Source organism: Myotis daubentonii, chromosome X (assembly GCF_963259705.1).
Source record: "Myotis daubentonii chromosome X, mMyoDau2.1, whole genome shotgun sequence".
Lineage (NCBI taxonomy): Eukaryota > Metazoa > Chordata > Mammalia > Chiroptera > Vespertilionidae > Myotis > Myotis daubentonii.
The window spans coordinates 102,387,256-102,459,344 of record NC_081861.1 but is presented as its reverse complement, the minus strand read 5'-3'; the positions used below and the strand labels follow the sequence as shown (position 1 = coordinate 102,459,344).

Below are 72,089 nucleotides of genomic sequence, written 5' to 3'. Positions count from 1 at the left end.
AACTTTTCACCCACTACATTTTCAGTAAGATTATACTTAAATAATCTCAATCAAATATGATCATAAACTATTTTTAAATGCTTCTTTTAAAAATGATTCTGTACTGTCCATGGCAGACTATTTAGTGTTAGACATTCTTTATTCTAAAGAAATTTTTTCAAGTATTTAATAAAGTTGTGTGAAAAACAGTAAAAAAAAAAAAAAAAAAAAAAGAGCTTGGATCTTAGCTCCTTTAGCTAAGCTCCTCTGACCCCCAATGCCTTTCAAAATTATATTTCGTCTCCGGATTCTTTATTAGTCTCTGGATTTCTATGTCATCTACGCACAGCCTTTTCCAGATTCCTGAACCCTTCTTGATGCTGGGACAAGAACCCCGGCATCCTTCCTTAAGACCTCCCTTAAACTCCCAGCCTTAAAAAACCCTCATAATGAAGGTCCCAGCATGCACACTCTCTTCTTCTTTTCCTTCCCCCACAGGCATGCATCTCCTAAACTCTAAGGGACCCCCCACAAGACTTGCAACCAGGGGAGCAATGGATAGCAGCAGCTCATTCTGGGTAAACTCCTGAACTTGGCCCCAAGGCCCCCTTTCTCTGACTCTGGTGACTCACTTCTTTCCCATAACTTTTTAGAGAGCCAAAGCAGCCTCGCTTAGTCTCTCCCTGTTATTTCTTCTGCCCCCAGCTTAAAAATCTTTCCTGCGGTGCCCTGACTGGTTTGGCTCAGTGGATAGAGTGTTGGCCTGTGGACTGAGGGGTTGTGGGTTAGGTTCTGGTTGAGGGCACATGCCCAGGTTTCGGGCTTGATCCCCAGTGAGGGGGCATGCGGGAGGTAGCCGATCAATGATTCTCTCTCATCATTGATGTTTCTATCTTTCTCTCCCTCTCCCTTCCTCTCTGAGATCAATAAAAATATATTTTTAAAAAACCTTTCATGCGTGAAGTCAATAACCTAAAAAACTACAGGCTGACCTGAGCAGACCCACTCTGGGCAAATCCTTATCCAGTAACACAAAAACAAAACCAGTTTAAGTTATTAATGATCCAATTTTCTTGCAAAAAAGGGGGGGTACATATGATGGGGAAAATTAGACATTTGGGGGTGGGGGGACTAGCAATCTGAATCTGTGCCAGTAACCTAATGCACATTCTTGTTAGCCTATAGTCTAGTCACTGCTCCTTCTTTATTTTTTTTTTTTATTTTTTTTTTTATTTTTTTTTTAAAAATATATTTTATTGATTTTTTTTTACAGAGAGGAAGGGAGAGAGATAGAGAGTTAGAAACATCGATGAGAGAGAAACATCGATCAGCCGCCTCCTGCACATCTCCTACTGGGGATGTGCCTGCAACCCAGGTACATGCCCTTGACCGGAATCGAACCTGGGACCTTTCAGTCCGCAGGCCGACACTCTATCCACTGAGCCAAACCGGTTTCGGCCACTGCTCCTTCTTTAATTATCTGGTCCTGCAAGACCTGTTTACCTAAGTACTACTCCCATTTTAGAGAGGCCATAAACCATGAACAATATACAACCCCCAGACGGAGTTATCAGCACTGGCGCCAGGCCAGGCCTTTAGGTGTGGTCTCACGGCCCCCACCCCAAAGCCCGTGAAAGGTCTGGAAGTCCCATCCCATATTTGGGGGACAAAGACACCAAAGAGTATAAAGGGAAATCTTCCTCCATATTGGCTGCCTCAGGATTTGGAGAGAAACAGCCTCCTCTGAGTCCTGTACTAGTACATGAGAAACACCTGAAAATAAATGGGTTTTTCCTGTGCCTCCGGAACTCCTGCATATTTTTCAGTCACCTGGTAAATTCTGTAACACATACATATGCACCTATGTGCACTTTCCTACTAGGCTACAATCATCACCCTGTGAATGAAAAAAAAAGGCCACATGGTAACCTGACTAGCTCAGGGAAGGCCTGCATGGTGGTTTTGCAAACACAAAAACCTAAAGTAACCATAAAGGATGGTCTGAAATTAAAAATTTAACTAAAAGCAGTTTATAGTGGATAGTCACTAGGGCCGCTATTTTCTGGAGCATTATCCCAATCCATTGAGATTCTGTTTCCCAGCAATTGTTGACAGTTTGGCTCAAATAAACTCACAAAAATTCTTTACAGGTTTGAATGTTTTTAGGTTTACCAACCCTTTCCGTGGTATTTTACCCCTCACAATAAACACTATCATTTCAAGGAATCCTATAATGCCATTGACTGCCTTGCTTCCCAATTATCTTAGTCTCCTTGTCATTTCATGACAGGATCATTTATAATGTTTTTGTTTTGTTTTTCCTGCTGTGGAAGAATCAGGAGAATGAGAACTATAGCTTCCCCCCATTCAAAGGGAACATGTTCCTATGCCTACTGAAATTGTTTGAATACAACCTCTCTTCCTGTTTTAGTTCATTGATGAGATCACACTAGGTGTGTGTGTGTGTGTGTGTGTGTGTGTGTGTGCATGTGCATATGCAGTGGGGATGGAGGCAGAACATGAGAAGTGAAGATTACCTAAGACTTACTGCACAAAGATTGTGAATTTGATGCCTGTTGTGCACAGACAAGCCAAAAGTCTAATATGACAGGCTTTCTCAGAGAAAAAGAGATTCATTCATAAGGCCAGCTAAATGAGGAGACCAGAGACTAAGCTCAAAATAGTCTCCCAGAACAAAGGCTTGGGATCAGTTTTTAGAGGTTATACATATTTATTAATTCTACTTCAGGGGGTCTGATTGAGTAGTCTTGAAGCTAAGCCATCTGAGGTTAGGGATGTAGAAGGGGCTACAGAGAACAAAGAAATTCCAATCTGGTAGAATTTGATTTATCAGCCCTATGTGTGTCCAAATTTGGTCCCTGCACCAGATCTTCCTGATTGACTGACCCCTTGACTCATAAAGGGCTCTGGGTGCTAAAAGTAGCATCTCTGCTACTTAAGTTCCATGAATCTTGGTTCCACTGTGCTCTCGAGGTTAGCTTAGAGTAATTTCGCTATTAATTGCTCCTGCTCAAGCCTCTGGGACCAGTCTGATCTAGCTTGACCTGGTGGTCTCCAGTGCTCTGTAAAGAGGTCTGTTGTTATCTCCTGAAAGACACTTAAAAAAAAAAACTATTAGGGTCTGGTTTCAGTATTAAGGCCCAGTTGCAAGACTAGGAAAAGAAGAGAGGTCTGCTGTTTCCTTGAGTGATGGGATCCAAGACCCAATCCTTCTTCATGGAGGTTATATACTTCAGGAAGGAATGGCTGTGTCCTATTTGAGCAAAAAAAAAAATGCAATGCTAAGAATAGCTCAGAGGCAGAAGAGCCCTCTGAGGGCTGGATTCCAAAGATCCAGCTTGAACAATGGGCATACAAGTGATAATTACTGTGGACCAAAGACTGGAAAAACCACCTTAACTTTTTTATGGCAGGATGCAAAAAAAAGGGGGGGTCAGTTTTAGTTATTATTCATGGACACTTCTTTTCTACAAAAGTCCTCCACTTTGCCTTGCTGGCGTGGCTCAGGGGTTGAGCATTGACCCAGGAACCAAGAGGTTGCCAGTTCGATTTCCAGTCAGATCATAAGTCTGGGTTGTGGGCTCAATCCCCAGTAGGGGATGTGCAGGAGGCAGCCAATTGATGATGTTTCTCTCTCATTGATGTTTTTATGTCTTTTTCCCTCTCCCTTCCTCTCACTCTCTAAAAAGAAATAAAAACATATGTTTTAAAAAGTCCTCCACTTTTTTCTTAATATATTTTTATTGATTTCAGAGAAGGGAGAGGGACAGAGAGATAGAAACATCGATGAGAGAGAATCATTGATCAGCTGCCTCCTGCACACCCCCACTGGGGATCAAGCCTGCAACCTGGGCATGTGCCCTGACCAGGAAGTGAACTGTGATCTCTTGGTTCATAGGTCAATGTTCAACCACTGAGCCATGCTGGCCAGCTCTTTTTTTCTTTATGCAAGACCACGAGGGGTTAGTCAGTAAGGGTGAGGAACCTATAATGACTTGGGATTGAATTTTCCACAAGTTTCGCAGAATAAGGCCTAAAAATCAGATAGCATTTGATTTAAAGTAAATTAAGTAATGTGATATTTCTTGCAAGTCCCATATGGTAGTTGCAAATTATTTCCTGCTACAATGTAATATTAAATCATAAACATCCAGCTGATGACATAATTTCTCACACAAATGTCCTCGGGTGTGTTCTTTTTAACATTTTTTTCAAATATTCATTCATTTGTATGCAATTCAGGAGACTAGGAAATGTTTGCATACACCTTCAAAGATAAACAAGCATCAGTGAAATATACGATATTAGTGATTCAGATGCAGGGAATAGTAAAGTAACATTTATTTATGCAGGGCTGGGATAAACAGTTTTATTTTTGAGTCAATCTCCAACTCTCTTCAGAAAAGACCCTTAGGAGGAAGCTGAGAGATGGCAGCAGCTTTATGAGCACTCACCAAGTCTGGAAGAATGCCAGTCTCAGTGCCCTGGGATTTTTTTTAAATGGTTTAAGAAAAGTCATGTCCAAAACATACCAACCCCTCTTCATTTGTTAAAAGAGTCCTAGATAGGCTCCACTGAAGTAAACATTTGGCTACCCCAGTCACTAAAAATTCTGCCCTTCAGCGTCTTTTCCTTGACAAACTCTTCCCAGAGTCTTAGAGGTAATGCAATGCTAAGAATAGGAAGAAGGAAGCCAGTGACTAAAGGCCAAGTCCTTGTGGAGGGGTAATCAGAAAGGAGTGTTGGTACCCTATTACTCCTACAATATGCTTATCTCCTTTGAGCCTCATTGTCCCTCTTGCTTCAAGAATGTGTAGCACTTTCCCTATAAGACATTCCTTCCTCAGAAATTTGTAGCACTTTTGCCTAATGCAAGGGTCATGGCTCCTAAGTTGGGTGTTGCTTCCAATCTGCATTGCCTGCTACAGAACACTGGTGTGTGTCTGGTGCTTAAAGCATGAAGTCATTAGAGTCTATACTCCTGTCAGAAATTGCTCTATGAAGTCTGTTTCATCAAAGCTAGGTGACAGTTTTTGCAGTCATCATTGCATTGCTAGTTCATCAAGACTTCTTTCCATGAAGTAAATTGATGTATCCAAACTAGCACTCTCTTAACTCTTGGCCTCTTACTTAAACAGAGAAAAAATATGACTTTTGGAATCTTATGCCCAGAATCTTTTCTTTCTTTTTTTTTTTTTGTTTTGTGTTGTTTTATTGAGGCCTGTAGATGGTGTTTCTGTTGTTACAGTTTCTTAGAAGGAGTACAATACAATTTATCTTTTTTTTTTTAAGCAAAATGGGGTTTATTGAAGATACATTCCAAACAAGGCATGTGTCAATCCAGAGAGAGAGTGGCCAGGCTGCTTTAGCTCACTGGGAAGTCAGAGAAAAGGGGGTCTTGGAGACAGGTTGAGGGGGTTCACCCAGAACGAGCTGCTGCTGCCCATCTACCCTGGTTGCAAGGTTCATGGGGTCCCTTAGAGGTTGAGGGATATGTGCCTGTGGAGGAATTGAAGAGTAAAGGGAAAGGAAATGGCATGGCCTTGCTCCCTGGAGGTAGAGCCTGTGAGAGACAGAGGATGGCCCCCAAACCCCTAGGTTTAAAAGAGGGGTTTTCTGGGTAGAGCCTTTCATTTGCATTCAGGGATGATTGACAAAAACTTTCTTTCTCTGGGCATGCCCATAATGTATACAGAAAAACCCACAAGGGGCAGGGTAAAAACCAAAATACAAATTTTATTATAATTGGTCCAGGGCCTTAGTAAGGTCACATTGGTATTGAGGTCATGTTGCTGGCTCTGAACTTGACTGCTGGCGATTGCTGGTGGCCCATTGGGCAATGTTGGTCCAACTCCTGTTCAGGACCCCAGGGCAGGCCTCATCACAGCCACTCATGTCTAATTTCCTACCTAACATTTTCCCTCCTCAAGTTACGAGAACCCAATTCGTTGGGGATTTTTGGGTGAAGACCACTCTGGCTGCTTCAAGCTGATTGGGGTCATTGTGGGCTTTGGGTTCCCAAACTTGCTAGCTGTCGGCTGAAGGAGGTGACTGCTGATGTCTGTTCAAGGGCCCCAAATAAAGAGTTTGTTCCATGGGAATGAGGGCTTGGTATCCTTCAGACAGTACCATTTGGAGCTGTATGGCTGCTATACAAGAAGAAATGAATTGTTTTAATTGAGTACCATGGGTCCAAATATTAATAGGAGTATGCCTATGAAAACAGAAGAACAAACAGGTTAATAATCAAAGCAATTTATAAACCAGTTTCTGAGTCTGTAAGACTGTCACATTGGAGAAGGCTTGTAGTTAGTTTTGCTGGAATTGCTGTACACCAGGGGCGGGCAAACTTTTTGACTCGAGGGTCACAATGGGTTCTTAAACTGGACCAGAGGGCCGGAACAAAAGCTTGGATGGAGTGTTTGTGTGAACTAACATAAACTCAAAGTAAACATCATTACATAAAAGGGTACGGTCTTTTTTCTTTTTAGTTTTATTCATTTCAAACGGGCCAGATCCGGCCCGTGGGCCGTAGTTTGCCCACGGCTGCTGTACACAGTTAGACAGATATGAGCAGGACAAGGATGATGGGCTAGGGCAGTGGTTGGCAAGCTCATTAGTCAACAGAGCCAAATATCAACAGTACAACGATTGAAATTTCTTTTGAGAGCCAAATTTTTTAAACTTAAACTATATAGGTAGGCACATTGTTATTAACTTAATTAGGGTACTCCTAAGGCTTAGGAAGAGCCACACTCAAGGGGCCAAAGAGTCGCATGTGGCTCGCGAGCCGCAGTTTGCCAACCACAGGACTAGTAGAATTAACATAATTAAAATGTCCATACAATAAAATGGCGATAAACACATATCTATCAACAACTGAATCTAAATATCAAAACAAATGAACAAGAAATCTAATGAACAAAATAAACTGATGAATAAAATAGAATCAGAGGCACAGAAACATGGAACACTCTGACAAATTTCAGAGGGAAGTACAGTGGGGAGTTGGGAAGAGATTAACCAAAGATCTTATATGCATACTAGTGGCCCGGGGCACAAAATTCATGCACATTAAAAATAATTAATTAGAGGAAATATTTTAATATTACTATTTGCCCTTTCTCTCTCTACAATAGAAGTGTCAGAGATGAAAGAAAATTAGTAAAATGTATATGAAAATCTCCCTCCTGTCAGAGTCTGGGCCATGCTGTGGAACCCAGAGTCAAGTCTCCGCCCACCTGTGCGTGCCTCAAAATCGAGGGAGACCTAGACCTGGCTAGCCCCACCCATCAAGCCCCGCAGGGTTGGGACACAGCTCAGGTCCCCTTTGAAGCCCCACCGGGGGTGGGGGGCATGGCCTCAGGTTCCCCGGCCCAGCCTCAGGTCCCCTGGTCCTGGTGCGAGGGCACAAGGGCATGATGACCATTTGCATATTAGCTCTTTATTATATAGGACTAGAGGCCCAGTGCACAAAAATTTGTGCACTTGGGGGGGGGGAGGTCCCTCAGCCTGGCCTGTGCCCTCTCGCAGTCTGGGACCCCTTGGGGGATGACCACGTGCTGGCTTAGGCCTGCTCCCTGGGGCATTGGGCCTAAGCTGGCAGTCAGACATCCCTCTGGCATCCCGGGAGCCCTTGGGGGATGTCCACTTGCCAGTGGGGAGCAGGCCTAAGCTGCAGTCGGACATTCTTAGCGCTGCTGAGGAGGCAGGAGAGGCTCCCACCACCACCATTGTACTGGCAGCCATCAGCCTGGCTGAGCAGAGCTCCCCCTGTGGGAGCGCACTGACCACCAGGGGGCAGCTCCTGCATTGACATAGCTGCAATAAAGAAAAACCTGGAAGGTTTCAAAAGTAGACTAGAAGAAGCTGAGGAATGAATCAGCAAGGTAGAAAACAAGTTAGAAAAAGACAAACATCCAATCAGAGCAGCAATTGGAAAAAAAGTTAAAAAGCAGGAGGAGAGTTTAAGGGAGCTTTGGGACAACATGAACCAAAGCAACATCCACATAATAGGGTTGCCAGGAGAAGAAGCTGAACAAAGAATAGAAAACCTGTTTGAAGAAATGACAGGGAAAAAACCAGAAAATTTCCTAACTTGGGGAAGAAAAAAGCCCACAAGTCCAGGAAGCACGGAGTCCCAAACAAGACAAACCCAGAAGACCCACACCAGACACATCATAATTAAAATGACAAATGTAAAAGACAAAGAAGGAATTTCAAGGGCTGTAAGAGAAGGACAGAAATTTACCTACAAGGGATCTCCATTAGACTATCAGCTGATTTCTCAACAGAAATACATCAGGCCAGAAGGGAGTGGCATGGAGTATACAAAGAGATGAAAAGCAAGTGATTGAACCCAAGAATACTCTATTCAGCAAGGCTATCATTCAAAATTGAAGGTGAAATCAGGAGTTTCACAGACAATAAAAAAGGCTAAAGGAGTTTATTACCACCAATCCAGCAGTGCAAGAAATCTTAAAGGGACTGTTAGGAGAAGAAGAAAAAGAAAGAGAGGGAGCAGTACAGGCATAAAGAAAAAAAATGGCAACAAACAAGTACCTATCAATAATAACCTTAAACATAAATTGATTAAATGCTCCAACCAAAAGACATAGATTAGCCAAATGGGTAAGAAAACATGACCCATATATATGCTGTTGACAAGAGACCCACCTCAGAACAAAGGACTCACACAGACTGACAGTGAAGGAATGGAAAAAATTCTTCAGGTAAATGAAAAAGTAAAAAAAAAAAAAAAAAAAAAGCTTGGGTAGCAATACCTATATCTGACAAAACAGACCTCAAAGTGAAGGCCATAACAAGAGATAATGAAGGCCACTTCATAATACTAAAAGGACCGATACAACAAAAGAATATAACTCTGGTAAACATACATGCACCCAATATAGGAGCATCCAAATACATTTAAAAAAACCTTCTGGAAGATATCAAGGGAGAAAGTGATAGCAATACAATCATAGTAAGGGACCTAAATACCCCACTGACATCACTGGATAAATCTTCTAGAAAAAAATCAACAAGGAAACAACAATTCTACACGACTCACTAGATCAGATGGAACTAATTGATATCTTCAGAATATTGCACCTGAAAGCTACTGATTATACATTCTTCTCAAGTGCACATGGGACATTTTCAAAGATAGACCACATGCTAGCACACAGGCTAAGTCTCTACAAATTCATGAATATTGAAATTATATCAAGCATTTTCTCAGATCACAATGGCATAAAATTAGAAATCAACTACAATAAAAACAATCAAAGACATGGCAGCTAAATAGCATGTTATTAAACAATGAATGGGTTACCAAAGAAGAAATAAAAAAAAATCCTGGAAACAAATGACAATATAAACACAACCCAAAATCTATAGGACAGAGTGAAAGCAGTCCTGAGAGGGAAGTTCATAGCACTACAGGACTATCTAAAAACACAAGAAAAATTTGTAACAACTTACCTAATCCTACAACTTAAAGAACTAGAAAAAGATCAACAAGAAAAGCCCAGAGTAAGGAGAAGGAGGGAAAGAATAAAGAATAAAGGAAAAGCCAAAACCGGTTTGGCTCAGTGGATAGAGCGTCAGCCTGCGGACTGAAGGGTCCCAGGTTCGATTCCGGTCAAGGGCATGTACCTGGGTTGCGGGCACATCCCCAGTAGGAGATGTGCAGGAGGCAGCTGATCGATGTTTCTCTCTCATCGATGTTTCTAACTCTCTATCTCTCTCCCTTCCTCTCCGTAAAAAATCAATAAAATATATTTAAAAAAAAAAAAAGAATAAAGGAAAATAAATGACATAGAGACCAAAAAAAACACCCCAAACAGACAAAGATCAATAAAACCAAGAGCTGGTTCTTTGAAAGAATAAATTAGATTGATGAACCTCTATCCAGACTCATCAATAAACAAAGAGAGAGGAACCAAATAAACAAAATAAGAAACAAAAGAGGTGAAGTAACAACTGGTCCCACAGAAATACAAAGGATCACATAAAATTACTATGGACAATTCTATTGCAACAAACTGGACAACTTTGACAAAATGGACATATTCTTAGAACAATACAATCTTCCAAAACTCCATCAGGGAGAATTAAAAAACCCATATAGGTCGACAACTACTGATGAAATTGAAGCAGTAATAAAAAAAAAAATCTTCCAGCAAACAAAAGTCCTAGTCTAGACAGCTTCACAGGGGACTTTCACCAAACATTCAAAGAAAAACTATCCTCCTCAAACTATTCAAAAAAATTAGAGAGGAAGGAACAGTTCTAAACTCTATGAGGCAAGCATTACTCTAATAACAAAGGCAGATAAAAACACTACAAAGAAAGAGAATTACAGGCCAATATCCCTGATGAACATAGATGCTAAAATCCTCAACAACATTTTAGCAAATTGGATATAAGAATACATTAAAAAGGTCATATACCATGACCAAGTGGGATTTATTCCAGGGATGCAAGGCTGGTACAATATCTGCAAGTCAATAAATGTGATACAGCACATTAACAGATTTTAAAGACAAAAAAATAATCACATGATCATACCAATTGATGCAGAAAAGCATTTGACAAAATCCAACACCCTTTTTTGATAAAAACTCTCAGCAATGTGGGAATAGAGAGAGCATACCTCAACATAATAAAAGCCTTATATGACAAACCTACAGCCAACATCATATTCAATGTGCAAAAACTAAACCATTTCCCCTAAGAACAGGAACAAGACAGGATGTCCACTTTCACCCCTCCTGTTCTACATAGTACTAGAAGTGCTAGCCATAGCAATCAGAGAAGAAGAAGAAATAAAATGCATCCAAATGGAAAAAAGGAAATAAAACTCTCATTCACAGATGACATGATATTGTATATAGAAAATCCTAAAGACTCCACCAAAAAGCTCCTGATTTAATAAATGAATTCATCAACATAGCAGGATACAATATTAACACACAGAAATCTATGGCATTTTTATACACCAATAATGAACTCACAGAAAAAAGAAACTAAAAGAACAACAACAACAAAACACACAAAAAAATCCCATTTATCATAGCAACAAAAAAATTTAAGATATGATATGTAGGAATTGCCCTAGCTGGTTTGGCTCAGTGGATAGAGCATAAGACTGCAGACTGGATGAAAAAACCAAGATGGCGGCATAGGTAAACACTGGAGTTTGCTGCCTCGAACAACCACTTCAAAAATACAACTAAAAGACGGAATGGACATCATCCAGAACCACAGGAAGGCTGGCTGAGTGGAAGTTCTACAACTAGGAGGAAAGAGGAAAAACATACCGAGACTCAGAGGAGGCGCAGTGTTGAAGTAAAATACTAAGGTGCAGAGTGCATGCAGAGTGCATGCAGAGTGGGCTGGTGGCTGAGGGCGCAGTTGTCGTTTTCAATCGGGAGGGAGTCTCAGGCTCTGAGCTCCAGTTCCGTGCGAGTCTCTAGGGACCCAGACTCATATGGGAGAAGCAGCACTGTCTGGCATCACTCAGAACCCTAGGGCAGCTTTCTCTCCGAGGGGCTTGCAGCGATTACTAGGACACTGAGAAGCAGAGCCTCTGAGGGCAAGACTGAGAGCAGCTATAATTGCTAACCCTGCCCTGTTGATCCCGTGGGACCCGCCCCGCCCAAGCCCTGCAGGGAGACTTGTTCTGGATAGCCTCAGGCAGAGGCTAGATTAGCACCTCCCTAGAGATCCAGGAGCCAGGAAGCCCAGAGGTCAGAGTGGGACCATCCAGTTTGCAGCTCCGTGGAACCATGAAAGACACACTCAGGGGGCAGACTCAGTGAGCACCAAAGCCCCATCGAAGCAAGTCTAGCCCCAGAGGGGTGTCTCCAGCACAGAAGTTCTCCCACTGCAGACACAGCTGATTCTCACAGCCAATTGGCCTGGAGGTCAATTCCTCACAGTGATAACTACAACAATCAAGGCTTAACTACAACAAGACTGTGAACAAAGCCCACAAGAGGGTGCACCAAGAGTGTCTACCTCAGGTAATTGGGACACTTAGCACAGAAAGGCACTTTATGGACACAGCGAAGCATAAAAAATGCCGAGACAAAGAAACAGGACACAAACAACAGAATTGGAGGAAAGCAAACTGTTGGATATAGAGTTCAAAACCACACTTTTAAGGTCTTTAAAGAACTGTCTAGAAGCCGCCGATAAATTTAATAAGGCCCTCGAAAAGACTGATGAGACCGCCGATAAATGTAGTGAGATCCTCAGGAAATCTAATGAGACCCTCGATGTTGTGATAAAGAACCAACTAGAAATTAAGCATACACTGACTGAAATAAAGAATATTATACAGACTCCCAATAACAGACCAGAGGGTCGCAAGAATCAAGTCAAGGATTTGAAATACAAAGAAGCAAAAAACACCCAACTGGAAAAGCAAAATGAAAAAAGAATCCAAAAATACGAAGACAGTGTAAGGAGCCTCTGGGACAGCTTCAAGCGTACCATCATCGGAATTATAGGGGTGCCAGAAGATGAGAGAGAGCAAGATATTGAAAACCTATTTGAAGAAATAATGACAGAAAACTTCCCCCACCTGGTGAAAGAAATAGACTTACAAGTCTAGGAAGCGCAGAGAACCCCAAACAAAAGGAATCCAAAAAGGACCACACCAAGACACATCATAATTAAAATGCCAAGAGCAAAAGACAAAGAGAGAATCCTAAAAGCAGCAAGAGAAAGAAAATCAGTTGCTTACAAGGGCGTACCCATACGACTGTCAGCTGATTTCTCAACAGAAACTTTGCAGGCCAGAAGGGAGTGGCAAGAAATATTCAAAGTGATGAATACCAAGAACCTACAACCAAGACTACTTTATCCAGCAAAGCTATCATTCAGAATTGAAGGTCAGATAAAGAGCTTCACAGATAAGAAAAAGCTAAAGGAGTTCATCACCACCAAACCAGTATTATATGAAATGCTGAAAGGTATCCTTTAAGAAGAGGAAGAAGAAGAAAAAGATAAAGATACAAATTATGAACAACAAATACACATCTATCAGCAAGTGAATCTAAAAATCAAATGAATAAATAATCTGATGAACAGTATGAACTGGTGATTGTAATAGAATCAGGGACATAGAAAGGGAATGGACTGACTGTTCTTGCGGGGGGAAAGGGGTGTGGGGGTGAGGGAAGAGATTGGACAATAATCGTGCACTTATGGATGAGGACAGTGGGTGGGGAGTGAGGGCTGAGGGTGGGGTGGGAACTGGGTGGAGGGGAGTTATGGTGGGGAAAAAAGAGTAACTAATGTAATAATCTGAACAATAAAGATTTAATTGGAAAAAAAAAAAAGAATTCGGACGGAAGGGTCTCGGTTTCAATTCCAGTCAAGGGCACATGCCTGGGTTGTGGGCTTGATCCCCTGTTGGGGCCTGCAGGAGGCAGCCAACCAATGATTCTCTCTCATCATTGATGTTTCTATCTCTCTCTCCCTCTCCCTTCCTCTCTAAAATCAATAAAAATACATTTAAAAATATGTAGGAATAAACTTAACCAAGGAGGTAAAAGATCTGTACTCAGAAAACTACAGGATGTTGGAAAAAGAGATAGAAAAAGTTATAAACAAGTGTAAGAGTATACTGTGTCTATGGATTGGTAGAATCAATATAATTAAAATGTCCATGCTACCTAAAATAATCTATATATTCAATGCAATCCCTATTAAAATACCAATGGCATATTTCAGATACCTAGAACAAACTCTCCAAAAATTTATGTAGAATCATAAAAGACCCCAAATAGCCGCAGCAATGTTGAGAAAGAATAACACCCTTGGAGGGATACCAGATATCAAGTTGTACTATAAAGCTATTGTACTCAAAACAGCCTGGTACTGGAACAAGAACAGGCATACAGGCCAATGGAATAGAACAGAAAACTTAGAAATTGACCCAAGCCATTATGTTCAATTAATATTTGGCAAAAGAGGCAAGAGTATACAATGGAGTCATGACAGTCTCTTCAATAAATGGTGTTGGCAAAATTGGAAAGATACATGCAAAAAATGAAACTAGACCATCAACTTACACCATACCTAAAAATAAACTCAAAATGGGTAAAAGACTTAGATGTAAGTGGTGCAACAATAAAAATCTTAGAAGAAACCATAGGCAGCAAAGCCTCAGACATGGACACAGACAATGAGGGGTTGAAGGCCTTGGGTGGGGTGTGGGGGCAGGCTGGGAGAGGTAGTGGGGGAAAAGATGGACATATGTAATACTTTCAACAATAAAGTTTAAAAAATAAATAATAATAAAAATATTTTGAAAGTAGCTTTACTCTGAAGGAGGAGGCAACTTAAGTTGGGTGTAGTTAGAAATAGATAAAGTAGCCCCAGTATTTACAAGGACCTTAGTGGCTTCCATTTTTATGATAATTTCAACTTCTCCAAAATTGTCATTGAGAAGGAGAAACACCCTTGGAGCAACTCTATGTTTGCTTCTGGTTAGACATTTACTAGCTTTAGAAGAGTTCTATATCTTACAGAGTTTGGCTACAAGTGAGAAGTGTTTATGGACAAGCAGTGGGCCACATTCCCCTGGCGTGGGTAGGTAGGGTTGGTCTTGGATTTTCCATCTCTGATGACAGGGAATTTTTTTCAGGGTATGGAGGCAGCCCAGGATAGAGATAAGGTTTAGGTAATGGGATGAGGGTGTAGCTGGGGGATTATTGTGGGCCATTAGCACAGTGTTGTGAGATAGAGTCTTTGTCTGGCTGTAATACAGCCAAGGTAGTCAATTTACATTTCCAGAGGAGAGTCTCCTATTCTTATAATAGGAGATATATCTGGACATAAGGGATTTCTGACTGTTTGCCCTGTCACTTGCAGAAAAGATCCAATTGAAGGATGGTGTTATGATTAATGCTCCCATTTTGAGGCCATGATTCCCCATTGTTGAGCTTATAATTTGGATAGACCGAATTACAATTGAAAATTAGTCTTTTTTTTAAGGTGTGGAGATCAAATTGTGCCCAGTTAGCCAAGATATAGGCTAGGGAGTCAATGAAGGAAAAATACCACATGATCTCACTCATTCATGGATAATAAAGACCATTATAAACTTATGAACAATAATAGATACAGAGGCAGAGCTGCCTCAAACTGATTGTCAAACTGCAGCGGGAAGGCCAGGGAGGGTTGGGGGGCAGGAGGGAGGGGGGTAAGAGATCAACCGAAGGACTTGTATGCATGCATATAAGCATAACCAATGGACATAAGACACTCGGGGGGCGGGGTAGGGGAGGCCAGGAGATTGTCAAGGGCAGGGGAAAAAAAGGACACATAGGTAATACCCTTTGTAATACTTTAAGCAATAAAACAATAAAAAACGATATAGGCTAGGGGACTCCTGTCTGGTATAGTTTGTCAATTCTCCATCTGGAAGGAAGAAAAGGTTAGGAAGTAGAAAGCCCAGCATCCTGGGGTCAAGTCCAGAGCCTAGTATCCCAGTGACATCTCAGGCATCTAGCAGGGATGAGACCATGTGATCTCACCATAATCTCAGGGGAAGGGAAGTGAAACCTTACCCGGTGTTGTAAGTTTCCATAGACCTGGTTGGGGTGGGATAAGCCTGGGAATCTTGGAACAGGCAAGTCTTCTGGACCAGGACAAAGGAGCAGGGGAGAAAAATAGAGCTAGTGTGTCCAGAGGAGATAACAGGATAAAGGCATTCTATAGATAGAGGAGGGTTTTGCTAAAAGAGTAAATAAGGTAGTAGCCCATAAGTGGAAGAACTAATGGTTTGAGGTAAATTTAGGGTTCCTTTTACCATCTAGTTTTCTTGTACCTTGGACTTCTATATAATATCTTTAGTCTGTGTGTCTCCTATTCTTTTGATGATGTTTATGCCATTTCCACCAATCTTTCTAGGATCCACCCCAACAGGGTGGACCCCTACTCTGAGAGTTCTTACATTGTCCGGATTGTGAGAACACTGTGCCTGCCATAACCCATGATAAAGTATAAATTCTTCCATGGTACTTCCCGTTAAGAGTGTAGATCAAGCAGTCTGGTTGGGCAGGCAAGGCATATTAAATCATAACAACGCATGGATGACAGAATTATATGTTGATAATGTGGGCGTGGGGGGTTATGACTGCAAGTGGAATTTTTGGGGATCAATGTGGTGGGTAAAAGTATGCTGCTTTTGGAGGAGGCTCTCAAAGGCCATGACACTTGATGGTCATCCTCTATCCTTTTACATGTCTCAGTTTCTCTCACGGCTGTTTAAAACAAGGGAGTGAGGACCCGGAGTGCTGGTGACCAAACCTTATATGCACCCACCAGATGGGTCAAAGTTTAATTACAGTTGTATTCTGGAGTCCCTGTTAAGCCCTTACACATCACAAGGGAGACCCTTAGACACCTCCACAATGACCCTCAGTCACCTGAGAGTGTCTGTTTGCACTCTGGAGGGAAGATGTGCCTTGTAGCGTCGGTGCCAGGTCATCCCCAGGCACTCACAGTTGCTTTAGTTTTCTGCTTGCAGGCAATTCTCCCCCTTTAACTAGAACTACTGCCTTGCCTTCCCAATCCTGGACAAGAGGGAAGAGTAAAACAGCCCTTTCTCCAGCCTCATGGCCAGAAGACTTATGGTTTGTGCAATCTGAGTCACAGTGCCACAAAGATGTTACTGACTGGGGTTCCTGGCTGGGGCCTCAGTTCTTTTTGTTGATGCAGAAAAGATTTTAAGGTCAACAAAAACAAAAGTAAAGCAAAATGGGTTTTATTGAAGATACATTCCAAACAAGGCACGTGCCAGCTGAGTGTGAGACAAAACAGCCAGGCTGCTTACATTCCAAACGAGGAGTAGGCCAGTCGAGAGAGAGAAAATGGCTGGGCTTCGTTAGCTCACTGGGAAGTCAGAGAAAAGGGGGCCTTGGAGACAGGTTGAGGGGGTTAGCCCAGAATGAGCTGCAGCAGACAATCTACCCTGTTTGCAAGTTTCATGGGGTCCCTTAGAGGTTGGGGGATACTTGCCTGTGGGGGAAGAGAAGGAGAAAGGGAATGGCATGGCCTTACTCCTTGGAGTAGAGTGTGTGCAAGAGAGCCAATCCTATCTACCTTCACAGAACTGACTTGGAGAAATTAGTTTAACAATTTTCTCAAGCACATATGAGGGCTCTCCTGATCCCCATACTTTTAGGTGACTTGTCTCCCAAGTCTTCCCCTTAATAAAGCAGATATACTTGCCAGATATCCATTCCCCTAGAGTGGGGACACTGTTCTTGAAGCTTCCTCAAGCAGCCCTCCCTCCTTCATTCTTCCAATTGTCCAATGGACATTAACCAAATTACCCTAGGTCTGATGGTCATGAGCAGCTCATCCTTTCCCTGTACAACAGGTACATTCAGTCACACTCTCAGCCTATACATAACTTGGGCAACATTAGCTTTAAGGTCACATAGACCTCTGGTCATTCAATCACAATTAGCTGTGCACTGTCTTTCTCCACAGATTTGTTGCCCAGTGCATTTCTAATACGTGCCCAGAAGAGTGGCCTCTCATGTACACTGTCTGGCCAGGTGATAAATGTCTGCCTATTCACAAGTTTCCTCAGTCGGTGGTAGGTGGATAACTTATAGTTTGGGATCTCTTCCAAGAAGATCAAGATGATAACATCCTCATGCTCATAGAACATCTTGATGCTGGCAAGCTGTACTTCAAGGCAGCACCATTCACTGCGCAGGTAGTGGTTACTTACCACACACAAAGTTTTTCGGCTGGTGTTGATGGCATTCTGTATGTTCTCAAAGATATCTATACCTGGTTCAAAGTCCCGGTGGTGAAGACAGAGCTTAAAGGTGGGCTGGCCACCTTCTTCTAGGGCTGGAACAAGCTCTTCATATACCCACTGTTCATCAGTGGCAGTGAAAGAGACAAAGGCATCATAGATGAATTCCTTCTCTGTCCTATGCCACTTGGCCTGGAACCAGGCTCGAAATATGTAGAGCCCATACCTTAGAGATGACGTTATCTTGGCACTGAACCAAGAGACAACCATGGTTGTGAGGGTGAGAGTGAAGGAGCAGAGGAAGTAAACCTTTCCTAGATCAAAATTACACATTGCATCATCAAAATCTATCAACAAATTCTGGGTATTTGGCTGACAGTGATAGCTCTGGAGGTAAGGGATATGGACATTTTCTGAGTTTATTGACCAGTTCTTGAACCACACATTGTCACAGTTGCACTGAAGTTTATTCCCATAGATATCAAAGAACATCAGTGACGTCAGGTTCTCCAGATGACTTTGATTAATGACTTTTAGGTTGTTGAATCTTAAAGAGAAGATCTGAAGGCTTTCTAAGCCAGAGAACATGCCAGGAGTCAGGGACTCAATGTTATTGTTTTCCAGGCGCAGCATTCTTAGTTTTTTGAGTTTTTGGAATAAGGAAATATTTAAATAGAGACTTCGGTCTCCAGATTTTGTTCCCGAGATATCCAACTTTGTGAGATTAGTAAGGGAATCAAATTGGAGATGGTCCAAGAATACCATGGGATTTTTGCCTAGTAGTAGCTCCTGCAAGCCATTCAGTCCTTGGAAGAAGTTGGTTGGAACAACCTGAATCCCATGCATTTGTCCTTCTAGGTTGAGTTGTTTCAAAGACTTGAGCTTCATAAATGGAGGAGATAGCAAGGTCCTGGTAGTTTCATATGTAATTTCATTAAAACTGAGATTCAAAACTTCTAGATTTTCAAGGCCCAAGAAAATGCCTGTCCCAATATTTGACAAGATATTCTTTGCTAGGTCAAGTTTATAGAGATAAGTTAGACCTGAAAATGCATACTTCTCTATAATATTCAGGCGGTTCTGGGAGAGAATCAGAACTTGGAGTTTCTTCAGAGACTGAAAAGTTCTGCGTTTTAGAGTCCTAATATTGTTGCCTCCAAGATCTAAACTCTCCAAATTTGGAAAGTGAGCAAAGGCATACTTGTCAATTTTCACTATCCAGCACCAAGCCAAGTTGAGCTCCTTCAAAGAATACAGCCCATAGAAGGCCATATCATTGAGTTCTGTGATGGGATTTCTAGAGAGGAAAAGAGATTGTAGGTATCTCAAGGGTGAAAATGCAAAATCTGGAAATCTTTCAAACTTGTTGTAGCTCAGATCTAGGGCTGTTAAGTTCTGGAGGGCACTCCAGGTCCGGTTGCTGACAAAGGAAAGTTTGCAGTTATTTAGATTCAGCCTTTGAAGGCTGGGCATAGCATTGAACTCACTGTCATTGAGGTGAACCAGATTATTATTTTGTCTCAGGTCGAGGAACAAAAGCCTGGTACAGTTGGCAAGGTGTTTTATGTCTCCTGCATCAGTGGCCTTTTTTCTAAAAATCAAAACCTGTAACATGGGCAAGTGTCTGAGGAGGTGACACACACTGCTCAAGTTTAAATGACCACCTCTAAACTCCCAGGCACTAAGGTCCATTTCCCTTAGATTTTCCAGGTGTTTGGTTGGAAGCATCTCCAGTTTTACGGATGTTCCACTTAGATTCAAGCTCCTCAGCTGGGGTAAAGTTTCCAGAGCAACATTCTGAATGACTCCATGGCTATTCCGAGAGACATCCAGAGTGGTCAGATTAGGCAGTGACAAAGCAGAGAAATTTAATTCCATTAGTTTGTTCCCCTGCAGGCTCAGCTGGGTCAGTGAGGCCAATAACCTGGGACTGTGGTCCAAGGAGATGATGCTATTGTTAGTGAGATCAAGGTATTCTAGGCATGGAAGATGCTGGACTGCTTCAAGAATATTGGAAATATTAGTAATAAAATTTCTAGATAAACTTAAGTGTTTCAATTTTAAAAGAGGGACAAAGGCATTTTTGTGAATATTGGTAATTCGATTATGGCTCAGGAGCAAAGTTTCCAAGTTGGACAAGCCCTCAAAGGAGCTATTCACAATTTTAATCTTATTTTCTACTAAATTTAAGAGGGTCAAATTTTCAAGTCCCCAAAAGGCCCTCTCCTCAATCTTCCAAATGGAATTCCACTCCAGTCGTAAGTCCACCAGAGCAGTCAAATTAGTGAAGCAATGGGGAGGAAGGACCTCAATTTGGTTTTGTGTCAGGTTGAGGTGAGTAGTGTATCCAGGGATGTCACAAATGGCATCTGTCAAGTTGGTGATCTTCTTCCGAATGCAGAAAACATGGTGAATGTCAAATTCATACTGTGCACATTTACTGAATCCGTATGTCTCTGCCAAAGACAGCAGAGAAAATCCTATTAAAATGAGCCAGATCTGCTGAGGAGCCAGGAGGTTCTTTAAGCCCATCTTGTCAGCTCCAGGCCTCAGAGTTACCATTAGAAAAAAAATCCCTTCACATGTTTGATGTTCATTTTTTTAAGGAATGGTAATTCCATGTGACTTTGCTGCAAAGAAAAAGAGAAAGTTGTTTATTTTAAATTTCTTTCTCAATATATCATAGCTGCTTCAAAAAAATGAAATAAAAATTCTCCCAATGTTAACTTCCAAAAAAAATCCATTTCTAAAGCAATCTCCATGTCCATCAGCAAAGACCAGTGTTATCTTATCTAATAAAAGGGTAATATGCGAATTAACCATCATCCATCACTAAAGGTGGGGTGCCCATAATCACAAGATGGCGGTGCCCAGTCCTCTCATCCCTGCTGGAGTCCCCCAGTCCCGGGGGGGGGGGGGGGGAGGGGAGCAGCAGCTGAGAGTGGGCAGTGTGAGCAGCCTGGCAGAATGCTTGCTTCATCGCCACGCCCGGCTTGAGCCGGCCCCCCGGAAGCCAGAGCAGACACAAACAGGGACAGAGGGCCAAGCGCAGGCCCAGAGAGGAGACAGTGGGCCCACCTCCCCTGGAAGCAGCACTGCTCCCAGCGGCATGCTGCAGTTCCCGCCGTCTCCCGCAGAAGTGGATTGGTACAATTATCAAGTTAAATCAACCCAAATGTGGACTTAGCATAACTTCATTCAGTCAAAACTTCCTTTATATTTTAAAAGAGTTTTAAAATATTCTCTGTAAAATTTTGTGCTTTCTATGTTTCCTAAAAACTTTTAGATCTTATTATTTTAAGGGATATCTTCATATATATAATTTTATATATATAAATCATATATATATAATTTTAGAGAGGAAAGGAGGGGGAGAGAGAGAGACATAGAAACATCAATGAAGAGCCTTAGTTGGTTGGGCTCAGTGGATAGAGCCTTGGCCTACAGACCACAGGGTTCCAGGTTCAATTCCAGTCAAGGGCATGTACCTCCTTTGCAGGCTCCTTCCCTGCCCTGGGCCCTGGTCAGGCTTCGTGCAGGAGGCAACCAATCAATGTGTTTCTCTCACATTGATATTTCTGCCTGTCTTTCCCTCTTTCTCTAAAAATCAATGGAAAAGTATCCTCAGGTGAGGATTAAAAAAACAAACAAAAAAGAAACACCAGTGAAGAGAGAGAATCATTGATCAGCTGCCTCCTGCATGTCCTCTCCTGGGGATCTAACCCACAACTTGGGCATGTGCCCTCAATGGGAATTGAACAGTGACCTCCTGGTTCCTAGGTTGATGCTCAACCACTGAGCCATGCCGGCCAGGCAAGGGATATCTTATTTTTTATATTTAATTTTCTAGTTAGTTATAGCAAGGGTGCCATAAGTTTTGAATTTTTTTGTGTTCATAAATATAGAAAGTTTTCTAAACTTATGTAGTTTTTTAAATGGGACTGTTAGCCCTAGCCTGTTTGGCTCTGTGGATAGAGCATCAGCCCTCAGACCCTGTCCCCATTTGGGGCTCTTGCTGGAGGCAATGGGCCAGAGGCAAAGACCCTGCAGTGCCTATGTAGGAGACAATCAATCAATGTGTCTCTCTCACACCAATGTTTTTCTCTCTCTGTCTCTCCCCTTCCCTTCCTCTCTCTCTGAAAATAAATGGAAAAATATTCTCAAGTGAGAATAACAAAACAAAAAAAAATAAATGTGACTGTTAAAGTCTATTAGGTTTACCTCTTAATGATTATGTTCTCTACAAGTAATGGAATTTATATATGTCTATTTCAAATTCATACATTACCTATGCCTTTCTTTTATGTTTGTCTTATATAATATTGGTCACAATCTCCAATACTATATTAAATTATTGTGACAATAGAAAGAAAATGGGGTTTTTGGTTAATGGGATGGCATCTATAGATTTTCCATTAATTATTTTATTTGCTGTAGGTTTTTATATATGTTGAGTCAGAAAAGTTGCTTCCTACTCCTAATTTTCTTTTTTAATTAAATCTTTATTGTTCAGATTATTACATTTGTTCCTCTTTTTTCCCCCCATAACTCCCCTCCTCCCAGTTCCCACCCCACCCTCCGCCCTCACTCCCCACCCACTGTCCTCATCCATAGGTGCACGATTTTAATCCAGTCTCTTCCCCCATCTCCCACACCCCTTTCCCCCCCAAGAATAGTCAGTCCATTCCCTTTCTATGTCCCTGATTCTATTATAATCACCAGTTCATTCTGTACATCAGATTATTTATTCACTTGACTCTTATTTTTTTGTTTTGTTTTTTTTTTTAATTAAATCTTTATTGTTCAGATTATTACATTTGTTCCTTTTTTCCCCCCCCATAACTCCCCTCCTCCCAGTTCCCGCCCCACCCTCCGCCCTCACTCCCCACCCACTGTCCTCATCCATAGGTGCACGATTTTTGTCCAGTCTCTTCCCACATCTCCCACACCCCTTTCCCCCCCAAGAATAGTCAGTCCATTCCCTTTCTATGTCCCTGATTCTATTATAATCAACAGTTCATTCTGTTCATCAGATTATTAATTCACTTGACTCTTAGATTCACTTGTTGATAGATGCATATTTGTTGTTCATAATTTGTATCTTTACCTTTTTCTTCCTCTTCCTCTTCTTAAAGGATACCTTTCAGCATTTCATATAATCCTGGTTTGGTGGTGATGAACTCCTTTAGCTTTTCCTTATCTGTGAAGCTCTTTATCTGACCTTCAATTCTGAATGATAGCTTTGCTGGGTGAAGTAATCTTGGTTGTAGGTTCTTGGTATTCATCACTTTGAATATTTCTTGCCATTCCCTTCTGGCCTGCAAAGTTTATGTTGAGAAATCAGCTGACAGTCGTATGGGTATTCCCTTGTAGGTAACTGATTTTCTTTCTCTTGCTGCTTTTAAGATTCTCTCTTTGTCTTTTGCTCTTGGCATTTTAATTATGATGTGTCTTGGTGTGGTCCTCTTTGGATTCCTTTTGTTTGGGGTTCTCTGCGCTTCCTGGACCTGTAAGTCTATTTCTTTCACCAGGTGGGGGAAGTTTTCTGTCATTATTTCTTCAAATAGGTTTTCCATATCTTGCTGTCTCTCATCTTCTGGCACCCCTATAATTCTGATGTTGGTACGCTTGAAGCTGTTCCAGAGGCTCCTTACACTATCTTCGTATTTTCGGATTCTTTTTCCATTTTGCTTTTCTGGTTGGGTGTTTTTCGCTTGTTCACATTTCAAATCTTTGACTTGATTCTTGCACTCCTCTGGTCTGCTGTTGGGTGTCTGTATAATATTCTTTATTTCAGTCAGTGTATGCTTAATTTCTAGTTGGTTCTTTATCACAGTATCGAGGGTCTCATTAGATTTCTTGAGGATCTCACTACATTTATCGGCAGTTTCTAGAAAATTATTGAAAGACCTTAAAATTGTGGTTTTTAGCTCAATATCCTCCATTTCTGTCATGTTTCTTTGTCTTCGCATTTTTATGCTTTCTTGGTGCACCCCCTTGTGGTCTTTGTGTGCAGTCTTGTTGTAGTTAAGCCTTGATTGTTGTCGGCAATACCGGGGGTGATTTGACCTCCAGGCTAACTGGCTATTAGAGTCAGCTGTGTCTGCAGAGGGAGTGCTTCTGTGCTGGATCTCTAGGGCGGTGCTAATCTAGCCTTTGCTTGAGGCTATCCGGCAAATGCCTTTGTGCAGGGCTTGGGCGGGGCAGGTCCCAGGGGATCTACAGAGTGGGCGGAGCGAGCAGTTATGGCTGCTCTCAGTTCTGTCCCCAGGGTCTCTGCCTCACAGAGTGCCAGCAACCGCTGCAAACCTCGGAGAGAAAGCTGCCTTCGAGTTCCGACCGAAGCCAGACAGTCCCACTTCTACTGTTTGAGTCTGGGTCCCTAGAGACTCGCCTGGATCTGGAGCTCAGAGTCTGAAACTCCCTCCCGATTGAAAACAACAACCATGCCCTCCGCCGCAAGCCCGCTCCACATGCACTCTGCACGTTAGTATTTCACTTCAGCACTGCACCTCCTCTGAGTCTCAGTATGATATTCTCTTTCCTCCTAGTTGTAGAATTTCCACTCAGCCAGCCTTCCTGTGGTTCTGGATGATGTCCGTTCGGTCTTTTAGTTGTATTTTTGAAGTGGTTGCTCGAGGCAGCAAACTCCGGCATTAACCTATGCCACCATCTTGGTTTCTATATCCTACTCCTAATTTTTTAAGGAAGAATATAGTTGAGTTTGACCAGAACACACAAGAGACTGGGGAAACAGAGCCATCAACTAAGGGAGAGTGTACAGGGACAAAAATTTTCTTGAACAAATGATAAACTGGCTCTAACATGAAAGCATGAAAATATCAAGCCCTTTGTGGGCCTGGCACTTTTTTTTCAAATTAGAAGAGAAAGTTTATTTAGAAAGTTACAAAGGTAGTAAAAATGAGCCAGTTGGGCTGCATAGGCTTAGGAAACAAATTACGGAAGCAATAGAAGGGTGCTTGGAGCTTAGGAGAGGGAAAGGCAAAGGGAGACTGAAAATGCACTGGGAGTGCTCCTGAAAGGGAGCCAGGCCTGGCACTTTCACAGGCATTATTTACTCACTACAAAACTCAGCAAGACCAGTAATCTTTAAATATACATACATATATATGATTTTATTGATTTCAGAGAGAGGAAGGGAGAGAGAGAGGGATAGAAACATCAATGATGAGAATTATTGACCGGCTGCCTCCTACATGCCCCCTATTGGGGGATCGAGCTGGCAACCTGGGCATGTGTCTTGATGGGGAATTGAACCACAACACCTGGTTCACGGGTCCATGCTCAACCACTGAGCAAAACTGGCCTGGCAAGACTAATAATCTTAACCCCATTTTATATTTAGGGAACTGGAAGCTCTGAGAGTGAGACTTGCACAATATTGCACAGCTAATATGTGACAGATTAGTGATTGAAAGAAAAGGCTAGATCATCTCAGAACCTCATGTTCTTTCCACTATATTCACCCCCTAATTCCAAAAGAGGAGTCACCAAACATTTGTAGCAATTATACATCATAGGGGGATACTTGTGTTACTCTATCTTGATGATTCATTTGAAGAATGCTAATTTGGTGTGTAAATTCTAGAATATTCCAGAAAAGGTGGTGTCATAAGTTTATGCTTACACTTTATATTCATGTCCATGGCAAATAAAATGAAAAAGCAATGCTCTAATGATACTTTCAATTTTAATTTTAAGGCAGCCCACTTGCATAATGACTGAGATGAATAGGCTGATTCAATGCTTTAAGGCATTTTGTTAGGCAACAAGAAAAAAATGGGTCAAAGGAGAAGAGATTTCACTGTAAAAATAAATATAAGAAGGAGAAAAGGAAGAAGAGCAGAAGAGGAAGAAGTAGCAGTATGAGTAAATATAAGACATATTTGGTAAGTGTTGGGTGGTTGAGGGGAACTGGGTAGAACTCTTAGGGGCAGAAATAGAATAGTGGGGGTTAGCTATAATCATAAGAAATATTAATCATGCTCTGTTTGTTCTGTTCTGATTAGAAAAAGCACATTCTAACCTGGCTGAGAGTTGTATGCCCCCTGACATGGAATGCAGTCCATCCTCTTTTTCCCCAAACTGCCTATCATCATGAAAAGATTAACAACCTTGTTGCTGAAACAATCTGGTCCTAAGGCACCCACCCTTTTTGAATCCTCCACTCCCCAGGGTTAGGGAAGCAATTTATTTTACCTGAAGCTGCTGGTGTGACTGTAATCAAAGAAGCACTGAGAGCCAATGCCAGGGCAGGAAGCTGAGACCTATGAGCCAGAGAAAAGGCCTTTAATAGAATACAGAGCCAAAAACACTTCTAGTTGTTATAGTCTTCCAAATAAGGCAAGGATTGTAAAGAAATAAGATTTTTTTATAGCAGACTACATCTTACTTAATAAAAATTGATATTATTACTGTATTGCTCTACTTAATTAAATTATATACATTTTAGAAAAAATTTATCTAAGCTAACCATATTTTCTGATCCAAAAAGTAGTCATGCTAGTACACATTTGTCTTACTTCAGGTTAGAATATTTTTCAGTGAAACTAACTACAAAATCAGGAGGTATTTATAAAGTTTAACGTACAAGTATAGTATTTAGCATTCAATTAAATAGTATATCTGTGGTCATTTTCATAAAAATGGCATCAGAAAATAAGTCAGAGAAAGACAAATACCATATGATTTCACTTATATGTGGAATCTAAAGAACAATATAAATGAACAAACAAAACAGAAACAGACTCATAGACACAGAGAGACTGATGGCTGCCAGAGGGGAGGGGTGCTGGGGGACTGGGTAAAGAAAGTGAAGGGATTAAGAAGTACAGATTGGCAGTCACACATTAATCACAGGGATATAAAGTACAGCACAGGGAATGTCATCAATAATTTTGTAATACTATGTATAGCGCTAGTTGTGTACTGAAAATATAAGAGGTACTTTTTGTAAAGCATGTGATTTGTCTAATCACTGTGCTGTACACCTGAAACTAACTGTAACTGAAAAAAAATTTAAGCATTAAAAAAATGGCATCGGGCTTTCAGTTTAAAATGTAACCCCTTATTCTAAAGCTGTTTTTATAAGAAAATAAGGTTTGATCTATACCACTTCAACCTAGAACACCTTCCCCCTAAATGTTTTATGCCGTGAACTGCCCAGATGGCAATTTTTTCACTGAAAAAGTGACTTTAAAATGATTTTGTTTTAATCTTTCCTAATAGGTGTTGCATGCAAATATATAAAAATTCAAACAGCACAAAATGATACATAATAAAAATGTGTCTCCCTCCCACCCCAATCCCCAGAGGTAACGTCTGTTATCAGTTTCCCTGGTATCCTTCCAGAGAAGAAAATCACTAAAATATCCATAAGGAGAGGGCATGAGGATACTGACCAGAACAGGGAGGAAGGAGTTCAGTGAGGGGGAAAAAAGCATACACAAAGGGGGGGAGGCAAGAGACAAGAAAGTCATCCTCGACTAATTTATAAATTTGTCATTAGTTCACCTTTTTTAGAAAGCCCCAAGCCTAAAGCTTTACTTCCTAGTAGCAAAGCTTGCTATATCAAAAGCGTGCAAAGGCTGAGCATTTGATTTCAGGTTCTTTAATATTTTTTCTCTACAATCAAAACACTGTCACAAAAGTAAAATGTGTAGATGCAATCTCGCACAAAGCTGCTATCAAAATTCTAAAACACGCCTTCTTGAAATACCTGTAACTTGGCCTCCCCCTACTCCTTTAAGAAGCAAAATATGTGAGAGGAAAAAGGGAAAAATTCTTATTAGCAAATGTGCAATATATATGTTAGCTCATAGAGAAAAATAGAAAGTTGGGTGTTTTCTCCCTTAGCCATCAGATTCCATCCCTGGTCCTCCTCTGTCCACTACATATTCCTAAATTGACATTTATATCTGTGTCCTTATCTATGCATTGACCCCTTGACAGCCAGGCCCACCCTTCTCCCCTCCCCACAAGGATGCAGATGCTTTTCTGGACAGGCCCTTCTTTTTTAAAAAAATCTTTATTGTTGAAAAAAATTACATATGTCCCTTTTTTTGACAGGCCCTTCTTAACTTTTGCAACAGCATGGATGGAGCTGGAGAGTATTGTGCTAAGTGAAATAAGCCAGTCAGAGAAAGACAAATATGATATGATTTCACTTATATGTGGAATCTAATGAAAAAATTAAACAAACAAAATAGAAACAGATACAGAGAACAGACTGACAGCTGTTAGAGGGGAGCGGGTTGGGGACTGGGTGAAAAAGGTGAAGGAATTAAGATAAAAAACACCAACAACTCATAGACACAGACAACAGTATGGTGATTACAAGAGGGAAAGAGGGGTCAGGGAAAGTAAAAGAATATAAAGGGGGGATAAATGGTGACAGAAGGAGATTTGACTTGGGGTGGTGAACACACAATACAATATACAGATGATGTATTATAAAATTGTACACCTGACACCTATATAATTTTATTAACCAATGTCAACCCAATAAATTCAATAAAATATTTTTAAATGAAGGAACTATTTTTTAATATCCCAAATATAAGAAGACTATGAAAGACAAGCCAAAATGTTTTAAGTTTGTTCTGAAATGATCAAAACATCATGTTCATTGGTAACATCATTAGTTTTTCAGGATCTGCATAACCTAATGACCATTTCTACGTCATCCAGGTGTAACAAGAAGTATACCAGAATTTAGAATTCAACAGAACTGGGGAGGAGGTTTTCTCCCTGCAGGAGAAAATTATTTAGAGCAAGAAACTAGATTAGATGGTCCAGGAGATTACAGGTGTCAGAAAAGCCTGAATGCTAAGAGCACATGTTTTTAGGTATGTTGAGAAGGAAGAAATGGAGAGAGCAGCCTGGAGTGAAAAAGAAAGAACATGAGAATGGGGTTGTAGGTGGGGGTGGAGGATAGAGATTTGAACTGTGGTTGTGTGTACTTTAATGAAATGGACAAGAGGAGAGGAATTTTATGAAGATTTTCTGTTTGATATGCTGTGAAGTGCCGGGGTCCAACCCCAGCAGGTCCAGGGGTTCCCAAAGGTGTAGACGGAGTCGGCGAAGAAGGAATGACACGGAGACAGCGTTCAGTTGATCAGCAGCCTAGCCAGGATCTCCAGCCAGGATCTCCAGCCAAGTTCTGGTCTCGATCTCCAGAGAGGTTCTGCTTAGGATCTCCAGCCAGGTTCTGTGGCCATGTTCCCTCGCTAGGTTCTCCAGCCAGGTTCTGTCTGAGATCTCCAGCCAGGTTCGGTTCTGTGCCTAGGCACTGTCTCTCTTGGTCCTGTCTTCCAAGCCCTGTGTTCTAAGTTCTGTGTTCTGAATTCTGTCTCATGAGTTCTGTGTTCTGAGTTCTGAGTGTTTCTGTCTTGTTACAACTGTATTTATACCAGTTGATTCAATCCTATCAATCTCTATTCCAAAGGTTAGGGCGTTTCTTATCTCCATTCCAGGGAGAAAAGATTATGTAGTTTAAGCATGATTGTTCGTAGTTAAAGGGATTAATTACCCGCCTGGCACTTAGTTGAGGGGTTTTATTCCCTCCCTAACTTCAGGGGAAAATCCCTACCTGGGGAAAACAACCTTTCTCAGAGACCTTGGTTAAAACACATAGTGCCAAGAAGGTGAGCAAACATATTAAGAACAGTATGCCATATATGCCAGGTCCCTTAAAACAGCAAGCATGGACCGGCTCCCGGCAGTGAAGCCCTGCATTGCCCCTTTAAGAAAGTCAACAGAAAAGGTTTTCTATAATTTCTGTTGTTTATAAGCCCCGTCAAAATACTTATTGTTGGCAATCTTTAAGAAATTATAAAGAATTAAAGATTTTGTTCAATGGACCAACCATGTTATAGAGCTGCTCAAGCAGTTAATACAATCAGTTAATCTTAGGTTAAATGAATGAATTATTGTTCCCCTGGTCAGGCCATCCATTTTGGATTTGTGTACAGGCCTGATACAAGTCATTCACCATTTCATCTCTCAGCAGGCAGGATTGCTGATTGGTTGCACATTGCCTGGACCCTAAGAAGCTTGAAGCCTTTGCATTCTCTAAAGCCCAGTCAAAAATCCTATGGAGAGCACCTGATCTTATCAAACCATCCCATTCCTGGAAAATAGGAAAAGGGGCAGGAAGTTTTTGGTCTGACTAAACCTAAAGTAGGCTCAGCTCTGAAGTCTGCAAAACCTAGCTTTAAATTCCAGCTCTGTCACTTACCAGCTATCCTCAAATTATATACTTGTCTTAGCCTCAGTTTCCTCATTTGTAATCTGGAATTCAATTAATTGTCCAATTCCCACCAAGTTACTCAAGCCAAAAGTTTTATACTGAGTACTGAGCCACCAGGTTCATGCTCAGCCCACAGCCTCTTGGTATGTTATCCACCAGCTGGAGTTGCTTGTGCTTCTGGAGGAAAGCAGAACTGAACTGAGGAGCCATGGAAACAATGGAAAGGGGCAGGGGAAGAAATGCTCTATATGGCTGAGGTGGTTGCAGAAATCCTCTTGACCCTGTTGGGGGGCTAGAACCATGTCTAAATTCCTGGGCCATTTCAGCAAAATCCAAGAGGGGAACTGAAAGCTACTGTGTCATTTACCAAGGCATAGTTTCACTTACTCAACAAAAACCAGTTCTGGGAGGGGTTGGAAGTAAAGGTGGGGTTGGTATGGGGGAGGGGTGGGGCAGGGGAGCATTAATACTGAGAAGGCTTGATCTTAAATTACAATATTATGCAAGAGGCTGATCCTGAAAGCTGCCATTTACTTAGTTCCCAGACACTAGGGAGCTATCAAAGCGGAAGAGGCTTTGGGCACCCTGACCTTTCCCATCCCAGGCGTTAGGCCAGCTGCTTTTAGGTGGCAAAGTGAGGAGTTGCAGTGTGACTCAGGCAGAATAGGGCATAGGCTCTCACTGCCCTTGACGTCTTTGGATGAGGCTGGAAAACCCAGCTTAAGAATGATGGACCCGCAAATTCTACTAAGAGGTGCTGAGATTGCCACCTATCTGCTCCTTTCCTAACTGAGATTATCTTGCTTTATGGCTTAATCCATCCTGGAATCATCTGCTGGTCCTAGCCTCAGATATAACCCACTGACCTTATTGCTAGTCTGGCTTTAAAAAGTAGTTAGAGCCTGGTCGGTGTGGGTCAGTGGATTGTCATCTCATGCACCAAGAGGTCACGGGTTCGATTCCCAGTCAGGGCACATGCCCAGGTTGTGGGCTAAATCCCCAGTTGGAGGCAGCTGATAGATGTTTCTCTCTCATGATCCCTGTTCTTGAGCAATAATTTACAGAGAGGTGGATTCACATGCACAGGTAAATTATGCTACATGAAATTAAACACTCTAATATAAGAATAAACTAAATGTTATAGGATTGAAGTTTTCAAGCTGAGATCAATACATTATAAGATATTAAAGGACTATAGATATAATTTTGAAAATACTTACTGTTGGATCCCTTCTACCATGTGAGGACACAAAGAGAAGTATGTGACCTGGAAGAGGGCCCTCACTGGGCCATGCTGTCTCCCTGATCTTGGACTTCAGCCTCCAGAACTGTGAGAAAGAAATTTCTGTCGCTTATAAGCCCCGTCAAAATACTTATTGTTGGCAATCTTTAAGAAATTATAAAGAATTAAAGATTTTGTTCAATGGACCAACCATGTTATAGAGCTGCTCAAGCAGTTAATACAATCAGTTAATCTTAGGTTAAATGAATGAATTATTGTTCCCCTGGTCAGGCCATCCATTTTATGGATGAGGAATCTGAGTCTCTGAGAGTTTAAATATCTATTCCAAGGTCATAAAGGTAATAAATAGGGCTGATTTATCCATTAGGCACAGTAGATACAGTGCCTAGTGCCCATGATGCTTTAAGGAGCCATTAAAAAGGTTTTATTGTCTTTTCTTAAATCAGAAAAAAATGAATATTTAGGTTGGAGAAAATGTTTTAATATATATTAATACTAGAGGCCTGGTGCATGAAATTCATGTATTGGGGGGTGGGAGGGAGTTGTCCCTCAGCCCAGCCTGCACCCTTTCCAATCTGGGACCTTTCGGGGGATGTCTGACTGCTGGTTTAGGCCTGATTCCACATCACAATCCGGGATTGCTGACTCCAACTGCTCGCCTGCCTGCCTGCCTGCCTGTCTGATTGCCCCTAACCACTTCTGCCTGCCAGCCTGAACACCCTCTAACCACTCCCCTGCCAGCCTGATTGATGCCTAACTGCTCCCCTGCCAGCCCGATCACCCCCAACTGCCCTCCCCTGCCAGCCCGATTGCCCCCAACTGCCTTCCCCTGCCAGCCCAATTGCTCCCAACTTCCCTTGCCTGCAGGCCTGGTCGCCCCTAACTGCCCTCCCCTGCAGGCCTGGTCGCCCCTAACTGCCCTCCCCTGCAGGCCTGGTCACCCCCAACTGCCCTCCCCTGCCAACCTGGTCATTCCTAACTGCCCTCCCCTGCTGGCCCAATCACCCCCAGCTGCCCTCCCCTGCTAGCCTGTTCACCCCCAACTGCCCTCCTCTGCCGACCATCTTGTGGTGGCCATCTTGTGACAACATAGGCATGGCCATCTTATGACTACATGGGGGCGTCTATCTTGTGACCACATGGGGGCAGCCATCTTGTGCAAGGGCATGATGGTCAATTTGCATATTACCTCTTTATTATCCTATCTAATAAAAGAGAAACATGGTAATTGGCGTATGACCGCTACCCTTCCCATTGGCTAATCAGCGAGATATGCAAATTAACTGCCAGCCAAGATGGCAGCCGGCAGCCAGGCAGCTTAAACTGAACATGAGGCTTGCTTGCTTCAGTGATGGAGGACTCCAATGTTCCCCGCCTGCCGCTGCCGGCCTCTGAGCTTGCAGTTTAAGAAACATTGTGACAAATATAGAAGTTAAACAAAACCCCAGAAACCAGCTTTCAGCTGGCTGGGATCTCAGAGCTGGAGTTGATACAGAGTTTCGATTATAGAACCTAAACAAACCAGATACCTGCTTTCAGCAGGAGAGGCCTCAGAGCTGGAGCCAGAGCTAAAGCTGGCCCAGAATAAAAAAAGAAAAGAAAAAAAGGTGCAGTTGGGAGCTTCAGTCCCAGCCTGAAAACAGCCCTCAGCCCCTCAACCAGACTGGCCAGGCACCCCAGTGGGGGCCCCCACCCTGAAGGGTGTGTGACCAGCTGCAAACAGCCATCATCCCCTCATCCAGGCTGGCCAGGCACCCCAGTGGGGACCCCCACCCTTATCCAGGACACCCTTCAGGGCAAACCAGCCAGCCCCCACCCATGCACCAGGCCTCTATCCTATATAGTAAAAGGGTAATATGCCTCCCGGCACTGGGATCAGCGTGACAGGGGGCAGCGCCCAAACCCCCTGATTGCCCTGTGGCTCTGTGTGTGACAGGGGGCGGGGCCACAACCTCCGTATCTGCCCTGCTCTGTTCCTGACAGGGGAAGGCGCCCCAACCCCCTGATCGGCCCTGCTCTGTGCCTGATAGGGGGGGAGCTCCCCAACCCCCTGATCGCCCTGCGGCTCTGTGTGTGACAGGGTAGAGCCATAACCTCCCCATCGGCCCTGCCCTGAGTGTGACAGTGGCGGCGCCCCAAACCCCTGATCGGCCCTGCTCTGTGGGTGATAGAGGACGGCACCCCAACCCCCCGCCCACGGGCCCTGCTCTGTGTGTGATGGGGTAGAGCCATAACCTCCCCATCGGCCCTGCCCTGAGTGTGACAGTGGCGGCGCCCCAAACCCCTGATCGGCCCTGCTCTGTGGGTGATAGAGGGCGGTGCCCCAACCCCCTGATCCGCCCTGCTCTGTGTATGACGGGGTGGTGCGCCAACTCCCCTATCGGCCCTACTCTGTGAGTGACAGGGAGGAGCTCCTCAACCCCCTGATCGGCCCTGCTCTGTGCATGACAGGGGGTGGTGCCCCAACTCCCCAGTCGGCCCTGCTCTGAGCCTGACCAGGGGCTGCACCTAGGGATTGGGCCCCCCCTCTGCCACCCGGGAGCAGGCCTAAGTCAGCAGGTCGTTATCTCCCAAGGGGTCCCAGACTGTGAGAGGGCACAGGCTGGGCTGAAGGTCCCCCCCCACCCCCCCGAGTGCACAAATTTTTGTGCGCCGGGCCTCTAGTCCTATATAATAAAAGGCTAATATGAAAACTGTCCCCTCAACTGGTAGTTCGACCAGAGGTGGGGCCAGCCGGCCAACCACCCGTGGCCCCTCCCCTTGGCTGGACACCACCTCCCCCATCGATTGACACCCCCCTTTGATCAGGGGTTGGGCTGGCCAGCCAACCTCCCATGTCCCCTCCCCCTGGGCTGATCGGAGCGGGCTGGCCAGATCCCACCTGTGCACGAATTTGTGCACTGGACCTCTAGTATAGGATATTTGCCTTTATACCAACATAGTTGTAGAGTCTATTCTTTGTATTTTTTTTATTTAAATTCTTTATTGTTGAAAGTACTACATATGTCTCTTTTCCCTCCCCCCCATTGACCTCTCCCTGGCTGCTCCCATCCCCCAACATATGCCCTCGCCCCCCTACTGTCTGTGTCCCTTGGTTATGCTTATATGCATGCATACAAGTCCTCTGGTTAATCTCTTACCACCCCCCTTCCCAACCTCCCCTGCCTTCCCTCTGGGGTTTGTGTACTTTTTTTAATGGAGGAAGGGGCCCACAATATAAAAGCACCTAGGGCCCACAAATGTCATAATGTGACCTAGTAGCAAGTGGAAGAACTGGGGTCCAAACCCAGAGCCCCAGCTTTTTTAAAAAAATTACCTTTATTGTTGAAAGGATTACAGATGTCCCCCACTTTATAAAAATATATATTTTTTATTGATTTCAGAGAGGAAGGGAGAGGGAGAAAGTATCATTGATTGGCTGCCTCCTGCATGCCCCCTACTATGGATCAATCCTGAAACCCAGGCATGTGCACTGACTGGGAATCAAACCATGACCTCCTGGGTTCATAGCTTAAAGCTTAACCACTGAGCCATGCCAGCTAGACAGATGTCCCCTTTCCTCCCACCATTGAACCCCTCCACCCCACACCCACCCTTAGGCCTTCACCAAACTATTGTCTGTATTCATGAGTTATGCATATATGCATGTAAATTGTTTGGTTAATCTCTTACCACCCCACCACGACTCCCACCTTCCTTCTGAAATTTACCAGTCTGTTCCATGCTTCTATGTCTCTGAATTTATTTTGTTCATTAGATTCCACAAGTGAGTGAGATCATGTGACACTTGTCTTTCTCTGAATGTCTAATTTCGCTTAGCATAACAATCTTCAGGTCCTTCATGCTGTCTCAAAGGATAAGCTATTCTTCTTTTTTATAGCTGCTTCTATTACAACAGTTGTTTTGCCCTATTCAGTTTTGTGGGGTTTTTTTTCATTCTTCCTGAATCAGTATTGGAAGATGGTATTTTTCTAGAAATTTGTCCATTTCATCCAGGTTGTCCATTTTATTGGAATATAGTTGTTCATGGTATTTTCTTACAATCCTTTGTATTTCTGTGTTGTCAGTTGCCAGGAGCCGGTCCATCCTTACTGTTTCAAGGGACCTGGCATATATGGCATACTGTTCTTAATATGTTTGCTCACCTTCTTGGCACTATGTGTTTTAACCAAGGTCACCTCTCTGAGAAAGGTTGTTTCCCCAGGTAGGGATTTTCCCCTGAAGTTAGGGAGGGAATAAAACCCCTTAACTAAGTGCCAGGCGGGTAATTAATCACTTTAACTATGAACAATCATGCTTAAGCTACATAATCTTTACTCCCTGGAATGGAGATAAGAAACGCCCTAACCTTTGGAATAGAGATTGATAGGATTGGAATCAACTGGTATAAATACAGATGTAACAAGAAAACAGGGCACAGAACTTAGAAGACAGAACCAAGAGAACAGAACCTAGACACAGAACCTACACAGAACCTAGAGACAGAAGAACTTCGCTGGAGAGAACCTGGCTGAAGAACCTAGAGACAGAACCTGGCTACAGAACCTGGATAGAACATGGCAAGAGAACCTGACTAGAACCTGGTGACTGAACCTGGCTGGAGAACCTAGCAAGAGAACATGGACACAGAACCTGGCTGGAGATCCTAACCAGAACTTCGCTGGAGATCCTGAACAGAACTTGGCTGGAGATTCTGGCTAGAGATCCTGGCTAGGCTGCTGATCAACTGAACGCTGTCTCCGTGTCATTCCTTCTTCGCCGACTCCGTCCACACCTTTGGGGACCCCTGGACCTGCTGGGGCTGGACCCCAGCAGTCACTTGTTACTTTATGTCTTTTGTTTCTGATTCTATTTATTTAGGTCCTCTCCCATTGTTTAGGTGCTCCTATATATGTTTACCAGGGTTATGTCCTCTCTTTGGATCAATTCCTTATTATGTAGTGACCTTTATTGTCTCTTGTAATGGCCATCATTTTGAAGTCTATTTTGTCAGATATGAGTATTGCTACCCCATCTTTTTTTTTCATTTCCATTTGTATGGAAATATTTTTCCTATCACTTCACCCTCATCCTGTGGGAGTCTTTTGTTCTGAGGTAAGTCTGTTGTAGAGAGCATATATATGGGTCATGTTTTCTTTTTTATATATACTGAAGCATAGTAACCTCCATCTTGTATAAAAAACTGCTGTTTGAAACTCTCTGCTATTGTTAGATAGTCCCTAGTCCTGTAAACTCTGTCATTATAAACTCTGTCACTTTAAGACAGTCTGTTATTCTGTAAAATGACTTTGTATTTAGTTCAAATAATAGAAAAAGATAAACTTAACTGTCTGACCTCGCAAGCTAGCCATCCAATGTAATAGACTAAAATAGACTAATACTGATAATAATTCCCATTTATGCCAAGTACTAACTCATTATGTATTCAAGGTTAAAAACTAACTGTAGCAATAACCTATACAGAGATCTTTGTGAAACCTACAGACAAAGAAGCTCAAAAGGTATAAATATGAGACACTTCCTCTATGTCGGGGCTCAGAGATTTGGAAGAGACACCTCCCTCTGAGCCACATGCAATAATCGACTCCTAATTAATTGGCTTATTAGGGCGTCTTGTATCTCATTCGCTGATTTATGATACAACAATAGTATATATTTTTTTATTTCAGGGAGGAAGGGAGAGAAGAGAGATAGAAACATCAATGATGAGAGAGAATCATTGATCAGCTGCCTCCTGCATGCCCCACACGGGATCGAACCTGCAGCCCGGGCATGTGCCCTGACCAGGAATCAAACCGTGACCTCCTAGTTCATAGGTTGATGTTCAACCACTGAGCCATGCCATCTGGGCTATGGGTCATGTTTTCTTATCCATTCAGCTACCTTATGTGTTTTGATTGGAGCATTTAATCCATTTACATTTAAGGTTGTTATTGATAAGTAATTATTTATTGCCATTTTTATTCCTTTTGCCTATGTTTCTCTCTATATATATTTCTTATTACTATTACAGCAGTCCCTTTAACATTTCTTGCAATGCTGATTTGCTGATATATTCCTTTAGCTTTTTTTTGTCTGGGAAGCTCTTTATTTCACAATCTCTTTTGAATGATAGACTGGCTGGATAGATTAGCCTTGGTTCCAAATCCTTGCTTTTCATTGCTTTGAATACTACATGCCATGCCCTTCTGGCCTATAAAGATTCTGATGAAGTCCCTGTAACTTTGAGCTGTAGAAAACAGTAGGGATTGTGGCTGAGTGACACAGATGCTCCTGGAGCCTCAGGTAGGTCTTTTTAAAGATCCTGCATAAGAACGTACACAGTCCTGTTGCCTATGAGCTCCAGTGCTGGGCAGCAGCTTTGGGGGATCCAGGGACATACGAGGAGGAACTGGATTATTTGGCATTGGAGCAGGAACTTAGAGGCGGCCTTCTCCCTGACAGGGGTGTTCACAGCTGTCATTGTTCCTGTGCTCAGATCTCCCCAATCATAGAGCAGACTGACATAAACATATCTGAGTTTCCATCAGTCTGGCCCACACTGTTCACTCTGCCTTGGTGATTCCCTGAGACCCCACCCCAAGCCAAGCTCTTTGTAGTGGTTTTGCCATATAAATGGCCTGTCCTAGCTCAGGCTTCAGACTTTTCTAAAATCTCTAAAAAATCAGCACCTGGAATCAATGTGACCCAGACCTATTAACAAAAGGCTCAAGACCTGGAACTAGCACCAGCCTGCCTTGCCTCACAGCTGGGCCTCGCCTGAGCACTTCCAAACCGAATACAAGTAGAAGCCATCTGCATATCTCTCTGTAGCTCCTACTGGGTTACCCAGGCAGTGGCTGACTTTGCACATCCCAGGAGGCCCCAGAGCCAGTGCATCCAGTGGACAGCTTCAGACCATACCAAATTATAACTCTACACATCCATAAGTGACCCACTCCAAGGGCAGACTCAGTGAACACAAAAGCCCCACATAGGGGTGTTTCCTGCACAGCAACTCTCCCATTATAGTTGAAGCTGGTCCTCACAGCCAATTGGCCTGGAGGTGAATTCCTTCCAATGATACCAACAGTAATCAAGTCTCAACTACAAGACTGTGCACACAGCCCACACAGGGGTGCACCTAGAGTACCCAGGTCAGGTTATTGGGGAGACTGAGCCACTGGGCCCTACAGGACACCTACTACACAAGGCTACTCTACCAGTTCCAGGAACATAACACCTCTACCTAATACATATAAACAAACACAGGGAAGCAGCCAAAATGCGAGACACAGAAACATGTCACAAATAAAAGAAATGGAAGCAAGCAAACTACTGGATACAGAGTTCAAAACAATGGTTATAAGGTTGCTCAAGGATATTAATGAGAGCTTCAAGGGATTTAATGAGGACTTCAAGGGATTCAGTGAGACTTTCAAGAATCTGAGTGAGAATTTCAAAGACCTGAAAAAGGACCAGTCAGAAATTAAGCATACACTAACTGAAATACAGAATAATTTACAAGGATTCAACAGTAGAGTAGAGGATTCCTAGAATCAAATCAATTAATTGCAACATGAGGAAGCAAAAAACATCCAATCAGAAGAGCAAGAAGAAAAAATAATCCAAAAATATGAAGATAGTGTATGGAGCCTCTGGGACAACTTCAAGTGTACCAATTTTACGGGAGTACCAGAAGGAGAAGGAAGAGAGCAAGATATTGAAAACCTATTTGAATAAATAATGACAGGAAAGTTCCCCTACCTGGTGAAAGAAATAGACTTACAAGTCTAGGAAGTGCAGAGAGTCCTGAACAATAGGAACCCAAGAGGCCCACACCAAGATACATCATATTTAAAATGCCAAGGGCAAGTGACAAAAAAAGAATCTTAAAAGCAACAAGAGAAAAGTAGTTAGTTACCTACAAGGGAGTTCCCATACAACTGTCAGCTTATTTCTGAACAAAAACTTTGCAGGCCAGAAGGGAGTGGCAAGAAATATTCAAAGTGATGAAAAGCAAGGACCTACAACCAAGATTACTCTATGCAGCAAAACTATCACTCAGAATTGAAGGTCAGATAAAGAGCTTCACAGACAAGAAAAAGTTAAAGGGGTCCATCACCACCAAACCAGTATTACATGAAATGTTGAAAGGTATTCTTTAAGAAGAGGAAGAAGGAGAAGAAAAGGAAGATAAAAAATATGAACAATAAAATGGCAATAAATACATATCTATCAACAATTGAACCTAAAAATCAAAATAAGTGAGCAAGCGATTTAATGAACAAAATATGCTGATGAATAAAATAGAATCAGAGGCATGGAAACATGGAACAGACTGACAAATCTCAGAGGGAAGGGGGGAGGCAGATACAGGAAGCGATTAACCAAAGATCTTATATGCATACTAGAGGTCCAGTGCATGAAATTTGTGCACTCAGGGGGGTCCTTCAGCCCGGCCTGTGCCAGCCGTGAGCCCAGCTTCTGGCTAAGTGATGCTCTCCCTGTGGGAGCGCACTGACGACCACAGGGAAGCACCTGAGTTGAGCGTCTGCCCCCTGGTGGTCAGTGTGCATCATAGTGAATGGCATTCCACCATTCAGTTCGATTTGCATATTAGCCTTTTATTATATAGGATTATATAGGATATGCATTACCTATAGACAAAGACAATGGGGTAGTGAAGACCTGGGGTGGGGCGGGAACCAGGTGGAGGGGGCAATAGGGGAAGCAGGGGACATCTGTAATACTCTCAACAATAAAGATTTAAAAACAATACAAAACAGATCAGACTATCAATCTCCTGAGGGAAAGTAGGGGAGGGTGGGGGTAAGGGGAAGAGATCAACCAAAGGACTTGTATGCATGCATATAAGCCAAACCAATGGACACGGACAACAGGGGGGATGAAAGCATGAGTGGGGGGGGAATAAAAAAAATAAAAATAAAAACAATACAAAACAAATGCAGCATAGGAAATGTAGTTAGTAATATTGTAATAACTATGTGTGGTGTCAGATGGGTACTAGACTTATTGGGGTGATCATTTTATAAGTTATATAAATGTCTAATCACTATGTTGTACACTGAAACTATTGTATGTTAACTGCAATAAGCCAGCCAAAGAAAGACAAATACCATATGATTTCACTTATATGTGGAATCTAATGAACAAAATAAACTAATAAACCTAATAGAAACAGAGTCAAAGATACGGAGTACAGACTGAGAGCTCTCAGAGGTGAGGGGTTGGGAGGGCTGTAAAAAAGCAGGAGGGATTAAGCAAAAGTAAAAAGTAACTCATAGACATAGACAACAGTATTGTGATTACTAGAGGGGATGGGGCTGGGGTGGGGGAAAGTAGAAGAGGGTCAAGGGGGGATAAACGGTTACAGAAGAGACTTGACTTTGGTGGTGAAGGAAATAAACAAAAAAAAACACAAAAAAAACCCCAGTTATTTTTTAAAAATAAATAAAAGCAGAAGAAGTGCCTGGCCCAAGGTCATAGACTATGCGTATAGTGGAGCTGGGAATAATTGGGGGGTGATAAAAAACTGAAAGAACTAGAGATGTCTAGTTCAAAATAGAGAAGATTCAGGAACTACGGTAGTTGTATTTTAGTAACCACCATCCACACTTACTCTTTCTGCAGAGCCTCTTTTTCCAGGCCTCTATACAGTAAGCAGCTAATTTCTTCTTCAAGACCTCTAAGGGAAGAAAGATAAAAGAGACCAATAGGCACAGACAATCTAGCTTTCCTACCAAGAAACACAGGCATCACTCTCTGCCTAGGGTAGGCCTTGATTCCATCACAGAGACAGGCCCAGAGTCAGGAAATGCCATCTAGTTGTAAAACTCTAACCCGTAATCCAGACAAGAGTTTGGAAGGCACATGATCAAAATTCAGCATAGTCCTGGGTAACTTGTCCATAAGGAGAGAATGTATTTGTGGTTCTCAGTCCTGCCTGAGCAGCAGAATCACCTAGACCAGTGGTCGGCAAACTCATTAGTCAACAGAGCCAAATATCAACAGTACAACAACTGAAATTTCTTTTGAGAGCCAAATTTTTTAAACTTAAACTATATAGGTAGGTACATTGTTATTAACGTAATTAGGGTACTCCTAAGCTGGCCTTTGCTAAAAACGTCCTCATTTTATAATAATAAAGCCACCAACACAAAATAATTACAATTCTTAAATTGATGACAAAAACACCTGTAGGATTTGCAGCTAGTTGGAAACATACAGGTAACTTTATGCTTCGAGTAGGTACTTTTGTCACCTGCGCGCGATTTGCGGACGCGACTAGCACTAACCACTGCACAATGAGACTGCTGACTGACTGGCTCACTCAACTCATGCATGAATCACGCGCGCCTCCCCCGCACTGCTTGTCCCGAGGCCATCTCTCGTCGCCCGACCCGACCGACACCCCCCACTTCTTCTAACGCCACTTCTTCAAAATAGACTCGCCCAGGCCAAAAACTGACTTCTGCGCATGGGCCACGAAGTTTCAATCACACTGTACGTGCGCACCTGCACGTGGTATTTTGTGGAAGAGCCACACTCAAGGGGCCAAAGAGCCGTGTGTGGCTCGCGAGCCACGGTTTGCCGACCACTGACCTAGGGATTAAATATGGATTTCCTGGTCCCCTCTCAAGAATCTGTGTTTTAAACAAATGATTCAGGCATGCAGCCAGGAGTGAAAAGCCCTTAACCCAGTAGTTCTCAAGTTTGAGCTTGAATCAGAATCACCTGGAAGGCTTTTTTAAAACACAAATTGCTGGGCCCCATCCCCAGCACTTTAGATTTGCTTGGCCTGAAGAGGGGCCCAAGAATTTGAATTTTCCCCCAATTTCCCAGGTGATGTTGATATTATTGGTTCAGGACCTCACTCTATGAACAACTGGAATAGCCTATCTTAGTTTGATCTTGATGTCAAATAATTCCTATGGCCTCTTCTTCAGTTTGTCCCTGCAAGGAATAGCTGCTGAAGGAATTGGAATTAGCCACTATTGGCTAATCTCAAGTCAATCTCTACTCTGCATAGCACTGCAGAAAACAATCAGCTCACATTCCTCTCAAGATCACCAAGGTTAAGCAGAGGGTGACACACATACACACACCTCAAACCACTTGCTTCCTAATGGAAAAATTTTCTTCCACAACTTCTGGCCCCTGCAGGTCAGGGCTGGCCCAGCAGGGAACAGCAATATTTGACCCACTCTAGAGTGCAACTGAGGGACCTGAATCTCCATGCAGATAGGTCAGCAACCAAATGAACAGTTTTCCAGCAGAAGATAAGCTTAACCTTGATAACAGAAGCCTAATCTTGTCACATTTACAAGGGTTACCATGCCTGAGGAGAACTCTTGAGTTTCTATTCCAAGGCTGATGATCCTATTGCTTTTACCCCCATGTCCTTCAAAGGCATTCCTGAGCTTGTACAAAGAAGTAGGGAAAAGGGGACTTTTCTCAGGAAAATGTGGGAAAAAATTCCAGTGAGGCTTTTTAGAAAATAGGGTTTCATGACTCACATAGAACCTGAGAGTATGACATTCCTACACTATCTGCGAAAGGCACTCTAACAAATAGCCTGTTGAAATATTGCCATAAATTAAACTATACATAGCTTGTCATTATTATCCTATATAATAAAAGGGTAATATGCTAAGTGTCCGGTCAACTGGTCAGCCGTTCAACCAATCAAAGCATAATATGCTGATGGTTTTCTAAGGCCACTCAACCACTCACTATGATGTGCACTGACCACAAGGAGGCAGACACTCCAACAGGTAGGTTAGCTTGCTGCTGAGGTCTGGCATGCCCTGGAGCCCTCCTATGGTCCCTCCCCTGATGGCCAACCTCCTGCATCCCTCCCCGGCCCTGACCATGCACCAGTGGGATCCCTCCGCCTGGTCTGCACCCTCTTGCAATCCAGGACCCCTCAGGGGATGTTGGAGAGCCAGTTTCGGCCCAATCCCGCAGGCCAGGCCAAGGGACCCCACTGGTGCATGAATTCATGCACTGGGCCTCTAGTTATTCTTAATATATGATGTTTTGTCTGTAAAATTGGGAGGAGTGCTTCCATTTCTACTCTTGGAAGTTTTTTGACAGTGATATTATTTGAAAATTTGGCTGGGTATGGGGGAGATGAGAAAGGAGGTGATCCACAGTGCCTGCTCTAGTCTGAGAGGTTCTATGGAACTTGATGCCCAGAAAAGATACCTCAAAATTGCTTAGCACTTTATGATTTACAACCCTGTCACATAATCTCCATGGATTTCTACAGAAAAGGAAAGGAGGCCCAGAGAGATAACATGACGTGGCACTCGGTGAGTGGTATGTATGATTAAGATTCAAATCCAGATCTTTTGATCTAAAATCCAGTGCTCTTAACACATCAGCACAAGTGGTACAAATACAGACCTTGATACGTGCTTCCCAAGGCTACTGCATGGACTGTGGATAATGTGGCTCAGAGTGCTCTCTAGAATTCTACCCCTTCCTTCCAATTGCTTACTTCTGGCATTTCTAAGGTGTGGTGAAACCCAACAAAGAATCATGGCAGTGATCTAAGTGAAAATTAACTGTAAACTTGTATATGCTATCTTAGAGAGTTTATTAGACTGAGATTGGAAACTTTTAAAGCACTGTGATAATTTAAATAACATATTCTGACAGTAGTTATAGCAGCACCTAACTTAGGATGTATGGGGAGTGCCAAATTCTTCCCCCCCCTCCAAGTTTTATTGAGATATAATTGATAATAACATTATATAAGCTTAAGGTATACAATACAATAATTTTGATTTATGTATATGTTTTGAAATGATCATCATAATAAGTTTAGTTAACATCTATCACCATCAAATCCTCACAGTTAGAAAATTATTTTTCCTTGTGATGAGAACTTTTAAGATCTACTCTCTTAGCAACTTTCAAATATACAAAAGAGTGTTGTTAGCTATAGTCATCATATTGTACATTACATCCCCAGAAATTATTTGTTATAACTGGAAGTTTGTACCTTTTTACCACCTTCACCCTATTCCTTCACCCTCACCCCCACTTCTGGCAACCATAAATCTTATCTCTGTTTCTATGAGTTTGGTTTTTTGTTAGATTCCACATATAAGCAAGTTTATACAGTATTTGTCTCTCTGTGTAACTTATTTCACTCAGCACAATGTCCTCAAGGTTATTTCAAATGGCAGAATTTCTTTATTTTTTATGGCTGAATAATATTCCATTATACATATACACCATATTTTCTTTACCCATTCACCCATTGTTGGATACTTAGAATGTTTCTATATCCTGGCTACTGTGCATAATGCTGCAGTGAACATGGGGGCTCAGATATTTCTTCAGATCCCAAATTGTTAAGAGCTGCTTAAGTTATTGGGTATAGCTAGAAAGATATAACCAGTAAAGAACAAGGTTTGTTGGCTGATATGAAAATAAATGCTATGCCACCTCCGTGTAATACCACTGTCTATGGTGAAATTTCTGAATTAGTTACTTTAAAGGAAAAATATTATTTTCTTGATCCCCCAAACTCTAGTAATGCCATCTATCTCTTGGTACAATTCTGGGGAAAGATTTTTCCTCATAATTCCCTCTATATTGCTTGGATACTAATCAAGGGTCAAGGAAAGCAACATACCTGTGAGAAGCTCTTAGTACTCATTCCTGTTGCCCATCTTTCAGTAGTCAGATTTTCTTTAAACTAAGAAACTTCTTTTTTGGGAAGCTTCAAAACCTCAAGATGATTGCAATGAGCTCTTAAGACATGTGACCAAAAGTAAGAAGCATTTTCTTCCTCTTCAGACCTTGCGCTTCTTCCTTTTTTCCCCCTGTGTTTTTTAGTTTTATTTTGTTTTCTAACTAGTTCATTTTGGGGAAGCTAAGGGAGTGTTCCCAGAAGTGCCAAACTCCTGCTTGGTGTTTATTGCAAAACAGATATTTAGTGAGAAGATTTTATCTTGTGCCCATCACAAGTTCCTCCAGATTTCTTGCTCCCTGGGAGCTCTTGTGGTCGCTCAGTTGGTTCAAGCCCTGTGTTGGAAGCAGTTCTAGCCAACATACCTGGAATTGAACATGTGAATTGGTAGAGAGAGGCCTTTCTTCCTTTGTTTGTTTCCTGAAACTAGTGTGCTTCTTCAACTAGGTCTCAGGTATGTTTGAGCCTTGGAATCAGGCTGTGTAATTCTGCTTCTTTCCCCTCTGACTCCTCCTTTGTTTGCCACAAACTTGACTGCCTATTGAAGAGCTTACCCATGTTGTTCTTTGGCTTGGGGTGTACAACAACCCATTTACAGGGCCAGCCCTTGGTAGAACTAGGAGTTTCTAGCCAGGTCTTGATAGTTTAACTTTAGTACTCCCTCCTTCACATATCTCTATAGTATCAAGGGCAAGATCGCCTTCTCCTATGTGTGTTACAGTCCAGAAACTTGGGGACCCACCCTCTTTTGACAGTCCAGTGCTTCTTACCTTTAAGTACTGAACCACAACATTTCAATAGAGGTGCAGCTCAGAAAAAGAGACAACAGCAGAATAATATATTTTGCAATAACATCATAATGGGTAGAGCATGGGATATACCTGGACAAAAGGTTGTGTTTTCTGGATGAGGAGAAGCATCCCTGAGACTCATGGCAATGCCTTCTTTAATGGGGGAGAGTTTCTCTTTGGGCTTTTTCAATACTCTCATTCATACTAGGTACCATCTCTTGAATAATAATAATAGTTACTGGCAAAAATTAGGGAGCACTTATCATATTCCAGGCACATGTAAGTGCTTTATATGTGTTTACACAGTTAACAATAAACTCTATGAGGTAAATATTACTTTCCCAGTTTTTAAATGAGGAAACTGAGACACAGAACACTAAGTAGCCCTAGATCACCCATCCAGTAAGAAACAAAGCTGTGATAGTATCTCTGTTCACCAGACACCCATGTGGCTTCTATTGATCCTATGGACCTTGTGCTGGTGGGCTGAGCTAGTGTTTCCTCCTCCTTGGGACTCTGGCACTATCTTGCTCAATGCACTGACAGTTCTTCTGAACTTTCTGGATGTTCCCTGACGCCTACACCTTTTAAAAAATTATTTATTCTAGCTGAGACAATTTTAAAAAACAACAAAAAAAATTAAAAGTATAAAGTCACAGTGAAAGAGAAGAAAAAAAAAAGTATAAAGTCACAGTAAGTAACACCACTCCTAAAACAGTCTTTTCATTCATCTTTCTGGGAGTACTATTCCTGGGGATTTTTCTTTTATTTGTCTACTTATTTATTCATGTATTTATTTTAAAAATATGTCTTTATTGATTTTTTTTTTAGAGAGAGAGGAAAGGAGAGAGAGAAACATTGATGTGAGAGAGAAACATCAATTGGCTGCCTCCTGCATTCCCTCCACTGGGAATCAAGTCTGAAACCTGGGCATGTGCCCTGACTGGGAATCAAACCGTGACCTCCTGGTTCCTAGGTTGATGCTCAACCACTGAGCCATGCTGGCCGGGCCTGAGTCAGTTCTTGATAGTGTAGATTCAATCTCTTCAGAATTCAATAGTTTCCCAAGGTTCTCTTGGCTATCATTAGGGGAAAGAAACAAATTCTGCACCCCTGACCTGGAATCGAACAGGTGACCTTTTGGTGCATGGGATGACCAAATTGAGCAATACCAGCCAGAGCCTGGGAGATTTTTCTTAGTAAAACGGTCTTCATTTGCCTACCAACAAGTCATCCTCCTCTTCCTTGCCACTCAGAGATTGCTTCTTTACATATTTCTTTCCAGAAACCATTTATTATCAGTTCTCTCAACTAAACTGCAAGAAAGGCAAGATTAAAGCCACACTCTGGCTCATCATGTAAGTAATTTATAGAAAAAATTCATGGTGCTGGTAAGTGCTGTTTTTGTGGACAAATATACCAGAATGCTGATCTGGATGCTGTCTGAATTAAAAACTCTTTCAACTAAACAGCCTATAAACCCATGAAGTGTGATGCTACAAACAAAAAACATCTATTTTATGCATTTTATTATGTACCTAAAATAATAAAGAATTTATCTTTGTCAGATGCTTTTCTTAAATCAGTGCACAACTCCCTCCTACATCTCCTGGGTCTGACTGGAGGCCATCCAATTTCCAAGTCTGCACTACTGGAGAAATACCTGGAAGAGGAAAGGAGAAGAGAAAATGGTATATCAATTTATTTTTGCAAATATATTTTTATTGATTTCAGAGAAGAAGGGAGAGGGAGAGAGAGATAGAAACATCAGAGATGAGAGAGAGCCCTAACCGGTTTGGCTCAGTGGATAGAGTGTCGGCCTGCAGACTGAATGGTCCCAAGTTCGATTCCGGCCAAGGGCATGTACCTTGGTTGCGGGCACATCCCCTGTAGAGGGTGTGCAGGAGGCAGCTGATCGATGTTTCTCTCTCATCAATGTTTCTGGCTCTCTATCCCTTTCCCTTCCTCTCTGTAAAAAATCAATAAAATATATTTTAAAAAAAGATGAGAATCATTGATCAACTGCCTCCTGCATGCCCCCTACTGGTGATACAGCCTGCAACCTAGGCATGTGCCCTGACTGGAAATCAAACCATGACCTCCTAGTTTATAGGTTGATGCTCAATTAGTGAGCCATGCTGGTCAGGCAAAAATGGTATATTTAGAATTGATTTATATATAATTAGAGGGCCAGTGCACGAAATTAGTGCATGGGTACAGTCCCTAGGTCTGGCCTGCAATCAGGGCCATCTTCCCCAGCTGCCCACAGCTGGCCCACCCCCTGCTGCCACCCACCCCCAGTTCCCAGTTCGCCATCGGGTGATAGGTGCCCGATGGCTGGGGGAAGGGACTGAGAGGCCTCGGGTGGTTTGCAGGCTGGTCACACCCCTAATCGGGGTGAGGGTTCCCCACTGGAGACAGGGCCAGCCTGGGCGAGGGGCCATGGGTGGTTTGCAGGCCAGCCACACCCCTGATCAGGGTGGGAGTCCCCGCTGGGGGGTGGGACCAGCCTGGGCAAGGGGCCGCTGGGGGTTTGCAGACCAGCCAAAACCCCGATCGGGGTCCCACTCAGAGGCAGGGCTGGCCTGGGCGAGGAGCCACCAGCAGTTTGAAGGCCGGTCATGCCCTCGATCAGGGTGTGGGTCCCACCTGGGCGAGGGGTTGTGGGCGGTTTGCAGGCCAGCCAAACCCTCAATTGGGGTCGGGGTCGCCGCTGGGGGGAGGGCCAGCCTGGGCAAGGGGCCGCAGGCAGTTTATAGGCCAGTCATGCCCTCAATCGGGGTGGGGCCGGCTTGGGCTTGGGGCTACCAAGGGTTTGCAGGTTGGCCACGTCCCCAGCTTTGTCAGGAAGGACACCCAGAATGACATCTGGAAGACATCCTGTCTATCCAATCTAATTAGCATATTACCCTTTTATTAGTATAGACTAGTGGCCCGGTGCACGAAATTCATGCACAGGGGAGGGTGTGTTCCTCAGCTTGGCCTGCATCCTTTCCAATTTGGGACTCCTCAAAGGATGTCCTATTGCCAGTTTACAGGGATCGGGCCTAAACCGGCAGTCAGACATCCCTCTCGAAATCCAGGACTGCTGGCTCCTAACCACTCACCTGCCTGCCTGTCTGATTGCCTCTAACCACTCTGCCTGCCCGTCTGCTTGCTCCCAACTGCCCCCCTGCCAGCCTGATCACCCCAAACTGCCCCCCCTGCTGGCCTGCTCGCCTCTACTTCCCCTCCCCACTGGCCTGCTCATCCCCAACTGTCCCCCTGCTGGCCTGCTCACTCCAAACTGCCCCCCCCCACAGTCCTGATCACCTCCAAGTGACCCCCACTGATGGTCTGCTTGTCCCCAACTGGCCCCCCTGCTGGTCTGCTTACCCCCAACGGCCCTGCCCCCCACCAGCCTGATCACCCACAACTGCCCTCCCCTCTTGGCCTCTAACTGCCTCTACCTCTGCCCTGCCACCATGGCTTTGTCCAGAAGAACATCTGGAAGGTCTCCTAGGCTAATTAGCATATTACCCTTTTATTAGTATAGATGAATTATTTTATAGAATGGGCATTTTATTACAGATGGTTTCCCATGGCATTTTTTCTAAAGAAGTAAAAATTACTTTAAAAAATGTCTCAGGAAGACTTTGAGAAATTTATAGTGTCTGCTTTTCTTCCAAGAAAGTTGTCACTTTTATGCCAGAGTGAGAATTATTTGTATGCTTTGTATGTCAGCATTGGGCCACTGTGACTGGGGGGCACTTAGCTTGACTTGAGAGTATCTTGCTCACTGGCTGGGAGGGAGGGTGTGTGGCAGAGGAGATAAATACTCAGTTCTGTATTATTCATAGAATGCTGACTTTCTGGATTAATTGTGCAAGCCCCTCCTTTTATTGATGTCCACCTTCTATTGACAGACATCTACCCTGGGAGAGAAATGAGATGAAACTCTCTTTCTTTTCATTGTAAAAAGCATTTGAATTCATAAGGTGTGGTAAGGCCTCCCAGCCATCCACAGTCAAGGTACACATTTTCATGGAGGATGTTCCCACTCTTTTTTTATTTTTTTTTTTATGCAAAGAAAATTATTTAATCAATCATACCCAGAAAGCCAAAAAGTATAATTATAAAAAATATTATAATGACTTTAATAAACATAAAAATGAAAAAAATTACGTGCTTGATCCTACAACCAGATAGAATAATGAAACTGAGATGAAGTCAATGAAGACGAACATATTGAGACTAGGTCAGATTCAGGCTAGGTAATTGAAATGACCAAATTCTGGTGACTGTCATTTCACTTTCTTTCACTTCTCCTTCCCTTTGATTTTTCTGATAGTGTTAGATTATTTCCATAAGGAAAAAAATGCAAAAAGGGTAAGTGCCGGGGTCCAACCCCAGCAGGTCCAGGGGTCCCCAAAGGTGTGGACGGAGTCGGCGAAGAAGGAATGACACGGAGACAGCGTTCAGTTGATCAGCAGCCTATCCAGGATCTATAGCCAGGATCTCCAGCCAAGTTCTGGTCTGGATCTCCAGAGAGGTTCTGCTTCAGATCTCCAGCCAGGTTCAGTCACCATGTTCTAGTCAGGTTCTCTTGCCATGTTCTATAGTCTCCAGCCAAGTTCTGGTCTGGATCTCCAGAGAGGTTCTGCTTCGGATCTCCAGCGAGGTTCTGTGGCCATGTTCCCTCGCTAGGTTCTCCAGCCAGGTTCTTTCCAGGTTCTCCAGGCAGGTCCAGTCACCAGGTTCTAGTCAGGCTCTCCTGCCAATCTCCGCAGTCAGGTTCAGTCCAGGATCCCCTGCCATGCTCTCTCGCCAGGCTCCGCCTCCAGGCTCCGAGGCCAGTCCCTGTCCAGGATCCTCCGGCATGCTCTCGCCAGCGAAGTTCTTCTGTCTCTAGAGAATGCTCTGTGTAGGTTCTGTGCCTAGGCTCTGTCTCTCTTGGTCCTGTCTTCCAAGCCCTGTGTTCTAAGTTCTGTGTTCTGCTGTCTTCTGAATTCTGTTCGTTGTTGTCTTGTTGCATCTGTATTTATACCAGTTGATTCTAATCCTGTCAATTTCTATTACAAAGGTTAGGGCGTTTCTTATCTCCATTCCAGGGAGTAAAGATTATGTAGCTTAAGCATGATTGCTTGTAGTTAAATTGATTAACTACCCGCCTGGCACTTAGTTAAGGAGTTTCATCCCCTCCCTAACTTCAGGGGAAAATACCTACCTGGGGATTCAACCTTTCTCGGAGAGGTGACCTTGGTTAAAACACAGCGCCAAGAAGGTGAGCAAACATATTAAGAACAGTATGCCATATATGCCAGGTCCGTTGAAACAGCAAGCATGGACCGGCTCCCGGCAAATTCCCCCTTTTTTATTTTTTAAAAACAGGCATTAAAAAGAAAAACCCAAAATGCTCTCTTGTATCCATTTTAAGAGTAGGATTGGTGCTTTCCGCTATTACCTGAGTCCTGATCTATCACCCCAGGGAGAGCTTGCCAATCCTGCACTTTCCCAGGGTGGAAAGGCTGCAGTGGGGTTAAGAATAAGGCTCCTTGGGCCTACCTTCTCCCATGCCATTACATTTACCTTTCCTTCCTCAGAAAAGCATGGACATACTTCTTGTATAAAACGTTCTGCCTGACTGGGAGTAACCTTAATTCCTCTGTTAGCAAGCATATGTGTTAAAAGATCAATACAGAGTCTTATTTCTTTAGACTCAGTATGGCACATCTTCTTAATCTAAAGATCAATACAGAGTCTTCTTTCTTTGGACTCAGTATGGCACATCTCAATCTAAGAATCAATACAGAGTCTTCTTTCTTTGGACTCAGTATGGCACATCTTCTCAATCTAAGTTCTGTACTATCCACCTTCTTACCCTACTTATCCTCTGTAGGGGGGTTTGCAGCACCCTGGTGGAGTCCTATCCGTCCCGAATGTGGGGGTTCTCCATGGGGGGGGGCTTACCTATGGGAATCCTGTTCCAGAGGTTCCCAAAGGTGTGGACGGAGTCGGCGAAGACTATCCACCCTCTTCCTACGGTGGAGTCCTATCCGTCCCGATAATGGGGCTTACCTAGGGGTCCCTGTTCGGGCGCCAGATGCCGGGGTCCAACCCCAGCAGGTCCAGGGGTCCCCAAAGGTGTGGACGGAGTCGGCGAAGAAGGAATGACACGGAGACAGCGTTCAGTTGATCAGCAGCCTATCCAGGATCTATAGCCAGGATCTCCAGCCAAGTTCTGGTCTGGATCTCCAGAGAGGTTCTGCTTCGGATCTCCAGCGAGGTTCTGTGGCCATGTTCCCTCGCTAGGTTCTCCAGCCAGGTTCTTTCCAGGTTCTCCAGGCAGGTCCAGTCACCAGGTTCTAGTCAGGCTCTCCTGCCAATCTCCGCAGTCAGGTTCAGTCCAGGATCCCCTGCCATGCTCTCTCACCAGGCTCCGCCTCCAGGCTCCGAGGCCAGTCCTTGTCCAGGATCCTCCGGCATGCTCTCGCCAGTGAAGTTCTTCTGTCTCTAGAGAATGCTCTGTGTAGGTTCTGTGCCTAGGCTCTGTCTCTCTTGGTCCTGTCTTCCAAGCCCTGTGTTCTAAGTTCTGTGTTCTGCTGTCTTCTGAATTCTGTTCCGATGTTCCCACTCGAATAAATCAAAACAATTTTTTCTTTTAATTTAAACTTTCTTCTATAACTGTTTTCTTGTTACTTAAAAGCTAGTTTTTTGGAAACTACTTCCAAAGCTTTTCAAGCTGTATATGTCCTTGGAATGAATTTATAAATTAGAATTGAGCCCGGCCAGTGTGACTCAGTGGTTTAGCATCGACCTATGAACCAGGAAGTCACAGTTTGATTCCAGGTCAGACCACATGCCCGGATTGTAGGCTTGATCCCCAGTACTGGGTGTGTAGGAGGCAGCCGATCAATGATTCTCTCTCATCATTGATATTTCTTTCTTTTTTTTAAAAAAAATATATTTTATTGTTTTTTTACAGAGAGGAAGGGAGAGGAATAGAGAGTTAGAAACATTCATGAGAGAGAAACATCAATCAGCTGCCTCCTGCATGCCTCCTACTGTGTATGTGCCTGCAAACAAGGTACATGCCCTTGACCAGAATCGAACCTGGGACCCTTCAGTCCACAGGCCAACACTCCATCCACTGAGCAAAACTGGCCAGGGCTCATCATTGATGTTTCTATCTCTCTCCCTCTCCCTTCCTCTCTGAATCAGTAAGAATATATTTGAGCAAGCAAGAGAGAGAGGAGTGTATATGTTTGTAAATAACAAAACATGTATTTGATGCTCTTAGAAAGTCTTATTTTCTTTCATTAAAACTTGTGCAGTATAGGGAACTCCGTAGATTCTCTTATTTTGAAGAAAGTTAGAGGGAAAGGTACTAATTCGGAGTTCCTTGGGAAAATGTGTCACTTATATATTTTTTTATGTTTTTTTTTTAATCAAAAACTGAAATATTTTCAATTCAGAAAATATATTTGGATCTAACTATCTGCTATAATTTAAAGCCTAAAATATCAATTTAAACATTTTAAAAATGGTTGGGATGTTTGTTTGTTTTTAAATAAGTTAGGTTACTAACGTTCTACATGTTACTGGATCACCTGGGGTAATTTTCTGATTGGAAAATTAAGAATTATAGTCAGAGGGGAGGACATGAGAATTTTTAAAGAACATATTCAATTTACTTTAGAAGCCAAACCTCTCTTATCATGTGACGTGTTCTGTATGTTTGTTAAACTATATTATCACATAAGCATTGCTGCTATTGGAACAGTGACAATTGATTCGGGTCATTTGAATGTCCACTGTCTGTTTTAATTTCTATGTTTGTTTTGACTCTATCATATGCTCAAACTTCAGTGGAAGTCATGAGAACCTATTATTTTTGCCTGCTCCCTCCTTTAGTTTGGAAATATTCTTTTTTGCTCAGAGGGACCTTAACTTTGATGTAAGGGATTGTTTCCGTTGCCAACTGTTTTCTTCCTTGCCAAGTAAGACAGTTGTTGTGAACTCTTCATGATGCCTTCCAAGATGTGGTTAGGAAAAGTCATTTCATCCCTGACCTTTGCACCTCAGGTGCTGATGTGCTGGGGGTGCCATGGTGATCACGGGGAAGCAGGCCAGCCGGCACCCGGGGACCCCCCGGGGGTCCGGGGGTGCTGGCTGGCCTGTGCCTTGGCTCTCTATGCCCCCGATCGCCATGGCGATAACGGGGAAGCAGTCCAGCCAGCACCCCCGGCCCCGGGGGTCCGGAGGTGCCGGCTGGCCTGGCCGGGGCTCTCTCTACCTCCGATCACCATGGCGTTCACAGGGAAGCAGGCCAGCCGGCACCACGGCTCTCTCTGCCTCCAATCCACAATGCAATCACCAATCACCAGCCACCTTTGCCCGCCCCCCACCTCTTGCCTGCCGCCTGGGTTTCCGATCCCTTTCACCTCCCAGCATTGTGGCTATGTATGCAAATTAACCACCATCTTTGTTGGCGGTTAACCGCCATCTTGGCTGGCAGTTAATTTGCATATCGCCCTGATTAGCCAATGTGAAGGGTAGCGAAGTTATGGTTGATTACCATGTTTCTCTTTTATTAGATAGGATACTGTGATAACTCCTCTCAGGAACAGGAGCATGGGAGGTGGTCAGTTCTTGACTTCTCTCCTACAAAATTCACAGACAGTGAAGATGTCACTACATGGTCTTTCAAAAACACTGTCAAAGTATGGAGTTTCTTTTTTAAAAATATGTGTTTTATTTATTTTAGAGAGGTGGGGGGGGAGAGAGAGAGAGAGAAACATTGAAGTGAGACACTTTAATTGGTTGCCTCCCACACGCACTCCGACTGGAGCCAGGGATCAGGGCCAGGGATCAAACCTGCAATGCAAGTACATGCCCTTGACTGGGAATTGATGTGTGGGGACCAGAACTCTAACCACTTAGCAACACCACCAGGGCCATTTCATTCTCTTTTTTTATGGCGAAGTAACATTCCATTGTACATATATACAACAACTTTTTATCTACATATTAGATAGCATTTTTTTCCTTTTTATTGAATTTATTGTAGGTTAACAAAATTATGTAGGTTAGACAGCATTCTTTTTTTTATTGCTTAAAGTATTACAAAGGGTATTACATATGTGTCCATTTTTCCCCCCCACCCTAGACAGTCCCCTAGCCTCCCCTATCCCCCAGGGTCTTATGTCCATTGGTTATGCTTATATGCATGCATACAAGTCCTTTAGTTGATCTCTTACCCCCCACCTCCTGCCCCCCAACCCTCCCCGGCCTTCCCACTGCAGTTTGACAATCTGTTTGAGGCAGCTCTGCCTCTGTATCTATTATTGTTCAAAAGTTTATAATGGTTTCTATTATCCATGAATGAGTGAGATCATGTGGTATTTTTACTTCATTGACTGGCTTATTTCACTTAGCATAATGCTCTCCAGTTCCATCCATGACGTTGCAAATGGTAAGAGTTCCTTCCTTTTTAGAGCAGCATAGTATTCCATCATGTAGATGTACCACAGTTTTCTAATCCATTCATCTACTGATGGGCACTTAGGCTGTTTCCAGATCTTAACTATGGTGAATTGTGCTGCTATGAACATAGGCGTGCATATATCCTTTCTGATTGGTGCTTCTGGTTTCTTGGGATATATTCCTAGAAGTGGGATCACAGGGTCAAATGGGAGTTCCATTTTCAGTTTTTTAAGGAAACTCCATACTGTCTTCCATAGTGGCTGCACCAGTCTGCATTCCCACCAGCAGTGCACAAGTGTTCCTTTTTCTCCACATCCTCTCCAGCACTTGTCGTTTGTTGATTTGTTGATGATAGCCAGTCTGACAGGTGTGAGATGGTACCTCATTGTTGTTTTGATTTGCATCTCTCGGATGATTAGTGACTTTGAGCATGTTTTCATATGTCTCTTGGCTTTCTGAATGTCCTCTTTTGAAAGGTGTCTATTTAGGTCCTTTGCCCATTTTTTGATTGGATTGTTTATCTTCCGTTTGTTAAGTTCTATGAGTTCCCTATAAATTTTGGAGATTAGGCCCTTATCAGATATGTCATTGGCAAATATGTTTTCCCACACAGTGGGTTTTCTCGTTGTTTTGTTGATGGTTTCTTTTGCTGTGCAGAAGCTTTTTATTTTGATGTAGTCCCATTCGTTCATTTTTTCTTTAGTTTCAAGTGCCCTAGGAGCTGTATCAGTGAAGAAATTGCTTCGGCATATGTCTGAGATTTTGTTGCCTTTGGATTCTTCTAGAATTTTTATGGTTTCCTGTCGTACATTTAAGTCCTTTATCCATTTTGAGTTTATTTTTGTGTATGGTGTAAGTTGGTGGTCTAGTTTCATTTTCTTGCATATATCTGTCCAATTTTCCCAACACCATTTATTGAAGAGACTATCTTGGCTCCATTCTATGTTCTTGCCTCCTTTGTCAAATATTAATTAATCATATTGGTTCGGGCCGATTTCTGGGCTCTCTATTCTATTCCATTGATCTATATGCCTATTCTTGTGCCAGTACCAGGCAGTTTTGAGAACAGTGGCTTTGTAATACAACTTGATATCTGGTATTGAGATCCCACCTATTTTGTTCTTTTTCAGGATTGCTGCAGCTATTCGGGGTCTTTTTTTATTCCAGATGAATTTTTGGAGAGTTCTTTCTAGATCTCTGAAGTATGCCGTTGGTATTTTAATGGGAAGTGCGTTGAATTTATAGATTGCCTTGGGTAGTATGGACATTTCAATGATGTTGATTCAACCAAACCATGAACACGGTATGTTCTTCCATCTGTTTATGTCTTCCTCTATATCTTTTTTCAACGTCCTGTAGTTTTCTGAGTAGAGGTCTTTTACCTCTTTAGTTAAGTTTATTCCAAGGTAGCTTAATTTTTTTGGTGCGATGGTAAACGGGATTGTTTTTATAATTTCTCTTTCTGAAAGTTCACTATTGGTGTATAGAAATGCCTCAGATTTCTTGGGGTTAATTTTGTATCCTGCTACATTGCCAAATTCATGTATTCAGTCTAGTAGCTTTTTGGTGGAGTCTCTAGGGTTTTGTATATATAATATCATGTCGTCTGCAAATAAGGACAGTTTTACTTCCTCTTTTCCAATTTGGATGCCTTTTATTTCTTCCTCTTGCCGAATTGCAGTGGCTAACACTTCCAGTACTATGTTGAACAGGAGTGGTGAGAGGGGGCATCCCTGTCTTGTTCCTGTTCTTAGGGGAAATGGTGTTAGTTTTTGTCCATTGAGTATGATGTTGGCTGTGGGCCTGTCATATATGGCTTTTATTATGTTGAGGTATGATCCTTCTACTCCCGCCTTACTGAGAGTTTTTATCAAAAATGGGTGTTGAATTTTGTCAAATGCTTTTTCTGCATCAATTGATATGACCATGTGGTTTTTTTCTTTCAATTTGTTTATGTGATGTATCACGTTTATTGATTTGCGGATATTGTACCATCCTTGCATCCTGGGATAAATCCTACTTGGTTATGGTGCATGATCTTTCTGATGTACTGCTGGATCCGATTTGCTAAGATTTTTTTGAGGATTTTGGCATCTATATTCATGAGGGATTTTGGCCTGTAATTCTCTTTCATTGTGTTCTTTCCCTGGTTTTGTTATTAGGGTGATGCTGGCTTCATAGAATGAGCTTGGAAATGTTCCTTCCTCTTGAATTTTTTGTAGTAGTCTGAGGAAGATAGGTTTTAGTTCTTCCTTGAATGTTTGGTAAAACTCCCCTGTGAAGCCGTCTGGCCCTGGGCTTTTGTTTGCTGGAAGCTTTTTGATGACTGCTTCAATTTCTTCCGTAGTTATTGGCCTATTGAGATTTTTAGATTCTTCCTGATTGAGTTTTGGAATGTTGTATTTTTCTAGAAATTTGTCCATTTTCCCCAGGTTGTCTGGTTTGTTGGAGCAGAGTTGTTCACAGTATTTTTTAGCTATCATTTGTATTTCTGTGGGGTCTGTTGTTATTTTGCCTCTGTCATTTCTGATTTTGTTTATTTGGGTCCTCTCTCTTTGCTTCTTGGTGAGCCGGGCTAGAGGTTTGTCAATCTTGTTTATCCTTTCAAAGAACCAGCTCTTGGTTTTATTGATTTTATGTATTGTTTTTTTGGTCTATATGTCATTTATTTCTGCTCTGATCTTTATTATCTCCTTCCTTCTGCTCACTCTGGGGTTTTCTTGTTGCTCTCTTTCTAATTCTCTGAGATGTACAGTTAGATGATTTACTACCATTTTTTCTTGTTTTTTGAGATAGGCCTGTAGAGCTATAAACTTCCCTCTCAGGACTGCTTTCATTGTGTCCCATAGGTTTTGGATGGTTGTGTTTTCATTGTCATTAGTTTCCAGGATGTTTTTAATTTCTTCTTTGATCTCATTGATAACCCAATCAATATTTAATAACATGCTATTCAGCTTCCAGGTGTTTGAGTATTTTGGGTTGTTTTTATTGTAGTTTATTTCTAATATTATGCCATTGAGAAGATACTTGGTATGATTTCAATCTTCTTGAATTTGGGGAGACTTTGCTTGTGACCCAATATGTGGTCTATTTTTGAAAATGTCCCTTGTGCACTTGAGAAGAATGTATATTCCGTGGCTTTGGGGTGAAATATTCTGAAGATGTCAATTAAGTCCATCTGATCTAGTGAGTCATTTAGGATTGCTGTTTTTTTGCTGATTTTTTGTCTAGAGGATTTATCCAGTGATGTCAGTGGTGTATTAAAGTCCCCTGCTATGATTGTATTGTTGTCGATCTCTCCCTTGATATCTTCCAGGAGTTTTTTTTTATGTATTTGGGTACTCTTGCATTGGGTGCATATATGTTTATCAGGGTTATATCTTCTTGTTGTATTGATCCTTTTAGTATTATGAAGTGGCCTTCCTTATCTCTTGTTATGGCCTTTACTTTGAGGTCTATTTTGTCTGATATAAGTATTGCTACCCCAGTTTTTTTTTTTCATTTCCATTTGCCTGAAAGATATTTTTCCATCCCTTCACTTTCAGTCTGTGTGAGTCCCTTATTCTGAGGTGGGTCTCTTGTAGACAGAAAATATATGGGTCATGTTGTTTTATCCATTCAGCAACTCGATGTCTTTTGATTGGAGCATTTAGTCTATTTACATTTAAAGTTATTATTGAAAGTTACTTGTTTGTAGCCATTTATATTTTTTGTGCCTGTTTTCTTTCTTAGCTTTTTATTTCTTCTTTTTACACCAGTCCCTTTAGCATTTCTTGCATTGCTGGCTTGGTGGTGATAAACTCCCTTAGCCTCTTTTTGTCTGTGAAGCTTCTTATTTCCCGTTCAATTTTGAATGATAGGCTTGCTGGATAGAGTATTCTTGGATTTAGTCCTTTGCTTTGCATCACTTTGTAAATTTCCATCCCTTCTTTTCTGGCCTGATGTGTTTCTGTTGAGAAATCATTTGATAATCTAATGGGAGATCCCTTGTATGTAACTTTCCATCTCTCTCTTGCAGCCTTTAAGATTCTCTCTTTGTCCTGAACATTTGCCATGGTAATTATGATGTGTCTTGGCGTGGGTCTTTTTGGGTTCATCTTGTTTGGGACTCTCTGTGCTTGTGTGACTTTTTTCTTCCCCACCTCAGGGAAGTTTTCTGATATTACTTCTTCGAGTAGGTTTTCTAACCCTTGTTCATCTTTCTGTTGTTCTGGCACCTCTATTATTCGTATGTTGCTTCGTTTCATGTTGTCCCATAGCTCCCTTAAGCTCTCCTCCTGTCTTTTAATTTTTTTCTCCAATTGCAGTTCTTTTTGGGTGTGTTTTGTTTCCCTGTCTTCTAATTCGCTAATTTGGTCCTCCGCTTCTCCTACTCTACTGTTGAAACTTTCAATGGTGTTTTTTATTGCAGCTATATCACTCTTCATTTCTTCTTGGTTCTTACATAAGTTATTGATTTTTTTCATCCATTTCTTTTTGATTCTTACATAAGTTGTTGGTTTTTTTTTCATCTGTTTCGTCTTGATTCTTGCATAAGTTGTTGATTTTTTCTTCCATCCGGATTATGCATTCTAGGACCCTTAAACTGAATTCTTTTTCTGACATGTTGCATGCCTCTGTTTCAATTAGCTGCTTTTCTGGCGAGTCCTCCTCTTCTTTCCTTTGGGGATTTCTTTGTCTACCCATGTTTGATGTCACCGACAGATCTAGATGTTGAGTCGTTCAGGGGCCACTCCTTGGGTGGCTGTTGCTCCTCGGCTGTAGTTGCTCCTCGGGCAGTTGTGGTAGCAGTTGCTCCTCAGTTGAGAGCAGCTCCTCTGGTGGGTGCTGTTCACAGCCATGGTGGCTTCTCTGGCTGGTGGAGGGAGGCTTCTCATACAGCTGCTGTTTCTCAGACAGAGGGTGTGCTGATTACGAGACTGCTGTTCCTTGGATGGGGGTGGGCTACACACGCAGCTAGTACTCCTTGAACTGGGGCGGACTGCTCACATGGTTCCTGTTCTTTGAATGGGGGCTGGCTGCACGCTGCTGTTGTTCCTCTGATGTGGTGGGCTGCTTGTGGGGCTACTACTCCTTGGACTTGGACAGGTTGATTGCAAGTCTGCTGCTCCTCGGATGGGGGTGTGCTGCTTGCATGGCTGCTGCTCTCTGGACAGGAGTGAGTTGCATGCATCGCTGCTCCTCCTCTCCAGGTGTCTGGTTATGTGGCTTGCTCTCTAGCACTTTAGCCAGAAAGGATAAAATTCACCTTAACAAGACATGACTCAAGGGAAACAAAGCATGAATGTACTCACAACACCGATAACCCCAATATAAGTGACCACCTGAGAAAAGAGAATTAGGGGAGAGAAAAGAGAGTACAAATGATATCTAAGAGAGAGAGAGAGAAAAAAAAGAAAAAAAAGATAGGAGAGAAAAGAAAAAGGAGAATATATACATATATATGTATGTATATATATATATATATATATATATATATATATATATATATATAGAGAGAGAGAGAGAGAGAGAGAGAGAGAGAGAATACCACAGAACCAATAGATTAACGAAACAAATACAAACACCAAAGACCCAGTAAAAAAGAGGGTGGGGGCAGAATCTGTAGAGGTTGAGCTGATATACAGGAAATAAGATTAAGAATTGGATAAATATGGGGAGGACCTCATTTCAGTATAGATGAGGTAGAAAAGGGATGAGTGGATAAGAAGAGACAGAAAGGGAACAAAATAATATATTTACAAAAAAATTGATTTTAAAAAATGGTATAAAAATAGCAAATAACAAGTAAAAATAAAATAAAATTGAATGATGAAAAAATAATGTGAAAAGAAGAAGAAAATAAAGCAACAAACAAAAAAGGAGAACAAAGAAAAAAGCAAAAAAAAAGAGCAACAAACAAAAAAAGGGAAACAAAGAAAAAAGCAAAAAAAAAAGAAGCTAATAAAAGAATAATAAAAAAATAAAAATGAAAAATTGAAATGTCATTCCTTTGGCTGGCTTAAGATCCCAGTTTTCTGGAGTGTCTGTGATTTTTTTTTCTGTTGCTGGGACTGAAGTCCCCTCTATAGTCCAGACCCTGTTAACTCCCAGGGACTAATCAGATTTGTTTAATCCTTCATACCATTCAGGGTGGAATCTGTGTGTGGCTGTATTCCTTGCCTGGGAGCTGGAGGGAGTTATATCCTCAGGAGAAAATGGCTGCCCAAGTCCTGGGCTCAGGCGTGACTCAGCACTCAATTTGCTGCCACCTCTCCTGGACCCCCTTCTCTCCCCAGCCTCTTCCCAGATTCCACTCGTCTGCACCTTCTCCTGCTCCTCAGCACGGGTGAGTGTCTGTATCTGAAATGTCCTATGAACAGGATTCAGTGAAAACAAACAAACAAATGCCGGCCACAGAAACAAGGAAGACTGAGTCTCTGTAAGCTCCTCTCTTACCGGCACTGCATGGTCTGGTCAGCGCTTCAGGCTGCCCCCTTTAGGCTCAGTCTTCCATAATTATGGCACCCAGATCTCAAATCCCCCAGTGCCAACAGTCTTTCGGATTTCCTTTTCCCAGTCAGGGGCTGTGCCTGTCCCAAGGGACATGGCTGGATGCCGTGTGGTCTCCCTTTGACCCTCTGGGCTCAGAGATCTGGCAAACTTTCCTGCCCAGGTCCCTGGTTTTTACCTTTCCAGGGGAACTCTGCCCTTCCCTGCTGCAAACTGTCTCACCAGCTGAGTATACTTCGCTAATTCAGGGTGGATGTTATCTGTTTCAGCTGCTCATTCTATTTGCTCCAGGACAAGCCTTGGGACGCGTCTGCCTATTCTGCCACCATCTTGTCTCCAGAAATCAGGATTTTAAAAAGATTCCCAGGTGATTCTAATGTGCAGTCAAGGTTGAGAACCACTGTACTATGAGAAACAGTATGGCAATTCTTCAAAAAATTGAACATCGAATTGATATATGGTCCAGCAATTCCACTATTTGATATACACCTCAAAGAATTGAAAACAAAGACGTAAACATATATTTGTCCACGCATGTTCAAGTGGAAGCAGTTCAAGTGTCCCTTGATGGATGAACGAATACACAAATTGTGGCATATACACACAATGGAATATTACTCAACCTTTAAAAGGAAGAAAATGTTGAGACATACTATAACATGAATGAACTTTGAGGATAGTACGTGAAGTGAAATAAGCCAATCACAGCAAGACAAATATTATATGACCACTTATATGAGGTATATAAGGTATTCAAATTCATAGAAACAAAAAGTAGCCCTGGACTTATGTAAAGATTTAATTTTTTTAAAAGTAGTCCTTTCCTGAGAAACCAGGATACTGCAGCTTTATTAAAGTTAGAGAAACTGTAACATATCTCTTATATATTAAAAAAAATGTTTAAAAGTTTTAAAAGAGAAATTGCATTTCTATAGATTAAAGTATTTTATTCTTTTTTTACTTGAAAAATTATATTTCATATTACAAAGATGTTTACAAGTATTTTAATTTAAGTTCAGTGAACTTTTTTGTATCTGGGTTAAATCTTTTTTATTTTAGTATGGCCTCATGGCAAAGAACTGTATCATTTTAATAACACAGTGGTGACAGAATTACAAAACCATAAAATGTGTAATGTTTTGAACAGTATTCTGTTGGGGTGGAGATTTTTATAGGTTCAGACAAATCTAGATCTACTTCACCCAGGATATTTTCTATTCAATGATATAAAACATATTTTATCCTATATTATTACAAAAACAGAAATGTATAAACATGTCAAAAGGGACTGTTGATGCTAACATTTGTATAAATAGAATTCAGTGCAAGTTACAAAAATTCTGTTGCACTACTTTATTTTTAGTATTTCTATTTTAATACATTTGTTTACCACTTGTTTATGTTTATGTAGGTGATGTTACTTGAGTTTAAATGTACTTTACTGAGCAAACTTTAAAAAAAATAAAGTATATTTTATTTTATGATAAAGGGCCTTTAACCTCATGGTCAAATGCTAATATTTGCTGAGACAAGGTTTGAAATTGTGTCAAGAGTTTTACTTTTCTGACATTTATTTATTTATTTATTTATTTATTTATTTATTTGCATTTTTGTGAGTTTATTTGAGCCAAACTATCGACAATGTCCAGGAAGCAACATTTTTTTTAAATTAAATATTTATTGTTCAGATTATTACATTTGTTCTTCTTTTTTCCCCCCCATAACTCCCCTCCTCCCAGTTCCCACCCCACCCTCCACCCTCACTCCCCACCCACTGTCCTCATCCATAGGTGCACGATTTTTGTCCAGTCTCTTCCCGAATCCCCCACACCCCTTTCCCCCCCAAGAATAGTCAGTCCATTCCCTTTCTATGTCCCTGATTCTATTATAATCAACAGTTCATTCTGTTCATCAGATTATTTATTCACTTGATTCTTAGATTCACTTGTTGATAGATGCATATTTGTTGTTCATAATTTGTATCTTTACCTTTTTCTTCCTCTTCCTCTTCTTAAAGGATACCTTTCAGCATTTCATATAATCCTGGTTTGGTGGTGATGAACTCCTTTAGCTTTTTCTTATCTGTGAAGCTCTTTATCTGACCTTCAATTCTGAATGATAGCTTTGCTGGATAAAGTAATCTTGGTTGTAGGTTCTTGGTATTCATCACTTTGAATATGAATACCACTCCCTTCTGGCCTGCAAAGTTTCTGTTGAGAAATCAGCTGACAGTCGTATGGGTATTCCCTTGTAGGTAACTGAGTTTCTTTCTCTTGCTGTTTTTAAGATTCTCTCTTTATCTTTTGCTCTTGGCATTTTAATTATGATGTGTCTTGGTGTGGTCCTCTTTGGATTCCTTTTGTTTGGGGTTCTCCGCGCTTCTTGGACCTGTAAGTCCATTTCTTTCACCAGGTGGGGGAAGTTTTCTGTCATTATTTCTTCAAATAGGTTTGCAATATCTTGCTCTCTCTCATCTTCTGGAACCCCTATAATTCGGATGTTGGTACGCTTGAAGCTGTCCCAGAGGCTCCTTACACTATCCTCGCATTTTTGGATTCTTTTTTCATTTTGCTTTTCCGATTGGGTGTTTTTTGCTTCCTCGCATTTCAAATCATTGACTTGATTCTTGCGCTCCTCTGGTCTGCTGTCAGGAGTCTGTATAATATTCATTATTTCAGTCCGTGTATGCTTAATTTCTAGTTGGTTCCCCAATATAACATCGAGGGTCTCATTAGTTTTCTTGTAGATCTCATTAAGTTTATCGGCAGCTTCTAAACAGTTCTTGAGAGACCTTAAAAGTGTGGTTCTGAACTCTATATCTTCCATTGACAATTTTGTCCTGTTTCTTTGTCTCCGCATTTTGTTATGCTTCCTTGGTGCACCCCCTAGTGGTCTTTGTTCACAGTCTTATAGTTAAACCTTGATTGTTGTAGCTAATACCAGGGAGGGTTTGACCTCCAGGCCAAGTGGCTATGAGAATCAGCTGTGTCAGCAGTGAGAGAACTTCTGTCCTCTAGGGAGGTGCTAATCTAGCCTTTGCCTGAGGCTATCCGACAAATGCCTCTGTGCAGGGCTTGGGTGGGGCGGGTCGCACAGGATCAACAGGGTGGGCTGGAGAGAGCAGTTATGGCGGCTCTCAGTCCTGTCCCCAGGGGCTCTGCCTCTCTGAGTCCCAGCACCCACTGCAAAGCTCGGAGAGAAAGCTGCACTCGCTCTGACCGAAGCCAGACAGTCCCGCTTCTCCCGTTTGAGTCTGGGTCCCTAAAGACTCGCCTGTATCTGGAGCTCAGAGTCTTCGACTCCCTCCCGATTGAAAACGCCAACCACGCACTCCGCACCTCAGAATTTGACTTCAGCACTGCGCCTCCTCTGAGTGTCCGTATGCGTTTCTCTTTCCTCCTAGTTGTAGGACTTCCACTCAGCCAGCGTTCCTGTGGTTCTGGGTGATGTCCGTTCCGTCTTTTAGTTTCACTTTTGAAGTAGTTGTTCAAAGCAGCAAACTCCGGCCTTAACCTATGCCGCCATCTTGGTTCTCCTCTCCAGGAAGCAAAATTTCAACGGGTTGAGAAAATGCTCAACCCCTACTTTTCTGACGTTTAAAGTTCTACATAATAAAGTTAATGTCCCGACCTGCGGGACAACAACGGGGGAACGAAGAGACACCCTAGGAGAATGAGACAAACAAGGAACACGAGAGAATGGAGGCAAGACAAGAATCTGATCAAGCCTCAAAATTTTTATTTTACAGCAGCAGAATATAAATTATTCCAGGGACAGGGGTGGGTAGCAGGGGTGGGTAGCAAAGCTTATAGTAATAGCCTATCAGCAAGTGGCAGCTATTTGCTTGTGATGTGACAAATGGTGTGTGACAGTTATTCTTTATTGTTAGCTACAGGACACGCGTGGCTTCCAGCAACTGGGAACTGGAACTTTTAGTTTCTAGCAACTGGGAACTAGAGACTTCTAACGTTTAGTTTCTAGCAACTGGGAACTAGAGACTTCTAGTTTCTAAGATGGAGTTGCTTGTGCCATGGCTCCCAACAAGTTAAAACTTAAGTAATGGCGCTACATCATGTTTTAAGTATTTTTATATAAATAAAAATTTGAAGAAAAAAAACACATAGCCCTGAACAGTGTGGCCTCTTCCCATGCACCAAAAGGCTGCCTGTTTGATTCTTGGTCAGTGCACATGCCTGGGTTGTGGGCTGGATCCCCAGTAAGGGGCATGCAGGAGGCAGCAGACTGATGTTTCTCTCTCACATGGATGTTTCTTCCTCTACCTTCCTCTCTCTCTAAAATCAATAAAAACATATTTTTTAAATGTAAATAAATAAAAAGTAGAATGGTGGTTAACAGGGGCCTTTGAGGAGGGAGGTAATGGGGAGTTATTATTTAATGAGTACAGAATTTTCAGTTTTGCAAGATGAAAAACAAAAGTTCTAGAGATGGTAAGTGGTGAGGGTTGCACAACAATGTGCATGTACTTAATGACTCTGAATTGTACACTTAAAATGCTTTAAACGGTGAATATTGTTATGTATATTTTAACACAATTTTTAAAAAGATAAAAAAACAGGATTTGATTTTCTGGATTAGAACTAATAACTCAAAACTGATCAACCCTAGGCATCTCACAAAGAACATCTTTGAGAATAAATCTTTGTCTCACTTTAAATTATTTTCTTGGAATAAATTTCTAGAAATAGAATCCCTGGGTCAAAGGGCTTGACATTGATAAACTCTCATCCTGATATATATTGCCAAATTGCACTATAGTAAAGGTACAACAACTTATTATACCAGCAAACAGAAAACCAGAGAAAATATAAAGGTGAAAAATATTAAAAGGTGAAAAGTATTAATACAGAAATACAAATTGATAAGGAAAATACATTAAGACCAGAATAGGCAAATTGGCAAAGAAAATGAACAGACATCCTAGACACACACACACACACACACACACACACACACACAATGGTTTTTAAAATTATGAAATTGGCTCTGTCCAGTGAAGCTCAGTGATACAGTGGTTAAATCTATATTTGTACTTTTTATAAAAAAATGCGATTGGTAGCCTTAGAAATATAACAATATGGTATCTTAACAAAGGTCAGCAAATAAAATTTCTCTTTTGAAGGCAGTGTTGCTCTGTAATATCTAGATAGAAAGGAATCTGCCCGGCCCTGGCTGATGTAGCTCAGTGGTAGAGCATCGGCTCGTGCACCAAAGGGTCTCAGGTTCAATTCTGGTCAAGGGCACATATCTGGGTTGCAGGTTCAATCCCCATGCGAGGAAGGCAACCAATTGATGTGTCTTTCTCACATCAGTGTTTCTCTATCTCTGTCTCTCTCTCTCATCTCTCTCTCTCTCCCTTTCTCTCCCTCCCCTATTCTCTAAAAATCAATGGAAAAAATATATCCTCGGGTGAGGACAGATAAATTTAAAAAATTATGAAATGGTCCTACCTCATTGGCAATTAAAACAATAATATGTTTTTTATTTAAACTGATAACAACTTCCTGTCTCAAAAAATATGAAAGGACCCCTAGTCAGTTTGGCTCAGTGGATAGAGTGTAGGCCCCGCAGACTGACAGGTACCAGGTTCGATTCTAGTCAAGGGCACATACTTAGGTTGCAGGTTCAATACCTGGCCCTGATTGGGGAGCGTGCAGGAGGCAACCAATCAATGTGTCTCTTTCACATCGATGTTTCTCTCTCTTTGTCTCTACCCCCACCCCATCTTTCACTCTTTCTAAAAGCTCAATGGAAAATATCCTCAGGTGAGGATTAACAAAAGCAATATGAAGGGAATACCCATTCTGGGTTGTTGTTTTTTTTGTTGTTCCACTTATTTACGCATTTATTGGTTGATTCTTGTATGTACTCTACCCAAATTGAACCCCCAACCTTGGCATAGCAGGATGATGCCCTAACCAAGTGAGCTACCTAGCTAGGGCACGAGTATACACTGTTTCTTCTTAAATGGTATTTCCCATTGGTAATAAGAGATTAGATGGGTGGAAAAATTGTCCTTCAAATATATTTAAGACTGTAGGAACATTTACTACAATATTATAGGCAATAATAAAAACATACATTTTAATTACATCTATTCACTCTCTTTGAATCTACTGATTATTTAATTTTTTCCAGTAATTTGTATTTTTAAACTATATTAACTAAACACTTTGCCTGTTGCTTAGGAACAGATGAACATCTGGAATTTTTAATGTTACTAATCTCTGGAAAATGTTCTGTGAATTTAGAAAGAGAGCTTAACATTATTTTTGAAAGTTTCCTTATGAATTTCTTTTTAAAAACTTAATTTAATTGCAGCACTGGTTTTTTTTTATTGCTTAAAGTAATACAAAGGGTATTACATATGTGTCCATTCCCCCCTCCCCGCCCTAGACAGTCCCCTAGCCTCCCCTATCCCCCAGGGTCTTATGTCCATTGGTTATGCTTATATGCATGCATACAAGTCCTTTGGTTGATCTCTTACCCCCCTACCTCCTGTCCCCCAACCCTCCCCGGCCTTCCCACTGCAGTTTGACAATCTGTTTGAGGCAGCTCTGCCTCTGTATCTATTATTGTTCAAAAGTTTATAATGGTTTCTATTAACCATGAATGAGTGAGATCATGTGGTATTTTTCCTTCATTGACTGGCTTATTTCACTTAGCATAATGCTCTCCAGTTCCATCCATGCCATTGCAAATGGTAAGAGTTCCTTCCTTTTTAGAGCAGCATAGTATTCCATCGTGTAGATGTACCACAGTTTTCTAATCCACTCATCTACTGATGGGCACTTAGGCTGTTTCCAGATCTTAGCTATGGTGAATTGTGCTGCTATGAACATAGGCGTGCATATATCCTTTCTGATTGGTGCTTCTGGTTTCTTGGGATATATTCCTAGAAGTGGGATCACAGGATCAAATGGGAATTTAATTTTCAGTTTTTTGAGGAAACTCCATACTGTCTTCCATAGTGGCTGCACCAGTCTGCATTCCCACCAGCAGTGCACAAGTGTTCCTTTTTCTCCATCCTCTCCAGCACTTGTCGTTTGTTGATTTGTTGATGATAGCCAGTCTGACAGGTGTGAGATGGTACCTCATTGTTGTTTTGATTTGCATCTCTCAGATGATTAGTGACTTTGAGCATGTTTTCATACGTCTCTTGGCTTTCTGTATGTCCTCTTTTGAAAGGTGTCTATTTAGGTCCTTTGCCCATTTTTTGATTGGATTGTTTATCTTCCTTTTGTTAAGTTGTATGAGTTCCCTATAAATTTTGGAGATTAGGCCCTTATCAGATATGACATTGGCAAATATGTTTTCCCACACAGTGGGTTTTCTCATTGTTTTGTTGATGGTTTCTTTTGCTGTGCAGAAGCTTTTTATTTTGATGTAGTCCCATTTGTTCATTTTCTATTTAGTTTCAAGTGCCCCATTCTGGGTTTTTTATCAAAAGCGTAAAAACTGGCTGGAGTTATAAAATTAGCTGAAAGCCTTGAGAGATCATGACCATACTATTTTTTTTTTAAAAAAATATATATATTGTTGATTTTTTTTTACAGAGAGAAAGGGAAAGGGATAGAGAGTTAGAAACATCGATGAGAGAGAAACATCAATCAGCTGCCTCCTGCACACTCCCCACTGGGGATGTGCCCGCAACCAAGGTATATGCCCTTGACCGGAATCGAACCTGGGACCCTTCAGTCTGCAGGCCGATGCTCTATCCACTGAGCCAAACCAGTTAGGGCCATGACCATACTATTTTGAGTCCAGATATCAAAGAAAGGAATATTGGATTCATTTATTCATGTAGTCAATATTATGAAAGCAGGTTTTTTAAAACTTAGAAAAGAGCTACCTACAGGTATATTCTCCTAACCAGAGACTCTAAAAATGATGACTGAAAAAGAATGTGAAGATAAAAAGAAATTCACATCTGAAACACAGAGTCAAAAATTATCCCGACAAAGAAAAACAATGGTAGGTAGTACATTATGAAATTAAAATAATTGCATAGGTAACATTCTGAATTCAATAAAAAATAAAAAAGTTCAGGAGAGACATGTAACCTGTGCTGAATATAAAAGGATGGCACAGAGACATATAAAATGTGACAGGAAAACTAAAGTTCAGAATTATAGTCATGTGTCATTTAATGACAGAGATGTGTTCCAAGACATGCGTCATTAGGTGATTTTGTCATTGTTCAAACATCAAAGAGTGCACTTACACAAATCTGGATGGTATAGCCTATATTGTTCCTAGGCTACAGTTTGCATAACATGCTCAATACTTTAGGCAATTATAATATACTAGAGGCCCGGTGCACAAAAATTTGTGTACTTGGGGGAGAGGGAGGGTCCCTCAGCCCAGCCTGTGCCCTCTCGCAGTCTGGGACCCCTTGGGAGATAACAACCTGCTGGCTTAGGCCTGCTCCTGGGTGGCAGAGGGCAGGACTAATCCTTAGGTGCAGCCCCTGATCGGGCTCAGAGCAGGGCCCATCAGGGGGTTGAGGAGCTCCCCCCTGTCACGCACAGAGCAGGGTCAATCAGGGGGTTGAGGAGCTCCCCCCTGTCACTCACAGAGTAGGGCCGATAGGGGAGTTGGGGCACCGCCACTGTCACACCCAGGGCAGGGCCGATGGGGAGGTTATGGCTCTACCCCGTCACAGAGCAGGGCCCGTGGGGTGGTGGTGGGGGGTTGGGGCCCCGCACCCTGTCACACACAGAGCCGCAGGGCAATCAGGGGGTTGGGGCACCTTCCCCTGTCAGGAACAGAGCAGGGCCAATAGAAAGGTTGTGGCCCCGCCCCCTGTCACACACAGAGCCGCAGGGTGATCAGGGGGTTTGGGCACCGCCCCCTGTCATGCTGATCCCGGTGCCGGGAGGCCTCGCGGCTCCGCTGATCCCGGTGCTGGGAGGCATATTTCCCTTTTACTATATAGAATAGAGGCCTGGTGCATGGGTGGGGGCCGGCTGGTTTGCCCTGAAGGGTGTCCTGGATCAGGGTGGGGGTCTCCACTGGGGTGCCTGGAAAGCCTGGGTGAGGGGATGATGGCTGTTTGCAGCTGGTCACACACCCTTCAGGGTGGGGGTCCCCACTGAGTTGCCTGGCCAGTCTGGGTGAGGGGCTGAGGGCTGTTTTCAGGCTGGGACTGAAGCTCCCAACTGCTCCTTTTTTTCTTTTTTCTTTTTTTATTCTGGGCCAGCTTTAGCTCTGGCTCCAGCTCTGAGGCCTCAGCTGCTGAAAGTAGGTATCTGGTTTGTTTAGGTTCTATAATCGAAACTCTGTATCAACTCCAGCTCTGAGATCCCAGCCAGCTGAAAGCTGGTTTCTGGGGTTTTGTTTAGCTTCTATATTTGTTACAATGTTTCTTAAACTGCAGGCTCAGAGGCCGGTAAGGCAGGCGGGGAACGTTGGTTTCCTCCGTCACTGAAGCAAGCAAGCCTCATGTTCAGTTTAAGCTGCCTGGCTGCTGGCTGCCATCTTGGCTGGCAGTTAATTTGCATATCTTGCTGATTAGCCAATGGGAAGGGTAGCGGTCGTACGCCAATTACCATGTTTCTCTTTTATTAGCTAGGATGGAAAATAAAAAATGGTAACCTGTGGGAAAAAATGGTAACCTATGAATAAAATGGTAACCTGTGTAGGGCACTTACCATGGATGGAGATTGCAGGAGTGGAGGTTGCTCTCCGTGAGTCAGTGAGTGAATGGTTAGTGAATGTGAAGGCCAAAGACATTGCTATACATGGTAGACTTTATAAACACTATGTACTTAAGTTACACTTAATTTATTTTTTAAAAAATTTTCCTTCTTCAAAAATAAATTTACCTTAGTTTACTGTATCTTATTTACATTATAAACAAAATTTTTTTAACTTTTCGACTCTCGTAATAACAGATTAAAACACAAATACTTTATACAAAAGTATTTTCTTTCTTTTTATCCTTATTCTATAAGCTTTTTTCTTTTAAAATTTTTTTACTTCTTGTTGTTAAAAATTAAGACACAAACACACATTAGCGTAGGCCTACACAGGGTCAGGATCATCAATGTTAATGTCTTCCACCTTCACATCTTGTCCCACCATAAAGTCTTCAGGGACAATAACGTGGATGGAACTGCCATCTTCTGTGATAACAATGTCTTCTTCTATAATAGCTCCTGAAGGACTTGCCTCAGGCTCTTCTTGAGGACGTGTCACTCTTTTCAGAACTATGTCTGTGGTAGTTTGCTTGGTGTGTTTTTCTTTTCACCATAGATTTGCTTAGCAGCAGATAATACACCATGAACATTCCTCTCTACTAATGA

General features: G+C 42.3%; 1 protein-coding gene across 3 annotated transcripts; it reads right to left on the bottom strand.

Moving 5' to 3' along the window:
* Nucleotides 1–16,769: 16,769 nt before the first annotated feature.
* On the bottom strand, nucleotides 16,770–45,053 carry LOC132223348 (toll-like receptor 13). Of its 3 annotated transcripts, XM_059678595.1 has the most exons (4): nucleotides 44,960–45,052; nucleotides 31,286–31,393; nucleotides 26,015–26,082; nucleotides 16,770–20,424 (listed from the first exon to the last, which is right to left on the bottom strand). In XM_059678595.1, exon 4 carries the CDS (start codon nucleotides 20,354–20,356, stop codon nucleotides 17,477–17,479), a length of 2,880 nt encoding a protein of 959 aa, XP_059534578.1. In that variant the 5' UTR covers nucleotides 20,357–20,424; nucleotides 26,015–26,082; nucleotides 31,286–31,393; nucleotides 44,960–45,052; the 3' UTR covers nucleotides 16,770–17,476. The 3 variants fall into 3 exon arrangements, with proteins under 3 accessions (XP_059534578.1, XP_059534577.1, XP_059534579.1); XM_059678594.1 differs by lacking the exon at nucleotides 26,015–26,082; XM_059678596.1 differs by lacking the exons at nucleotides 26,015–26,082; nucleotides 31,286–31,393 and having other exon boundaries at nucleotides 44,960–45,053.
* Between the last annotated feature and the right edge of the window lie 27,036 nt (nucleotides 45,054–72,089).

What these genes read in the sequence shown, in the direction of transcription:
- LOC132223348 (XM_059678596.1), bottom strand. Translation starts at nt 20,356, where the DNA reads ATGGTAACTCTGAGGCCTGGAGCTGACAAGATGGGCTTAAAGAACCTC.